Source organism: Heloderma suspectum, chromosome 10 (assembly GCF_057233095.1).
Source record: "Heloderma suspectum isolate Gila_16-S chromosome 10, 16-S_ref, whole genome shotgun sequence".
NCBI lineage: Eukaryota > Metazoa > Chordata > Lepidosauria > Squamata > Helodermatidae > Heloderma > Heloderma suspectum.
The window spans coordinates 15,000,109-15,071,486 of record NC_139467.1 but is presented as its reverse complement, the minus strand read 5'-3'; the positions used below and the strand labels follow the sequence as shown (position 1 = coordinate 15,071,486).

Below are 71,378 nucleotides of genomic sequence, written 5' to 3'. Positions count from 1 at the left end.
GTACCTCCTGGAAGCGTCAGCCAGCTCTGGGGCCTAGGTTTATCTTGATCTTCTCTGAATTCTCTTCAGCTGGTTTCTGTTCTTCCTTAAAATCATAACCGAGAGATCTCCTGGATCCAGTTTTAACCCACAGCAAACCAGTGCTTTTGGGTTGTGTCAAATACTGGTTCAAGGGCAAAGCTGTTTCTGTCTTCCTAGAACTGTGCTTTCATTTCAGGCACTCCTCCTCCTTAGGGGTAAACTCTCAATCTTTCCAAGCCAAGGCAAGGTTCCAGCTTCCGATGGCTTCCCACCCTTCACAAAAATAGTAGCTTCTGTGTCATAATGGCCTTCTATGAATCACAATTTCTCTCTTCCTCCTGATGCACCATTATTTAGCACAAAAAGGAATCATGGAGTATTCTTATGCAATAAACAGCTTCTCTTTCGTAGCCAGCTGGGAGATGCACCTGGAGGTCAATTAACACATTTGGAGGGTCGCAAATAATACTATATTGTTTCATTTCTGTTGCGCTTTTGCTTGCTTTAGTGCTGGTTTATGGAAGCGTTACAGATTGTGGTTTTTATTGCTCTGTTTGATGATGATGCTGGTTTCAGTTATGATATTTAAGATTTATTGCAGTTCAGTTCATTATTAAATTGTATTGCTGCTTTTAGGGCACAATCCTATGCTTGTTTAGACAGAAAAAAGGCCTACGACTCTCAGCACTCCGCAGCCAGGCTTTTTTCTGTCTAAACATGCACAGGACTGCATCCTTAAGGTTTTAAATGTTGTATGTTGCCTTGGTTGCCTTTGAGCAGAGAGGCAATGCATAAATATTATTGTATGATTGGTTGTTTGTTCAGGACTAAACAGTTAATGGGGTCAGAGTGGCTGCAAAGTACTGGCCAGTGGAGGCTGGTGGCTCCGATGTCAGTAGGACGGTGAATCCACTCTGGGTTTCAGTCAGAACCAGTCAGAACTCTAAAGGAGCTAGGCAAGGTGCTGAACGCTATGAATCCAGCATGGATTCATGGAGCCACCAAAATTGGAGCCACTAGCCCCCACTGCTGCGATCGTAGAACCAGATGCACCTTGGATAGCTCCTTTAGAATTTTGACTAGTTCTGACTGAAACTTGGAGACGATTCACTGTCCCACTGACATCGGAACCACCCGCCTCCACTGGTACTGGTTAAATAGTGAAGAAACACCTGAATTAGGGGGCGGACTTAAATGCCCTTCTCCTTTCACTCCCAGCTAAAGAGGAAGTAGTCTAGGTGTCTGTGTCTGAAAAAAATGGAGCTTTCAAGTGGAACTAAGATGAACACAGAGGAAGATACAGAGTGAACTGAATTTAGCCTCTGTAAGCAAACAGCATTTTCTGTTGCTGACGGCTTCTCTCTGGAAATCTAGTGAGGGAGCAGCGGACTTTGGGTGTTTGTTGCTTCCGCCTATGCTCAGCCCGCATATTTGTACATTCAAATATTGCAGAATGCCATTTGACTTCCTTTCAGGGGAAACTAAGCCCAGATAAGCACTGTGATCCTGGAAGTTCTCACCACTCAGAGAAGTGGGGTGAGCCATAGCTCAGCACAGAAGGGGCTGTAGTTCAGTGGCAGAGCCCCCGCTTTGCATGCAGAAAGTCCCAGGTTCAATCCCCGGCATCTCCAGATGGTTCAGGAAAAACTCCTGCCTGAAACCCTGGAGAACTGCTGCCAGTCAGTGTCAACAGTACTGGGCAAGATGGACCAATGGTGTGGCTTAGAATAAGGGAGCTTCCCATATTCCTTTGAGTGTAGCAATATTATAAACAAATAAAATTTCATTTATTATATTTTAATCTACCCAATAAAAATGCTCTCTGGGTGAATTACAAACAGTTAAAAGAATAAAATACAATACGATCTGTGGTTGCTCTCAACAGATACCCTCTTAATTCTTAAGGCGAAACAGTCTGCATTTAGCATGATTCAGTGAATATTGGGCCACTGAATATTCAGAGAATATACGAAGATGTTTGACATCCAAATTTGCAGAGGAAGGGAATTTTTAGGGAACACATTTCTTTCAGCTCTATTCTGAGCATGTGCAGGAAGCCATTTGCACACCAGTGAGGGACCAACCCACAACTCCTTGTACTAATGGGAGCTTTTCCCCTAAGGCTAATTGTATTGCACAGGGTGGGGTTTGAGGATCACTGCTGGGGAAGGAAGGGTTAATTCCCCCCTCTCCATGTACTGTGGTCCCAATGAACATTACCCTCCTCTATCGCCTGTGATTACATAAAGGACAACCCCAGATGTAGCTGCTGGCTACACAGTTAGCATAACATGTAGTCTGACCCTGTGTTGTCTACCCTGGCAAGAAGGAGCGTTACTTCAGCTCAGCAAAGAAGTCTGGGCGATCATGTTCAGAGTAACCACAGTTGGCTCTACTGAGAATAAAAGGAAGCCTTCCAGGTCATAATGCAGCTTCTACGCAGGGTTAAGAACAGAAGAAGAGTTCTGGATCAGACCAGAGGCTTGTCTAGTTCCAACATGGTTTCCACAGTGGCCAACCAGATGTCCCAATGGGAAGTCCACAGGCAGAACATGAGTGCAACAGCACCCTCCTGCTCATTGGGCTGAAACGCAACACCTCTCTTTTTAGCATGCATGTGCGCAAGCTGGAGGAAAATTCTGAGAGTGCCTTGGACTGCAAGAAGATCAAACCAGTCCATACTCCAGGAAATAAAGCCAGACTGCTCCCTTGAGGGAATGATATTAAAGGCAAAACTGAAGTACTTTGGCCACGTAATGAGAAGACAGGATACCCTGGAGAAGATGCTGATGCTAGGGAGAGTGGAAGGCAAAAGGAAGAGGGGCTGACCAAGGGCAAAACGGATGGATGATATTCTGGAGGTGACGGACTCGACCTTGGGGGAGCTGGGGGTGGCGATGGCCGACGGGAAGCTCTGGCGAGGACTGGTCCATGAAGTCACGAAGAGTCAGAAGCGACTGACCGAATAAACAACAACAACAAGCGCAAGCTTTCGGGTTTCAAAGAACTAGGTTTGCCAGCCATTCCTTATTTTGAGGAACAGTTCCTTATTTATGAACCTTATTTATTTGTGAGATGCACCATAGCTGCAAAATGCCATTTTAATTTAACACCTTTCGGGGATAGTACACACACACACACACACACACACACAAGTGTATATGTGTCCTGTTAATGTTCTGAGACACATAATGATGAGATTTTCATATTGTCTCACAAATTGTGTCCCTTATTATGGAGTTCTTCAGGTGGCAAGTGGCGACCCTACACAGAGCATTTCTTCAAAGGCAATAGAAAGATAGCTGATGTCCAGTCATGCATACAGCAAAGTTGGTTTATAAACATAAGATGCATTTTGGTTTGTTTCATCTAGACAGCAAAGCTAACCGGAAAGGCAGGCAGCCAGGATGGAAGGAAGGAAGGAAAGGCCCTCTGTTTGCTAAAGGCTCTACAAGCAAATTCATTAAGTCACCCTTGGATGCTGTATAGATTCCAAAATGCAGTTTCCTCTGAGATGGAGCAACTGATCATACAGGGCAGTGCAAGGGGACTGCTGAATCTAGTGGAAAGTCTAGCCAGTTGTATCCAAAAGGCCCCCAGCCACAGAATCTATGTTGAATTGTTCTTCCCTGTCATTTCTAAACCACGTCTGATCCCTGAACGTCAGCAGAAGAGGGGACCTCCTGTGCTGGAAAGCCAGGGCCCCAATCTTCCTTTGATGGGACATCTCCAAGGAAAATATCCAAATCCTCCAGGATGTTTCGCTGATGATTCACTGGCATGGCATCAAACCCATTGAGTCAGACCCAAGCCAACGCCCCAGGTTGGGACAGTTGGGTGGGGCAGGGGGGAGGGTAGCAGTGCTTTTTATATTCACAATGCAGAGTAGCCAGTCCCAGCTATGGACTGTGTACACCCACTGCTTCCTCACTGGAGAATATCAGAAACTCTGTGAGGGCCATTTAATAACAACAGCAACAATAATAAATAAATAATAATAATACAATGTATTTCTATCCCACTCTTCAACTGATGTACTCAGAGTAGCTAACAGCACAGATTAAAACAATAATAATCATAAAATACAAGTGAAATAAGCCAGTAACTAAAGCAAACAATATAAAACAGACAATAAATTAAGAATCACAGTAAAACCAGGCAGTAGCAAGATCTAAAATTGCACACTAAAAGCCTACCGAAATAAAAATGTCTCCAGGTTCTGACAAAGGAGACTCAAATTTCATTCAGCATGCAGCAGTAATTTTGGATTGCTGGTGTACGTGTACCAAGCAAGGGACTACACCAAGTCTACGTCTGTCATGGATATATGTCTGCATGATTGCATTTATCTGTAGAAATGTATTTGTTGTATTCACACTTCCCACTTTTTTATGGTGAGGTGGCAGCATTGCAGCACACTTTAAACATCTTAGCTATGTACCTAAGTCATACAATGAGAAGGGGTCTTCAGAGGGTGTTGTAACTTGAATCAGCAAGGTGTGTGTGGGGGGGGGGGACAGTGCTGGAATGGAGGTCAGGCTGACACAAAACATGTTGGCACCTGAGATAGAACATCCATCATTGGGGCACTCTTCCTGCAATAAACAGAAAATAGTAAATGAGATAACTTTCAGGTTTGTCACCCTTCTCTAGCACTCACCTATTCAGACATCAGGGCCAAACCATGGTTGAGGCATCATGAGCAGGCTTCAGACTTGTGCACTGCTTTTCCCCCACCCTGCCCTCCTCATCCGTCCTCCCCTCACACTGTGACCTGGTTTGCGTGATCATCGCGGACCACTGTGGCTTATTTTAGCCACGACGAGCTTCAGGTCGCCTATTCAATCCCCGGCTGCAGCTTGTCATGTCATCCAAACCTGGGTGGCAGGGGTTATTTGCAGGTTAAACAGCCCTCCAGTAACCCATGGTCAAGTGTTTGGTCCTTGAACAGAGTAGCAGCAACAACACCAATTGTAAACCAGGGTCAGCAGAGGGGGTTGTGAGGTTGGAAGGTAGCAGAAATGACAAGGAGAGAGTTTATGGAAGCACTTGCCACATATACAAGTGCACTCCCTTTTATTCTGGTGGAATTAAACTGAATAACTACCACCCCCTGGCTCTATGCTCACAACCCCCTGATACAGCTTTGAATTCCATGTCATGTCCATAAACCTAAGCATACACTGAAAGGGAGTGTGAGTATCCATCCTTTTAGCACCCCCTGACCACACATGTTTTAGAAGACGTGTGGAGATGCGTTAAATTGGAGGAGAGCTGGGCTCAGATTTGCCAGCTCACTCTCCGTTAGCGCCTCAGTTCCATGTCTGTAAAAGGGGAGTAATAACAATGATTCACTTCAGACTGCTGTCATAACAGGGATGATTAACAAGTCTGGCAAAGCCTTGCACACACTTCCCAAGCCTTGTATGAATGATTATTAATAAACAGCTCAAGGCTAAGCTTACAGTTGACACATTTGACTCATTCGCTGCCATGTGGTTGTGGTAACTTCTTCAGACGAAGTGCTCTTAATACCACCCACCCACACCCATTTCTCCAGTGCCTATCAGAGCATTTGGGGAACGCTGCAGGGGTGTGTACGTCTGCCTTTCCATCTGCTCTCAAAACAGAGGCCTTGAAGTCTCCCTGGAAGTCAAACACTGATCCAGAAGCCATGCCCTATCACTATGTGCCTCTGTTTATAAGGAGGGTGGTTGTGCTTAGTCATACATTTCATACATGTTCAGATGCACCCTGATTTTGTTTTTGCTCTGGCACTGAAGGAGGATTTGACTAAAAGTCCAGTAGCATAGATTCTTTCCATGTGAATGAGGGCAAGATTAACAGTTGTATTGAAGGGGGAAATTTCACAAGGGCAAATTTTCCCCTCCCTGTGCCAAGACAGGCTCCCCCTGCTGAAATTCTGTACAACTATTGAAGTTACCCTTTCATCTTCTGCTCTGATCATCTTACTCCTGGCTCATATTAAGCAGTTGGGAGGGTGACATTTGCCCTCAGGTGCCACCTCCCACCACCATGCCAATGGGCACCTGTTCTTCTACAGGAGTTTAGGACAGAGGGTAGATCTGGATGTTCTGTCGGCAAGATCTCCAGTTGATTTGCAATAGATCAGGAAGGATTTTTGGCTCCCATTTGTTTAACAGCAGCAGCAACAAAATGCCTCCCCCACCCCCCACCCCCAAAATTATACCTCTGAAAGAAAAAAGCTTGGGGTACCAAGGAGCGTTTTTGTGTGAGCTCCATTCAGTTCTGGCATGCAAAACAGATTCCTGGGCTTGGAATTCTTTAATTTCAAATGTATGTCTTTTGCACCAGACTCCAACTGGCGAATCTTGGAGTTCAGCTCAAAAAAAACAAACAAACCTGTCGTCTGCCCACTCTGATTTAGGAATTCTTTACCAACCGGGAAGCTAGCTGGAACAATAGTTTCACACCTGGCCTGAGAGACGGGATCCAGGAAGGAGAAAGCTCAGCAGGAAGAACCACTCCTAGTTCTCCTTCTCCAGGCTCAAGTGCTGCCAACATCTTGATTATGTTATTTATTTAATACTTCTCAATTTTGTAAAGCGTCTTTCATCCACAAGGGATCCCAGGGCGGTGTACATAGCACTAAAAACAAACAAAAACGTCTCATATAAAAACCACGCAATGACACATTAAAAGACAGCAAGCAAAACAGCAAGTCTTCAACCGCCAAGCCAGACAAAAACGCAGCAGTTGATTCGGTTTAAAAATTATTTCACAATTCTGAAATATTAAAGTGCTGGGGGGAAAGGGAACGTTTTGTTTTGGTGCCAAAAAGAAAACAAAGTCAGCAATCATATCTCCTCTGGACGAGCAGGCCCTTTCCTTTGTAAATGCATAATGTATGTTTCCCATGGATGGTAATCAGAGAAGGGCCTCTTCTGAAGATCAGAGTGCACAGGCAGGATGGTACTGAAGGAGACAGTCCGTCTAGTATTTGGGGTCCAAGCATTTAAGGCTTTAAAGGTGATAGTCAGAATTAGGTTCCGTAGCAAATAGGTATCCAATGTAATTCCTTAAGAATTGGTGTAATATTGCACCATCAAGATGAATCATTCAAAAATCTGGCTGCTGAATTTTGCACAAGGTACGACTTCCAAACAGTTTTCAAGGGCAGCCCCATCTATAATGCATTACAGTAATCCAGCCTGGATGTTACCAGAGCATGAGTCACCATGGCAAGGCTATCCCTATCCAGGAAAGGCTGCAGCTGGTGAATATCCAGTTCTGCAAATGCCCATTCCTAATGCATGTGCCCCTGTCCCAGCTGGCGTACAGAAATCCAACAGATGAGGCCATAACAAATGAAATTTGTGACTGTCCTGCACACCTTTGCATAGTTTACACAAGCAAGATTGCAGTCTTGTAATCCAGGTTAAGGTATCCAGAGTAGCTACTACCCAGTGCTATCTCACTCACTATCAATAACATAGATTAGTTGCCTTCCCATTCTTAAGCAAGCATTGAAAGGGAAGGAGGAAGAAAAACACACATTGACTGGTTTGGGGTTGCATGTCTGTGGGAAAGTGGCTGTGGTCACTCAGCAGACCAACTATGTGGTAAATACATTTAATTTGGGCCTGAGTTTCATCTGTTTCTTTGTGTAAATTTCCTCCTGAGCTCTGGCACCCCACATTCTTTGTCAATAGTTATCCACACCTTAGTTACATCACAGTTAGACTACTGCAGCACTCTCTACATTGGGCTACCCTTGAAGAGTGTCCGGAAACTTCAATTGATGCAAAATATGGCAGCCAGGCTGCTAACTAGTTCAATACTGAACAATCTGCACTGGTTGCCAATTGTTTTCTGGCTTAATTGAAAGTGTTGTTTTTAACCTTTAAGAGCACGATCCTATGGCTACTAGACACCTTCTAGATGGCCATAGGATTTTTCGGTTTCTGGGAACCAAGCTCAGAGCCAGGGTTCTGAACTCGGTTCCCAGAAACCTCACTCCCCTCCCCCTCCCCTGCCGCAGCACAGTTCGTCGCCAGCCCTGTGCTCATAAGAGCAGCACAGAGTGGGCGAAAAGGGGGCATTCCTGGGGGTGGGCAGGGGGGGAGACCGCAGAGGGGCCGTTATGATGCTTCCTACGCGCCATCTGGCCTCTCCCCCTGGCTCCAACACACCTCAGCTAGACAGCCGACATTGGCTGTCTAGCCACAAATGTAGGGTGGCTGGAGTGCAGAGGAAAGGATTCCCTCTGTGCTCCGCCTGCCCTGCATTGGATAGTCAGCTGCCTCCGAGTTTGGAGGCAGCCGACTGTCCCCAGAGGATTGCGCCCTAAAGCTCTAAATGTTTTAGGGCCTAGCTATCTGAGGGTCCACCTGCCTTGATATGAATCTGCTCTGTTATTAAGATCAGCAGGAGAGGCCCTTTGGAAGGCACCCCCACTTGTAGATGCCTGTTTGTTGGGCATGTGGGAAAGGGCTTTCTCCCGTGTTGCTCCCAAATTCTGGAACACACTCCCCTTGGTATTGCAAATGGTCCCTGCTCTCTCTACATTTAGGAATAGGGCCAAGAAACATCTTTTTAACTTTGCCTTTTAAAAATGTTGTTATGGTTTTAGCAGGGATGGGCACCTTCTGACCCTCCAGATGTTTTAGTCTACAACTCTCATCAGCCCTAGCCAGCATAGCCAATAGTGAGGGATGATGGGACTTGTAGGCCAAAACATTTGAAACACCACAAGTTGTCCATCCCTGTTTTAAAGCTTGCTTTTACTGTTTTACTGTGTTTTTTATTGTTTTATCTTGTGACATATGTATTTGTGAACTGTGCAGAGTTCACAAAAACTTTATACATTTTTGTGTTACTTTTTGTGAGCTGCCCAGAGAGCTTTGGCTATGGGGTGGTATAGAAATATTTATTTTTGTTTATTATATATTTGTAAACTGCCTTGGTTAGCTTCACAAAGGTGGTATAGAAATACTATAAAGAAATAAAATAAATAAATAAGCATTCTGTTTGGGACCCAGAGCCAGGATCACCATCCCTCTCCACCCCCTAGGGCTTCTGTTCCTTGAACAGCCATATGACAGAGCTACATTCATCAATGGAGCTTTCCTGGCATCTAGATGCAGGGCTCAGGAATGCTTATCCTGTTGAATTTATCTTGCCCTGCAGCTGTCCATAAGGGGAGTGGCTGTAGCTCAGTGTGACAAAGCACATACTTGGCTTGCAGAAGATTCCAGTTTCCATCCCTGGTATCTCCAGGTAGGACTAGGAAAGAATCTTGCCTGAAACCCTGAAGAGGTGCTGCTGGATGTTGACATCAGTGGAGGCTGATGGCTCCGATTTCAGTGGGGCTGTGGATCCATTCTGTATCCCAGTAAGAACCAGTGAGAAATCTAAATGAGCTATCCAAAAAAGCTGAACCCTATCCCCAAAATGGCTTGGATAGGTCCTTTAGAGTTCTGGTTGGTTCTGACTGAAACCCAGAAAGGATCCATAGCCCCACCGAACTTGGAGCTACCAGCCTCCACTGGTCAACATTACTGGACCTTACAATGTTTTCAGTATTTGAACATGTGGAACATAGATGCCACCTTCAAATGGATACTAATTTGGATATTTGGTCCACCTTTCTTGAAGCCTATGTACAATTGGTAGAAGGCAATATGCATTTCATACAATTCCAAGTACATTTTACTGGGTTAGATGGACCAAGGGTCTTACTCAGTAAAAGGCAGCTTCCTATGATCGTATCCACGGTGCAGGATCCCTATCAGGAAAATAAAGCAAGGCAGTAACTTTCTCCAGAGCAGAGAATGGCCCTGCCATGCAGTACAATGAAGCAACCTCCTTCAGGTGGCACCTGCATAGATGAATGCAGGAATTGGTGTCGGAATGGTGCAACAAAACTTCTAAAGAAGAGCCATGCTGGATCAGATCAAAGGCTTATCCAGTCCAGCATTCTGCTCACACAGCGGCCAACCAGATGCCCATGAAAACTCACAAGTACAACATGAGTGTAATAGCACCCACCTGCTTGTGTTCCCCAGCAACTGGCATTGAGAGGTATAGCGTCTTTGATACTGGAGATTAATATATAGCCATCATAACTAGTAGCTATTGATAGTCTTATCCTCCGTGAATTTGTCTAATCCCCTTTTAATGCTGTTCCAGTTGGTGGCCATCAAGACATCTTGTAGCAGCAAATTCCATGCACTCTGTGAAGTACTTCCTTCTGTCTGTCCTGAATTTCCCACAGTTCAAACCAACTTTACTGGATGATGGCAGTTCTAGGATTATGAAAGAGGGAGAAACAGGGTTCTCTCGATCCACTTTCTCCTCATGATGCATGATTTCAAAGACCTCTGTCATGTCTCCCCTTACTCACTTTATTTTTCTAAAGTCCCAAATATTGTAACCTTTCCCCATAGGATGTTGCTCCAGTTCCTTGATCATTTTGGTTGCCCTTTTCTGCCGCTTTTAAAGGTTGTTTAAAAGTGTTGGCCCTATAGTATTAGGGGGTTGGCTGGGGGTCCTTTAGGCTTTACTTCAGGTAGCAAAATTCTCCTCAGAATTCTCCACAGAATTTCTCGACAGCTCTTTATTACGATTTTATTTCGTATTCTCTCTATAGTCATTCCCTCTCATTTGATTCCCTCAGGGGATGTAATGATATGTTTAAACGCAAGTGAAAGGAAATATACTAAAAAGTTAAGAGAAAAAAAAGCTGAAACCACCTAAAACTGCCTTAACCATGACCAGTGGAAAGCACTGCAACCCCCAAAAGAACGAATGTGTTGACCTTCCAAAAGATCTACAGGTTTTGGCTAATCTCCAGTCTTCAGTTATCAGGTGCAAGGAGGAGAGGGAGAAGAACAGGAAGTTCATCTGCTCTGTAGGGTTGCCAAGACATGCAAAATAATAATAATAATAATAATAATAATAATAATAATAATTCAGCAGGTGCAGGTTCCCCCCCCCCCAGCATGAAAAAGCAATGGTGAAGGCTTCACCTGTTGCATTTCTGGTGGCTGTGTGGCTGTTAAAGGCATAAGAGCCCTGCAGGAGAAGGTGGGAAAAGTGTTATCTCTCTGCTTATGGGCCTCTTCCTCCCCACTCTGTATAAAATCTCCCATGGTGACAGTCAGGAATTTGCTTTTAGGGTCCAACTGGCTCCTACAATCAGAATAGTTGGTACACCTGTGTGGGGTCATCCAATGAAACTGATTGGCAGGAGGTTCAGGCCAGACAAAATAAACTATTTGTTCACACAGTGCATAGTTGGTTTATGGCCATTAACTTATTATGGTGTTAGAAAAGGAGTCTCCCCCAACCTGGATCCCTCCAGATGTTTGGGTCTGCAGGGACTCATACAGAGAGACAACAGGCAACCTAGAGGCTGCATAATGCAGATAGCTGGTAACCATGGAGAGAGACCAAAACATCTGGAGTGTCAAGGGCTCCTTGGAGGCCTCTCTCAGTCTAATCCAGTAGCCAAGTCCAGACACAGACAAAGGGATTCTTTTCAAAGCTTTATTCTTCTTTTACAACTTAACAACTCTACCGGTAGCAACTAGATATGAGCAGCAGAGTACCTATGCCCTAAGTTGAAACAGTTGGTCCCCGTTTGAAAGGGAATTACTGGCAGACCCCTGAACTTAAGGACTAGGGAGAGTCCCTCCCCTTTTCCCTTGGGTCCTCTGGGCGCAGCAGTTGCTTGCGCGCCAACCGGGCACTACGCCTCCTTTCTGCGCCCTCCATTTGGCGCCGCTCTCTGTGTCGGCGTCACACGTCCACCAAGTCTGCTTGCAACTCTGTCACTCCCAGGACTGCTGTCTAAGCTAGGAATGCTGGTGGGAGGAATCTCCGTCAGCTGTTGGCCCTGGGAAAGAGGAGCGCGCTCCTCTCCCAGGAGCAACTCCTCTTCCTCAGAATCAGAACTACTCTGGGATTCTATGGGCTCAGCGTCCACCCTGACATGGAGAAACAAGGTTGGGGAATGTTGGATCATTAGACCAGGAGTGAGGACCGTGCGGCCCTCCAGATGTTGTTGGACTACAACTCCCATAATCACTGACTGTTGGCCACGCTGGCTGGGGCTCATGGGAGTTGAAGTCCAACAACATCTGGAGGACCACAGGTTCCCCACCCCAGCATTAGACAAATGTAAAAAGGAGGGGTCTGTTGATTGATGGCTATTGGCATTACACAGCCTCCAGGTTGCCTGTTGTCTCTCTGCACAAGTCCTTGCTCTATATTTCCAAAGTGCAAGCATGCCCAGAACAGTGACTCATACAGACCCTTTGGGAGGGGGGCTCCTCTCCGACTGGGTCCTTTCTGACTCTTATAGCGCAATCCTACACATGTATGCTCAGAAGTAAGCCCCATTAAGTTCAGTGTGACTAACTCCCATCTCTAGTAAGTGTGCATAGGATTACAGCCTTGCACGAATAAAGGTACATTTTTGCATCTATTGGACGGGGAGGAAACCGTGGTCTATTTTCTACACGTAGTGGACACTCAGTGCTGTGGGAAAGGCACTCTGCGGGCTCTCGGAGGCGCTTGTTGCTGCACGTGCCTAAAGACCGGACGATGTCTTGCCATGTAGGCGCATCCCGGAGCGAAGTATTCAGACGGGGGGGGGGGGGGGAGTTTCATTTGAACAACAGCACTTTTATTTGTTTGTTATTATTGTTCAACAACATCTGGAAACTGCTGTAGTTTCTGCTGCTGTACTGATACGGGACTGCTGTACTGCTGTACTGATACGGGACTTCGGCTTCGACATGTGTGAATTCATCCTTATGCAGAGCGTGCCTCTGAGCATACGCAGAGTGCTCCGCCCCTTCACCACTGAGCAAACTCAGCCGGCCCTGAACATCTGCGTTGGGAAGGTTTCTAGGGCAGGGCTGTGCTTCGCAGGCAGGGTTGAGCCCCAGTACCTCTTACGCGGGGGCAGCGGAGTGGGGTGGGGGAGGGGCGGCGATCCCGAGCCTTTGCCAAGTGCCAGTCCCCGCCCCGCTCCTGCTGTGGGCCCCTGATGCCCCCCACCCCCCCGCCGGGCCGGGCCGGGCCCCAGCCACCCAGCGCAAGCCCACCGTTTCCTCCCTGCCTCCGGCACTTGCTCCCTCTCCCCTCCCCTCCCCGGGGGAGCCCCCGCCCCGCCCCGTGACGAAGCACAGAGAGACCGGCCCGCCGGCGGGCTGCGGAGTTCCTGCGGCGCGCTCTCCGGGGCTGGCTTCCTACGGCCCCTTTTCTGCCCGGGCTGCCGCGGTCTGGACTCGCGCGCTCCCTCGCTTGGCCCGCTTCTCGCCTTGTGCTCCGCGCGCGCTGCTCTCGCTCCTGTCCCCTAAAACTTTCTCCCCGTTTCTCCTGTTTTCACAGTGTCTTCGTCGCTCTCTTCGCCGCTTTCTTATTTCCCATCCCTTTGGGACTTCCTGTAGCTTACTGGCTACTTGTCTTCCTTATCAATCCCCCTGTCTCTGAGTTTCTTTCTTTCTTTCTTTCTTTCTTTCTTTCTTTCTTTCTTTCTTTCTTTCTCCCCTTCTCCAAAGGGTCCCAGCAGGTGCCCCCCAGTGCCCCGATCGCCCTGGCTGCCTGCTGGCTGCTCAAGAGGCAGGGATGGGGGAGTGCCCAGGGGGTGTTCACCCCGTGCCTCCCAACGCCCGGGGCCAAGCGCTCGGCCCCTGCCCCCGGCAGCGCTCAAGAGATGCAAAGCAAGGAGGACCCAGCTGAGACCATGGTGCTGCCCATCCCGGGCGAGCCAGGCGAGAACCTTCGACGCCTTCGACGGAGGAAGCTCTTGCTGGGCGAAGAGAGGAAGCTGGCAGGATGGGCCCTGGGCACTGCCCTCCTGGGCATCTTCTTGATGGTGTTGCATACCGAGCTGGCTTGGTTCGGGCACTGCCAGGTAAGTGGGCTGCAGCTTCTCTTCCTGCCTTGTCCTGGCTTTCCCACAGGTTCCCGGCACTGCTGCTTCCACCTGCACTTGCCCCCTCTGCCTCAATCCTCCTGGCCTGGAAGTAGAATTACCAAATGCTCCTCCTGTGTTAAGGCAGGTTTGTGCCCCAGGTCAGTTTCCATTTGGGGAAGGTTACGTTTTGCTTCACATGAACATTTGGCTGTGCCAAATTTGGGGTTAGAAAGAAACTTTCCTTAAAATCAGATTGGCTGGGGATCTGGGATGGAGAGAACAGGCAGACAGTTTTTCCGTCATCTGCCAATCCTGCCTCCCAAGATTCTGCTGCCTTTGTGCCTAATGAAGAGTCCTGTGAAGCTCGAAAGCTTGCACGTGCTTTCATCAGCCCTAGTCTGTCTGACTAATTACATACTTTGGGCACAGCCCTTCAAGAATTACTGGAGATGTAGTGGTTGGAGCATTGGTCTTGGATGAGGAGAGATTCTAATTCTTATGAAGTCCACTGAGTGATGTTAGGCTTTTCGCCCTCTCAGCCTAAACTAGTTCATAAGGCTGTGGTGAGGATGAAACAGGAGGGGGAAGGGATGAATCATGCCCTGAGGAACTCTGAGGAAGGCAAGAATAAAAATGTAAACCTCCACTCTCCCACCCCCTTTGCCATGCATGTCCCTCTATATTTGCACCAAACCCTCAAAATAGGTGTCTGGTTAAGATATGGAAGGAAATGCAAGACAATTTACTATTTCCTAAACCAAAGTTAATACTGCACATTGCTAGAAGGGAAGGCAACTTCTCATATCTTCTTTTCCGTTCTGCAGGGCAGTATCACCTCGTGACAAAACAATACCCTCAAAACAATAAACAAGCATGCCTTTTAATTGTCTCCGCCCTCCCGCACACACTGATCAGTCCACTAGAAATGGTAGTTGATGAATGTACTGATTAATTGAGCCCTAGTAATTAACCCATGGAACTCATTGCCACAGAATGCATGCGGCTTTAGAAAGAGATGAAAATTATGGACAATAGGCATATCTGTGGCTAGTAATAATTATAGTTTAAAACCATATCGTCATTTTCAGAGATGGTGTATTTTGGACTACTAGATGCTGGGTGTTAAGAACAGGATGTGACTATTTCCACCTCGAAACTCCTTGAAGGTTTCTGATTATCTACTGTAGGTACAGATGTTGATGCTGAACCGGATGGTCCATTGATGTGATCTGGTAGACTATTTCTTAAGGTCTTCTGGGAGTAAACGGTGCTAGCAGGCGAAACTCCTTGGTTCTGTGTCTGAGGCAACCTTACCTCTAGGCAAGACAAGACAGTGGCCTCAGGTGGTAGATTTGAGGTGCTGTTAAAGGTTACCGTGGATAGAAGATGGCTCTAACCCCACAGGACATGATCCATGGGAACATTCTGTTGCGCAAGCCTCATTTAAATGAATGAGAACTGAGGACTGAAGTAGACGTGATGCGGGGGCTTCCTTCCTTCCTTCCTTCCTTCCTTCCTTCCTTCCTTCCTTCCTTCCTTCCATGTTATTAACAGCCTCAGGGCCTCTGATTTGGAGTCCCCTGGCCTGCAAGGAGGTCAAATCAGTCAATCCTAAAGGAAATCAACCCTGACTGCTCATTGGAAGGACAGATACTGAAGCTGAAGCTCCAATATTTTGGCCACCTAATGCGAAGAGAAAACTCACTGGAAAAGACCCTGATGCTGGGAAAGACTGAAGGCAAAAGGAGAAGTAGACGGCAGAGGATGAGATGGCTAGATAGCATCACCGATGCAATGAACATGGACTTGAGCACACTCCGGGAGAGAGCGGAGGACAGGAAGGCCTGGCGTGCTATGGTCCATGGGGTCACGAAGAGTCGGACTCGACTTAACGACTGAACAACAACATGCTACCAAGGGGAGGGGAGGTAGAATTGCCCTCCATGCCATTTTCCTGATTAAAATCCCCCCCCTCAAAGCTGCTATTTATCCCATTGAGGAAAACGTACATGTATCATAAATGAATGTTCCCAGCCACCCTTGTGGGGCAAATAGCAGCATGGGGGGAGTTTCAAATGAGGAAAAAGGCTACCTCACCCCAGGATTGCAGTCTCAGTCCAAATTTCTCTCCCGCGGCTGCTATTAATATTTTTATCCTGTTCTTGGGCCTCCCATGTCACCTCTAGTTTGGACCTGGGGCTTGTGCAGGAGAACTTCCCTGTGGATTTTGCTCCCCCCCAAGTTAATTTGTGAGGGCTGTGGGAAGGGTAGCATGTGGATTTTCTGCCTCAAGCACCAAAATGATTTGGTTCCTGCCCATGGCCAGCCAGGGTTATCTCATGATTAGTACGACACCCTCCATGGGAGGACACGCTTGTGCACCCGTATTTTCACACCGTCATTACCCAAATTGTCCTGTGTATTGTGCATCGCTGAAGATACTTCTCTGCCTGCTGTGCCTTGGACTAATTTATTCTTCAATAGTCTGCTGCACGCTGGCTTTCAAGTAGGGTGTTCTTAAATTGCCAGTAATCGCTACCCTTCCCCCTTGCAATTTTTTTTTATTTATTTATTTATTTATTTATTTCATTTCTATACCGCCCAATAGCCGAAGCTCTCTGGGCGGTTCACAAAAACTAAAACCAAACAACACACAATAAAACAATTTAAAATATATAGAACATTAAAACCACATTAAACATTAAATTTAACCTTTAATTGAATGATTAAGCTCACAATGGGCCTGGATGTAATTAATACAATAGCTGCAACATGAAAAATCAGTAATATTTATCATCTGTGCGGAAAGAGAAAAGAGAGAGAAAGGGAGTGGGTGGGTGGGTGGAAGGCATGTAACTTTTTCACTAAAATTGCAACCTACAAATACAAGATAATTATGTTTTTTTTTAATCTTGCATTTGGGGGCTGTAATTTTTGTGAATCGCCCAAAGAACTTGGGCCGTTGGGTGGTATAGACATTAAATAAATGAAACTAAATGAAATAATATTTATCGCCTGTCTGGATAGGGAAGAGAGTGGGAGGGATGGCAGAAAAGTAGTGAACTGGAACTGGGTCCCAGCATGTGCATTTATATGTTGGCATGTTCATGTGTGTGCACACAAGAGCCCAAGGGTTGGATCCAGACTTAAGTTGGATCAGCTGCGCTGACAGAAGTTGACTTCTCTGACTCCTCTTTCCCACGGCAGCCCCTCCAGCCCACTGAAAATGGAGACCCTGACAGAGAGACAGGAGACCCTGCTGAATGGGGTGAACCGTAGTGTGGGGGAGAGGAGGGGATCCCTCCAAAATGGGGTGGGTGGAGCCCTTCATCTTGCAGAATGTAGATCCTAGATCCAACCCCACGTGTACATGTACGTGTGCGTGTGCGCACTAAAATCACTCTAAAAAGGCATCCTCCACATCTCATAACACATAGCAGGGACCGTGTCTTACTAGGGGTAAGTAGTAGAAAATAGGGACAGGTGGCCTGTTCCATGCACTTCATAACGTGAAGAGGAGGTGTCCTGTCCCCCCCTCCCCCCGCAATCTCTGGTGTATGTGTTTGTGGATATGGGTGTGGGGTTTGTATACTGTCCCCATAGTATTCAGTTGTCTGAGTCATCTTGGATTTGATTTCTCCAAACTATTCCTTGCCCTGCAGGCAACTCTTGACTGATGCGTTCTTTGTCTGGATAGCAAAGGACTTTGAACGGGTTTTTCCCCCACCACAAGTGAGGCTTACCTTGGTGTTTGCAGTCCCCCACCTTTTAATCCATATGAAAACAGCAACAACTCTACATTGACTAGAGCCAAATGTAGCCCACCAAGCATGGAGAGTAGCCCCCTAAGGGGGCTCAACAAAACCTGGGTTTGCCCCTTGTCTGGGATTGCAGAAACCAGGAAACTGAACAGGACACATTAGGGGCGCAATCCTATGCGTGTTTAGACAGAAACATGCATAGACACAGCTGGCGGGGCATGCTGGGAGTTGTAGGACTTTTTTCTGTCTAAACATGCATAGGATTGCGCTCTTAGTGGCTTTGTGGAGTGGGGGGGGGATTTGGCTTGATGGGGTCACAAGCTCTACAGGCCTGCCCAACAATGTACTTTTGATCTTTAAAACGGCTCTCTTCCATCTTGTATGCTTTGTCAGCGAAGTTCACAAGTGCTGCATCCGACAGAGTGCATGAAAGATTATGCCGCAACAAAACATTTCATCTTCAAGGTGCCACAAGTCTCTTTGGCAGATTCCAGATGAAATCATATCCTCGGGGTGCAACTAGATGTGACATGTAAGATCCACAATAAAGATCTTCCCCATTAAAAAAAAAAGAGGCAGGGAGTGGGGAATTGGATTGTTGGACTTTAGTGCTGGGGAACAGGGCAGTTAAACCCTACTGCTTGCGCCATTTTCCTGATTAAGATTGCCCCTCCCAGCTGTTCTTTGTCCAGCGTGGGAAAATGTACAGAATACCTGTATAATACCTAGACATTTTCCTTGTGAGGCAACCAAAGACCAGCTGTGTGTGTGTTTTATTTGGAAACACATGCTCTGAGGCATTGTGGGAAATTAAAATGGTGGCTCAAAGATCCAGCTGCCTGGTGCTCTCATTGGAGCACCAGAAAAACAAGGGGCCAGGGTAGGCATCAGCTGTGGGCCCTGTGGGGAAATGGTACCCCAGCAGCTGCCCAAGGATGCTGGCGCCAGGCCTGAGGGCTGGCATTGAGTAGGAGTGAATCTCCAGGGTGATACCAGACATGAGCAGTGCATGCAGATTTCTTGGAGCATCTCCAGCCTCCATCTTGGACAAGACAGTGTTGGCCTATGGCAGCTTCTTTGTGAAGTCTGTCTGCCAGCTCGGCCTGGTGGTGTTTTGGAATGCTTCCCTGCCCTGGTTAAGTGCCGGCATGGGGAGAAGGCCCATGCAACCCTCAGGTTTCTCCCCAGGCACGTTAAGCTTGCTAGGACACCATCTAAGGAGTCCTACACTTGCCACTGAAAGAGCTCCAAAACAAGCAATGCATTGTGAGACGGTAAGAAAATGACATATTTTCAGGTGGTGTGACAGAATATGAACAGTCCTTTATTAGAATATACTGTCTTTGTAATGTATGACATTTAAGTGGCTTTTTGCAGTTCCAGTCCTTTATTAACTTAAAAGGGAACACAAGTTTTTAACACTCGATGATGAACAGCTCCTTGGAATAAGGAACAGGCGGCAAGTCTACAAGGAACATCTGCTTCTAACATATAGCGCAGCATTCCCCAACCTGGTGCCTTCTAGAGGTGCTCTCCAGCCATGCTGACTGGGGGTGATGGGATTTGTAGTCCAACACATCTGGACTGCACCAGGTTGGGAGAGGCTGATTTGTACTTGGTTAATAGCGCAATCCTATGCATGTTTAGACCGAAAAAAGTCCCACAACTCCCCAGCATTCCCCAGCCAGCCATGCTGGGAGTTGTAGGGTTTTTCTGTCCAAACAGGCATAGGATTCCACCCTATGCTGTTGATTAGAAGTGTTTACGCATGACCTGCCTGTTCTGGTCTGTAGCTGCAATTGTGTTGTAGGTTTTGCTTTATGTGCATTTCATTGTTGTATACCAATTTGGGAGGGCTCAAGCCTTGAAAGGTGGCCTAGAAATATATTAGACAGATAGACTGACAGACAGAGAGATAGAGAGATAGATGTGACTGGAGTAGTTGGTCATAACAAGAGCCCCAGTGGATCAGGCCAAGGGTCCCTCTATTCTAGCATACTGTTTCCAACACTGGTCAGCTAGAGTTTTCTAGGAAGCATGGAAGCAGTGCACGAATGCAATAGCCTTCCCCTTCCTTTTGCTTCCAGCCACTGGTGCTCACATATACACTGCCTCTGAATAATGGCCATAACAATAATAAGCATGTGTATGGCACTTCCCAAATGTTTGGAGTGTTTCACATCCATTATCTAGATCTAATCCTTTCAAAAACCCTGACAACAAAACTTAAAGTAGTGGTGGGCAACTTGTGTCCCTTCAGACCTTTTGGCTTACAACTCCCATCAGCCCTAGCTAGCACAGCCTATGATGGGGCTGATGGGAGTTGTAGGCCAAAATATCTGGCAGGCCACAAGTTGCCCACCCTGGGCATAAGCTTTTGTGGACTACAGCTCCCTTCATCAAATGCTTGAAGCGTTATCCTGTAACTTATACATGGTTGCGGGAAGAGTGGGGAATTGTAAAAAGTGAAATAAAATGCAGGAAGTGTGAACAGTGGTAATTATGTTACTAACTGCTGCCGTTCACAAAACAGTTGTTGGGTGATAACAGAGACACACTAGAATTGGTAATGTAATTAAGGGCGCAATCCTCTGCAGGCTTAGATAGAAAAAAGTGCTACAACTCCCAGCATTCCCAGCTATGCTGGCTGGGGAGTGCTGGGAGTTGTAGGACTTTTTTCTGTCTAAAACTGCATAGGTTTGCACCCTAACACATATAATGGTATTAAAAAACCTTTGTCCCAATTCAAGCCTAGCCGTCATAGCTAAGAGGTGCTAATAGACCTGTCCTCTGTGAATTTATCTGTAGACATGTCTGTATCTCCTTTTAGGAGTTCAGTGCATAAGGAAAGCCATGCTGGGATCCGACCACTGACCCATGTCCAACAGGGGTCAGTTTGATGCTTTCAGGAAGCCCACAAGCAGGGCATGAAGCTGGCAGGCCTCTCACTGCCACCCTGCACTTCCGCCTCCTGCAGTCAATATTCTGAGACTGGCATTCCTCTGGTGTTCCCCCTGCAGTCGGTTCCCCCTGCAATCGGTATTCCCAGCCTCTGAACATGGAGGTTCCATTTAGCTATCACAACAAGTGGTCTTCGGATATATTCCAGCATTGCAAACTTTTAAGAGGAGAGTAGGTTTCATGTTTGGTGGCTAGTTTTGTGGGAAAAGGCGGTGGTGAATTTTCGTAGCTACGCTTGAGAATGTCCCCCTTCCCTCTAATGCAGAGCCTCTTTCCTCTCGCCCTTCTTCCTCCCTTACCGTGTTGTTCTGGTTCTCCAGCCTTGCTGATTTCTTCTCCTACAAGAATGTATCCTATATCTTAGCCCACAGAAGCAGTGACAGCAAGTCCCTGCTGTGACTTGCCTACTCCATCCCCTCCCTGGAGATTTATCACAATTGACTCCTGCTATGATCAGAGACCTGCAGGGTGAAAGACACCGGGGACATCAATACCACAAAAAGGAAGAAGGGAATGTGCTTACGCATGGGTGGGGTGCAGGGCTGAATGGACAAGTCCTAGCGTAGTTGGGCAATAACATGCTGAGGGAAACATGTTTTCTGAAAGTAGATTTGTATCAGGGGCATATTTCAAAAGATGTCGGGGTTCGAGCCTGCCCTGGAATCTTTACCCCCATTTGGTGTGTGTAAGGCATGTCAGGAAGCTTAGGTGATCCACTTAATGAGGGAAACTCAGTAGCTGCACTGATTGCCAACGTTCTGTAACTGACCCTTCTCCCTCAGCAGTTAGAATGTCCGTAAACATTCTGTGACATCACAAAAGCTCAGGCACCCGCAAGTGTTGCAGGTGACAGGGAAACTGGTATTTAGTCCATTACATTTATGAAGTGTTTGAAGGGGATATGCTGTAGAGCAGTCATTTTCAAAGTGTGAGGCAGATCTTCCAAGGGAGACCCAACTTCTTCCTTGATCCTCTTCCAGAATGGGCCAGGAATTTGACAATCAAATTTTCTGTTGATTGTCAGTGCTAAGTAGGGTTCCCTCCTTTTTAGGATGGTGGTGGAGTTGTGTATGCATTTTAAGAGCTACATGACAAGCAGAAATTCAACAGGTGGAGGATTTCCTGGAGATGCAGTGCTGGGGGGGAAGTCTCACCTGCTGAATTTCTGCCTGTTGTGCAACTGTTAAAGGCATAGTAACCCTGATAGGGAAAAGTGTGGGAATACTTGTGAGAAAGACCAATTAGGTAACCACCTGTTTTTCCAAAGTTCTTTTTCATCTAGTATATTGTTTTGGTAGGGGGAGGATATATTCATTTGTTCCGCTGATGAAGAGGATCGAATTTTGTGAATATGGACTGCTGTAGATGCAATAAAAAAGCAAGACTCCTGTACTTTTAGAGGTACAACTACATCTGATGAGGAAATAATGAGGTACTGAACCCCTCATAAAGAACATAGGTGGTGGTGGTATGGAAGGGAGAACTGGTACATGAGAGGGGGCTCTTGCCCCTTCCCTTGCATGCTGATTCTCCCTGCAAATCCCCCCACCCCTGCCCCGGCCATTTAAGATTCCGCTCTGGCAACTGGGCTGCAAAATGGAAAGTAAGTGCAGCCGGGAGTATTGGGGGGGGGCAGGACTGGTGGAGTGGAGTGGGTTAGGCACCCGTTCCTCCTGCATGCCAAGCCTCTCCTAAAAATGTTCTTTCTTTTCTTGCATTCTCATTACTTTGGCAAATGTGGGCTTGGGAACAAGCATATGTCAGCTGAGGGAACATGTTAGACCTGTCCTAAGAGTTGTATAGAAGAGGGGAATTTTAGCTAGTGCATCTTCTCACACTGCAATGCTGCAAGAGTGAGAAAAGCTTCACTTGCTTGCTGCAGTTCTCTAATTGTTGCCCTTTCTCTTTATTGTCTTTCATTGGTAGAGGCTGCTTGGCCACAATTTCCTTGACTTGGACTCTGAGGACAGGTCCGGCATGAGACCGGTAACTGTAAACTTGTAAGAGAATGTGCCTGTCCCTTTTTTCTTTCCTCTAAATGCTCTCAGGATTTCCCCCCTCACGAAAGAGCTCAGTCTCATGATACTGTATAAGCAGGATAAGTCATACAAATATTTCCCCCTGCATTCAGGAATGCTGACTGGGGTTGCCAACCAGCCAGAAGAAAAGGAAGAAAAACCCTCCAAGATTACTCTCAGTCAGGCCTTCTGATGTAAGCATTAGGAGGTGAAACTTTACAATAGGTGTGGGCAGAAAGTAGATTGGGATCTACTGGTGGATCTCTGAGTGATGTGCAGGATTTCTGGCTCCCAATCATTTAACAATAACAACAAAATGACTTTTCCCACCTATATTAGGCTGCCAAAATGAAAAAGTTTGGGATAAAATAAAAGGGGAAAAACACCTTGGATTAGAAGACCAAAAGAGAGAGTGAACTCAGGTGCTGAATAGGGCACAATATGGTTTTAATGTAGCTGGACACATTTCAGAATCAAAGACTCATTCCTCAGGAGCTAGAAATATATAGACAAAATGAAACAAAGGACAACATAATACCAATGCATTACCTCAAAATTGGTTTCATTTCGGCGCCAAGTAAAAACATGGCCTTTTACCAAAGACTTTGAGGGCTAAATGCATTCCCTTAAAGTAGCACAGTGTTTTAACTGTTTTATTGTTTTAGATTTTAATTGGTATTAGCTTGTTTAATGTTTAATATGTTTTTAGCTGTTTAAATTATTTATTGTTTTATACTGTTTAAATTTATTTTATTTATTGTATGCTGCCCTGAGATCTTAATGATACAGGGCGGGATATACATGTTTTAAATTAATAATTAATAATTAATAAAATCATTACATAAAAATGCAAAATCAACCTCTGTGTGTTTGTGTGTGTGTGTGTGTGTATACAAAATCCTTCTCGAGGCTGGCTTGTTAATGCTAGGAGTTGTAGGACTTTTTTCTGTCGAAACATGGATAGGGTTGCGCCCTAAATTCACATAGGTAATTCATACAATATCAATCATACAGGACCAAAAACAGGGACTCCAGCTTGGGGTAACAAGCGGCGGAGTTTTGTGTGGGTGGCCTGTGAGGTCAGTTCAGTTCTGATACCAAAAGCAAATTCCTGGGCTTGGAATGTGCTCAGATGCACCAGTGCAACCCTAGGTGTGTTTACTAAAAAGTAAATCCCACTGAATTCAATAGGATTTACTACACTGCTAAGTGTATTTATGACTGTAGCCTTGGTTGTCTATTTAGTCATAGACTGAGTCTAGCATGACTCACTCCCAAGTTGGCCAGGCACCATGTCTGGGGTTTAGTTTGGGCTGGGCATCATCTTGTGTGCCCAGAATATCCCATTTCTGCATCAAGGCAACCCAGTTTGGGCACGAATCGTGACCCATCCAGTCGAACACAGCCCAGTAGCCATGTATGGCAGTCCTCCTATGGACTTCATTAGGGTGGCTGCCGGTGCCAAAAAGGAGGAAATGCAGCACCAAAAAAGAGGACAGTGATTTGCATATACTTATGGATATGTACAGAGGCAAATTTAGAAATAATTGCTATAATTTATATAGAAATATAGTCCATCTCACCATAGTGTGGAAGATTGTGAGCAGGTGGCCTGTATAATCTGCGGATGGGGAACAGCTCTTGATAGATCCTTTACCTCCTGCTTTTGCTTCCGTTTGACTGGGTATAGGGGGTGCCAGGGGTGGGGTGGAGGATAGACGCTACCCTTGACAAGTAGCTCACTCCTCCACTTGGACTCCTGGGCACACTTGAAGGAAAGGCCCTTTTCACATACGAATCAAAACTGAATCATAAACTAGACATTTTAAAATGAAGCTACAGCCCTAAGCAGGGTTGCTTGGGAATTAACTCCATCGAAATCAGTATCTAATGTGCGTGGGACAAAGCTCGCTCCGTCCCCCAGGAATACATATTGTCCCTTTTGCTCCAACCTGCCCCTCCTTTTTTTCTGGTGCCGCCACTGTGCCTGCGACTCTGAAAACGGTTGCACCTGGCAGGTCACAAATGCACATGGCTGGTGGGTTGCATCGAGCTCAGCTGGTAGCGTATCATGTGGGCCTGAAGTGTGCCAATGAAGATTATGGATGCATTCATAATGTATGCATTCATGTATTGATTCTGCTCCCAAGTCCATCTTCAGAGGCTAGCAGGGCTGCCTCCAAGTCTGAGAGGGCCTTGGCGTGAGTGCCCAGTAGCTGCCGTTATGATTGCCCAATACCCACAGTGCCCTGGGGTGATGTGCATTTGTGGCCGATTACACGGATGGCTGCCCCAGTGCCCATTGGAAGAGGGCTGGAAAAGGGCCCCCAGTTTTCCCATATTTGGTGGCATTGTAGCCCAGTCAAAGAATAGTGGAAGGAGATTGTTAATGGCTTTAAGGAAATCTCAGGTTTCAGGTTACAACTAAGCCCTAAAACAATATTTTTGGGATATATGAAAGGTCAGGTGGCAAAATATTATATTATAATGGTGGTTTATATACTAACCACAGCACAGATTCTACTGGCAAAAGCCTGGGAAATAGATAATCACTAGTTTATCCCTAGAGGAAAGGGTATGGAATATCCCACTTACGAATAAAATCGCTAGTTACAAATTGATATGAGACGAGAAGATAAATTCAGTACAAAAATTGGGCAAATTTTATTAATAATTGGAATCAGCATAGACCTGATGAACTTATATCCTTGGATATATTATCTTTGACATAAGCTGTATGTATCAAAGTACAGCAAGTATGAGTGGATCAAACTGTACAAGAATTTAAAAAGAAAAAGAAAAGAGGCCCCAGGCCACAGTGGTGGGCCCATGGCAGCTGGCTGACAATGCCACCTGTTGGCGCTGGACCTGTGGCTACAAGTGTGAGCCACGTGGTTGCCAGTTCAAATCTCACCTCTGCCTCGCACTCAGGTTGTAGTTTTAGTTCTTAATTAAGAGTTCAGTTTTATTTCTATATTGGCCATAGGCGAAAACGGAAACAGACCAAAATGCAAAGCCTAAAACAGACTTCCTCACCGTGGCACCCTCCAGATGTGTTGGACTATGACACATGGCTGGCTGGGGGATCCTGGGACTTGGAGTCCAAGACATCTGGAGGGCACTAGGTTGGGGAAGGATGATATAAAATAATGGATGACAAAGCACAGATCTTACAGATGGCTGGAATGGGTAAGAAGCAGGTCAGCCAAAATGGGGTGCTTTTATATCAATCTGTAGAAGCCATTTGCAATACGAGGTTCAGTGAAAGAAGCATGAGATTTAGTGTGCAATTTTACGCACGTTTAGACAGAGAAAAGGCCTACAACTCCCAGCATGACTCAGCCAGCATAGCTTTAGGTAAGGCTGCAACATAAGCTGCTGACTGGAGGAATGTTTCTTGACGTCTGCCAGCAAATAAATAAATCTGTTGAAGATCTGACCAGTTTTCCTTACCCAGCTGAAATTCCTTACCCAAGGATGATTATACCAAGAAATGTGAATGGAGTATTTTAAAAGATAAGGTCCATTTTTCAAGATCCTCACTTTCACGTTGTGGTTTTAAGCACGCTCATGCCTCCTTGGAGATGCTGGGGATCGAACCTGGGACCTTTTGTATGTGCTGTACCACTGAGTTACAGCCCTTTTCATAAAATCTATTCTGACACATTTAGGTTGCACAATATACTGGAACATAGGAAGCTGCTTTATTTATTTATTTATTACTGCATTTATATCCCGCCTTTTTTCCTCTTGCAAGGAACCCAAGGTGGCTTACATTATCCTCCTCCTCTCCATTTTATCCTCACAACAACAACCCTGTGAGATAGGTTGGGCTGAGAGTGAGAGGCCCAAAGTCACCCAGTGAGCTTCCATGGCCGAGTGGAGACTAGAACCCGGATCTCCCAGCTCCCAGCCCAACACTCTTGCCACTACACCACACTGGCTCTTTATACTGAGTCAGAACCTTGGTTCATCACACTCAGTATGGTCAACATGGACCGGCAGCAGGGACTCTCCGGGTTTCAGGCAGGAGTTTTCCCAGCCTTACCTGGAGATGCTGGGGATTGAACCTCGGACCTTCTGCATGCAAAGCAGGCACTCTACCACTGAGCTCTTGCTGCCAGATTGCCACGCTGCTCAGCCACTAGCCACCCTGCTTGCCTCAGCAGCACAGACCCTGTTATGTGGTGGTGGTAGTGGTGGTGGTATGGAGCAACTGTGCACGTGTACCCCACAGTCTCTCATGCACGTGGAATGGTGAGCTGGGGCCAAGCTTTGCTCCCGGGTTGCTGAGTGTGCATGTGTGAAATTCACAGTTCAAGTATGGTCACTGAGTGAAAATGATACTGCTGACTTTCACACCAAACATTCCAGCTTTGCTTCATTTTTTAACCACAGATTTGGCAATATCCAAAATTCTGACTAATACACACAAAATCTGGCGAAAGGCCCAGAGACCAAAACCCCATCTAGGCTGGGCTGGGTTTTGGTGGGGGTGGGTGAGTGGGATCTTTTCCTTTTACTGGTCAGTTGGTGACCTTAATAGTGTCTATAGTATATACCTACCTTGCAGGGCTGTTGTAAGGATTATGTGCAAAGTTCTGTTCTTATTAGGTTTCAGTGAAATTCAGAGCTGGACATGAATTTCAGTGCAATAAACATGTAATAGGTGTATGCAATAAACATGTAAAAAGCTGCCAAATTGAATCTGCTGTGTGTTGGATGCTGTGCAGAGAATGCAAAAGTGATGCGCCCCCAGTCCACAGGGCTTTTATAGTGTATATGAGATGGATGGAACAGGGATGGAAGGTATATGCCAACAATAGTCTGAGCACTCTCTTTGCATTGGGTTGCTGTAGCTTCTCCTCCTCCTTTTGATGTGAAAATCTTGTACAGCCCCCGAGAGGATTGAGGAAGCATCTTGCATGCGGATGTGCGGATGCTGTGGGGCAGAAAGCTGCCTTTTGTTTTAGAGCCCGTTGATTGCACAAGTTCTTGGAGCTTGGCATGAAACCCGGGAGTCCTGGCATGCAGCCCCTTGCCCTCCCCTTGCCACCACCCCGCTCTGAGTAGAGCGTTACACTTTCCCCGGTTATTTTTCCCTGCTCCTGATTGTCGCTGTTGCCTTTGCCCTTGCCTCCCACATCACAGCAGCTCCATCTCCCCAAAGGGCATGGAGACCTGAAGCAAGCTTTCCCTGGTAGATGAGGAGTTCTTCCTCGACCTCCGTCTGCAAACAGACCTTGGATCCGTTCTGGGTTCTCTCCATGTTCACTCTCCCTGCCTTGGGAATATGTCGGAGGAGCAAGCTGGGGGAAATGTGGAGGGAAGCATGAGACAAAGGACGGTACAAGGCAGGGGACTCCGTTTCGGGAGTGCCCTTTTTAAAAATTAGAAAGTAGTATGTCCATTAGCTGCTTTCTGTGAGCTGGAGCTGACTTCCCTGTTGTGCTTGGCACCCCCTGGCACAGACTGAAAGCGAACTCCATTCAAGCTAGGTTAAGCATTTTAATATTTGGGCTCCTCCTTCAGATCCCACTTTTAAATAGCAGGTAAAAAGCAATGCAGGCACTTTAGAACAGGCCTGGGTAACTGGTGGCCCTTTAAGCCAAACACAACCCACCAACCATGTACGGTGGCCTGCCAGTCCTTGTCAGCCTTCCTGTTTTTGCAGTTCTAAGCAGGTGGTAAAGACAGGAGATCATGTACAAAGCCCCCCCTGCCTCCCAGACCACTATACATGGCTGGTGGGCTGTATTCAGCTTTCTGGGTCAACAAATTGCCAGCTCATGAGGATTAAACAGATTTACAGCCTGTTTTTGGCTCTGTATTGAAGCCTAACTGTGATGGTTTAGCAAGTGATCTGGAGATCCAAGTTTTTAAGAGGAAAACCAGAGCTTCTTGTCAAATTAACAAGATGCTCTGGTTTTCCACTTAAAAACCTGAAAAGTGCAAAAGTCTTGCTTAACTTATTAGGAACAACTGAACTGTTGTAAGGAACTCTTGGTTTTGATTTAGCAGTTCATCTCTTGCAAAGCTTACCACTGAGCTCTTGCAAGGAACTTTGCTTTGACCTATCAGTTTGTCTCTGAAAGTCTGCATACTTCTGACTGGAGATCTGTAGTCCAGAATACTGTTCAAGTCATCACTCAGCTGCAGGGGCTTTGGGAGAGTCCCATGACTGATTTGACGCTTTACTCTTAGCTTTTGAGAAGAAGGGGTGGTAGAACAAAGTGGTAGGAACATAGACTTTACCATATCAGGTGTGTGTGGTCATAATTATGAATGCTCTTTCATGCACTAGTAGTACTAGTAGTACTAGCAACAGCAGGGGTGGGTCACTGTTTTGTGTGGGTGGGGCAGCACTAATCTGGATTGGGTCCCTGTGCTTAAAGTTACAGAGAGAGAGAGAGAGAGAGTAAAATAATGTAAATTTGTGTGCGCGCGCTCGTGTAAAAGGGAGATCACCTCCTGCTTTGAGTGAATGATCTTGAAGATACTTGGTTTAGTTTTTCTTCTCTGTGTAATGGGGGTTGCACAAAGAAGAAAAAGGGGGTGGAACAGAACAATGTGGGTGCAAAGGAGTGTTTCTGTGTTGCTGTGTGGATCTTCTGCACCCAATCCTCTTCTTTGCAGGCATGATCTCAAAGTTAACTTGCCTCAGTTTCCCTTTTCTCTACAATGGGTTGCAGCTGTGGATAACTGAGTCCACCCACCCCGGCTCTGCCTACCATTAGTTTCCCTGCCCCCCACCCCACTAGACCTAGTGCGCACCAGCCACTACTGAAGAGGAGGAGGAGGAAGAGGAGGAGGAGAAAATTAGCAATTGCAGGGAAAGCTTTAGTATGGCCTTCTCCCTAGTGTCCTAGTTTTCTACATGCAGGGAGCTGCTTTTTTTTTTTTTTTTTTTAATGCAGGGAGTATTCAAAACTATGGTCCTGCTGCCCCATACTGCTGCAGTTTGAAGAAGCAGAGTCTGGAACCCTACCACTTCGTACTGCATAATGTGTCGCATGGTTCTGCGTTTACCCAGTCTTACTTACAGGACTAAGGCTGGTGCGAATTCGATGTATGTAGATGTAAATCATTTTGCAAATCAGATCTGAATTACCGTGCAGAGGAGCCTAAGCAGTTGCAGGCGGCTGTGGTTTATCTTCGCAAGCCGCTGACTCTGTCATAAAGCTGACCTTACTTATCTCAGCTTCTCTAGGTGCTGTTGGCTTGCGGTTCCTCAACAAAGCAGCAAAACACTTTTATAGCACTTCAGTGGAAATCGACTGGAACAGAATCAAAGTAGGAGGCCATAGATAAAATCAGAAAAGGGACTGTAAACGAAATTGGCCCTAATGTTGACAGTCTGCCATGCAGAAGGTGTGTGATTGGCCGGTCTTGAGGGGTTGTTTTTGCCTAGCACCCTGGGGTGACAGTTTGCCCCAACCCTGGGCAAAGTTGGGGCAAACTCACAAGAATCTAGAGAAACAGTGCTTTGCAGGGCGAGGATAGGGGAACAAAGAGGAGCAAGTAATTTTGGAGAAGGCACCAGCGGCCCCCCACCCCAATAGCACGCACTGCCTTTGCTTGAATGCCAGTACACTACATTGTTAAGGGCTGCTATCTTACAGGGTGCTGGTTAATCAGCTAAACTGTGTCTGTTCTTACGCAAGCCCATAGGTGCAATGTTAACTGCTGGGCCCCTTTGAGACACCATGATCACAATGGGAGAACTGTAAGGACCGGACCGGCCCTACCATTAGGTAGAGTGAGGCAGTTGCTTCAGGCAGGAGATACTGGGAGGCAGCAGGAAAGTGTCGGAGGAGAGAGCTGTGGGCCACATGGCTTGCCTTGCATGCCCTAAGCTAGCCCTCTGCCTTCAGGTGCAGTGGAGGAAGCTATCCTGTTCCCAGTATTGAAGTAAGATTTATCTGTGAATCCAGTTGGCTTTTGTACATAGAATGGAAGGGGGCACCATCTTGTTCTTTGCTTCAGGCAGTCTTGGCCTAGCCCTGTGTAGAACCAGCCAGACTTTGTCACCCACGGCAGAGGAAGCACTGTTCAGCAGCAGTGAAACCTACATGAATAATTCCTAGAAAACGGTGGTCCCCACCCTTGGTAATGGCACAAAAGCTGGGAAACCACCAAACTATTAGTGGTCAAGGAACCCTGAGGGGGTAGATTGGGGCCCTACGCAGGCCAGATTTGGACCCTGGGGTGGAGTTTCTGCACCCCTTTCTTAGATGAAAAATAGCCCCCCCTGTATATTTGTAACATCTGTATTCTCACACCAAGGTCCAGAGGTTGTGCCCCTCCACCGGCCGCCCAAGAGATTGCCGACGCCTCTTCCTGCCTTTTGTACTTTGTATTAGTTTATTTGCCATAGTCTGTCCTGTGCTAGGTACTGGTGAAGGGTGTGTTAGTTAATTAAACAGAACCGTTTCTTAAGAAAGTTTAATGGGATGTCTGAACTCCTGTAGATTTTCTTGTAACTATTACAGTAACTGTGACAGTTCAGATAGGTTCATCTGAATAGGCACACAGAGGGCAGGACATAGAAGGGAAGTGTGCTGGCATTTTGTGTCCATGCACATGCATTTTACTTTTATGTACTTTACCCTTTTATGGGTAAAGATACATCTCTCTCCTGCATCCCACCCAAATGTATTAACAGAAGCTTAGTGTCCAGATCATGAGAAGTAATCTTTCCAATCTTTGTATCTAGTTCCAGGTGCCACATTTCAGGAAGGACTTTGACAAACTGGAATGTGTCAAGAGGAGGGCGACCCGGGATGGTGAGGGGTCTGGAAACTAAGTCCTATGAGGAATGGTTCAAAGAGATGGGTATGTTTAGCCTGGAGAAGAGAAAATTAATGGGGGGCAGACAGCTTTCTTCAAACATCTGAAGGGCTGTCACACAGATGATGGAGCAGACTTGTTCTCTGTTGCTTCAGAGGGCAGGATTAGAACCAGTTCTGGAAATGACAGGGAGGCAGGTTTCAGCTAAACATTAGGAGAAACGTCCTAAGGGTAAGAGAGCTGTTCCACAGTGGAACAGCCTGTCTTGGAAGGTGGTGAGCTCCCCTTTGCAGGAGGTATTTAAGCAGACCCTGGATGGTCATCTGTCGGGATGCTGTGGTTACAAGCAGGGGTGGCTCATTGTTTTGTGTGGGTAGGGCAGTGCCAGTCTGGATTTGGTCCAATGTGCTTAAAGTAAGAAAGACAGAGGAAGAAAGTAAGAGTGTAAAATATTGTGTGTGTGTGTGTGTGTGTGTGTGTGTGAGAGAGAGAGAGAGAGAGAGAGGTCTCTTCTATATGCAATCGTGGTTGTTGCTGGAACAGAAAAGTTGGGTCCAGAGGAGCTCTTCTGTGTTACTGTGTGGATCTCCTGCTGCCCAAGCTTCTGCTTTGCAGACAGAATGCCAAAGTTAATTTGCCTCGGTCTCCCTTTTCTGTACAATGAGTTGCTGCTTTGGATAACGGTGACCCCTTGGATCTGCCTACTGTGGTTACGCCTTCCATTAGGTGCCATGTACCCAACATCTCCCAGAACAGCAAAAAAAGGGGGGGGGCACAAAATCAGGAAAGTGATGCCAACAAGTATTACTACTTAGTCTATTTTTTTAGCAGGGGCAGGTACCAGAAAACCAGGACTGTGCCTGGATCAATAGGGACTGTCTGAAACATGCTGAAACTGAGGTAGCAAGCCTTGGCCACAGCTTCTCTGTCTCTGGCATGGTTCTCCCTGCAGTGTTATGTTGGGGCTGTGCCGCTTCAGACTTGCAGGTGGGGCCTCACCTGACAGCTGCTCCATACAAAGACATTCCCTGCAGATAGAAAACTAGCATGCCAGAGAGAAGGTTAAGCTAGAGCCCTTCTCCCTGACTCTTACATTTTCTACATGCAAGACATCTTTTTGTGCGGAGGAGCCCTTGATCATGTCAGCATCCACCTGCCTACATTCCAACATGGTACAGGCACTCACAGGTTTACTGTCTCAACAAGAACTGGGCCTCTGTCTCTGTCTTTTCGCTTCTCCCTCTTCTTTCCGTATCCACCCATTTCTGGCACACAAACAGCCCCCTTATCCGGGTGCAAGGAACAAGCCAAAGTTCCTTTTGTGTGCTTGTGCTGGACACAATCGCTCCCTTCACGGCTGGGGCTGGAGAGCTGGGGGTGGGGTGGCAAGATTGGGACTGGTGACAGGATAAATATTAATCCGGATGGGTTAGGTGACACGTGCTCATAGAGCAGCAGCCATAAGCAGTGGGAACTGCCTGGGGCAAGGACCAGGGAGCCAAGAGACTCCTGGGGTTTGTTCCCAGCACTGGGCGAAGAGCTGGGACTATTGGTTAGAGATGAAGGAGGAAGTGGACAGCAGAAAATAATTAAGGAAGTCTTGGAGTGCAGTGGCTGGAATGGGCGCAGGAAGAAACGGGAGCCAAGATGTAAATGTTTTGGTTTTATTCCGAACTTTGGAAGGGATGTGAGGCCTAGTGGATGCATGACTGCTCCTGATTACTCCAGCCTTCCCCAACCTGGTGTCCTCCAGATGTGTTGGGACAACAACTCCCATCATTCCAGCCAACAACCTGGTTGGGGGAGGCCGGAGTAGAGGGACTGGGAGTCTCTGCTGGCTGGGTATGATAGGAGTTGTAGTCTGGAGCATGCTAGTTGTGGGGGAGGCTCTGCTCCATCCACCCTGAAAAGGCGGGAAGTTAGTCTGTCTGTCTGTCTGTCTGTCTGTCTTTCTTTCTTTCTTTCTTTCTTTCTTTCTTTCTTTCTTTCTTTCATGGATAGAGACTCTGTACCTTTAGAAGATAAATAAGAGGCAGATAGAGCACATGCTTGGCATGCATAAGGTCCCAGGTTTGATCCCCGGCTTCTCCCGGCAGGGTGAGGAAAGAATCCTGCCTGAAACCCTGCAGAGCTGCTGCCAGCCAGTGTTGACAGTACTGGGCCAATGGTCTGACTCAGGATAAGGCAGCTTCCGATGTTCCCATCAATAGGTGATGGGCCCCACCTTATGCAGAGTGAAGATGTGCCAGTTTCCTTCCTGCCTCCCATGCTGCTGTTAAAAGCACAGAACATATTCTACATGTTCATGAAAAGGTGACTGCCATTCTTCTCAAAGGATGCTGCGATGGAGACTTTGGGCCTGCATCCCTGATGGATGCTCAGATACAACTTGTCCATCCAGCTCCTGCTGCAACAACTAGGGATGTCAGAGAATTCCGCCACGGATCTTGGTGAGGCCGAATGCCAGTGCATTCAGCCCCCCGAACTCCGTGGTGGAACTGCCTGCCACCCCCCGCCCCCCTGCAGATCCCCCCCCCGGGACGAGACTTACCTGGGGCGGATGTTTCTGGTGGCGGCGGCTGTGGCGGCTGGTCTTCCGACTGGCTGCCGCCGCCATTTGCAGTCTTGTCATTTCTTTTTTTTTTTACAAGACGTGATAGGCTACGTAAAGATTTACGTAGCCTATCATGGCTGGGTAAAACAAACAAAAAAAAAACACCCACGTACGCAAATGGCGGCGGCTACGGCCACCGCCATTTGCATTCCTTATTTTTGGCCGTCTTAATCTACGTAAATATTTACGTAGACTATGACGGCGAAAATAAAGGGGAACGCAAATAGCGTAGCGGGCGCTATTTGTGTCCCTTTTTGATTCGCCGTTTTAGCCTACGTAAAGATTTACGTAGATTAAGTCCCAGTAATTTCGGTGTGTCAAGTAGGACTAACATTGGACACAACACAGGGGCTGCCGCCTGACTGTTAAAGAAACGTTGGTAGATGAATCAAATGTAATGGATTCATTCTGCATGATTTTGAATATGACTAAAATGATAGTTTTGAAGAGCAAATCCTATTTGGGGGCTATTTTAGATGGTGCATGTATAGGTTGAAGCAGACACTATCTTAGAAAAGGCATTTGTCCTTCTCTCTCACACAGGAGGGTGTCCTCTAAGACGGTGCCTGTGCCATCTGCAGTTTAATTATAGAATCATAGAATAGTAGGGTTGGAAGGGGCCTACAAGGCCATCGAGTCCAACCCCTTGCTCAACGCAGGAATTCAAGTCAGAGCATCCCTGACAGGTGGCTGTCCAGCCTCGTCTTGAATGCCTCCAGCGTGGGAGAGCCCACCACCTCCCTAGGTAATTGGTTCCATTGTTGTATTGCTCTAACAGTCAGGACGTTTTTCCTGATGTTCAGCTGGAATCTGGCTTCCTGTAACTTGAGCCCATTATTCCGTGTCATGTACTCTGGGATGATCAAGAAGAGATCCTGGCCTTCGTCTCTGTGACAACCTTCAAGTACTTGAAGAGCACTATCCAATCTCCCCTCAGTCTTCTCTTCTCAAGGCTAAACATGCCCAGTTCTTTCATTCTCTCTTCATAGGGCTTTGTTTCCAGTCCCCTGATCATCTTTGTTGCCCTCCTCTGAACCCTCTCCAGTTTGTCTGCATCCTTCTTGAAGTGTGGTGCCCAGAACTGGACACAGTACTCCAGATGAGGCCTAACCAGTGCTGAGTAGAGGAGAACTAGTACTTCCTGGGATTTGGAAGCTATGCTTCTATTAATGCAGCCCAAAAGAGCATTTGCCTTTTTTGCAGCCACATCACATTGTTGGCTCATATTCAGCTTGTGATCGACAACCATTCCAAGATCCTTCTTGCTTGTAGTGTTGTTGAGCCACGTATCCCCCATCTTGTAACTGTGCATTTGGTTTCTTTTTCCTAGGTGCAGAACTTGGCATTTATCCCTATTAAATGCCATTCTGTTGTTTTCTGCCCAGCACTCCAGTCTATCCAGATCACTTTGAATTTTGTTTCTGTCTTCCAAAGTATTAGCTATCCTGCCCAATTTTGTGTCATCTGCAAATTTGATCAGCATTCCCTGCACCTCCTCCTCCAAGTCATTAATAACAATGTTGAAGAGCACTGGGCCCAGGACTGAGCCCTGCGGTACCCCACTTGTTACCTCTCCCCAGTTTGAGAAGGTCCCATTGATAAGCACTCTTTGAGTCCGATTCTGTAGCCAACTGTGGATCCACCGGATCGTTGTTTCATCTAGCCCACTTTGAGCTAGTTTGCTCATCGGGATATCATGGGGCACTTTGTCGAAAGCTTTGCTGAAGTCGAGGTGTATGATGTCTACAGCATTCCCACGGTCCACAAGGGAGGTTACTTGATCAAAAAATAAGATCAGATTCGTCTGGCAGGACTTGTTTTTGACAAATCCATGTTGGCTTCGAGTAATCACAGCATTGTTGTCAAGGTGCTTACAGATGGATTGCTTTATCATCTGCTCCAGAATTTTCCCAGGGATTGATGTCAGACTGACTGGTCTGTAGTTCCCAGGTTCCTCCTTTTTACCCTTTCTGAAGATAGGGACAACATTAGCCCTCCTCCAGTCATGTGGCACTTCCCCCATCCTCCATGATTTCTCAAAGAGAATAGACAGCGGTTCTGAGAGTTCTTCTGCCAGTTGCTTTATTACTGTAGGATGCAGTTCATCTGGCCCTGGAGATTTGAACTCATTCAAATTAATTAGGTGTTCCTTGACTATATACCTATCGATCTCAAGCTGCAATCCTGCCCCTTCAGCCTGTACTTCGCCTTTGCCAGGGGGCTCGTAGACCCTCTTTTGGGAGAAGACTGAGCCAAAGTAGTAATTGAGCACCTCTGCCTTTTCTTTGTCATCTGTTATCATTTTGCCATCCTCATTTAATAGCTTGATTTCTTTCCTCTGTCTTTTACTATGCATGTAGCTGAAGAAAGGCTTTTTGTTGCTTTTAGCATCCCTTGCTAACCTCAGCTCGTTCTCAGCTTTAGCCTTCCTGACACCATCCCTACAATTCTGTGCTACCTGCCTGTACTCTTCCTTTGTTACTTGGCCTTCTTTCCACTTCCTGTATGTGTTCTTTTTGTTTTCAGGTCATCTCTAAGCTTTTTGTGAAGCCACATTGGCTTCTTCTGTTGTCTTCCACCTTTTCTTCTTGTTGGAATTGTTTGTAATTGTGCCTTGAGAATTTCCTTTTTTAAAAGCTCTCACCCATCTTGGACTCCTTTTCTCGTTAGCATCGTTTGCCATGGGACCTTACTGATCATTGTTCTGAGTTTATGAAAACCAGCTTTCCTAAAATCCAGGGTACGCGTTTGACTACACTCGGCTTTTGCTTCCCTTAGCACCAAGAACTCAAGTACAACATGGTCGCTTTCCCCCAGAGTTCCTGTAACTGCTACTTTATCCACTAAGTCATCTCTGTTGGTTAGGATCAAGTCAAGGATGGCCAATCCTCTAGTTCCTTCCTCTATTTTCTGTAGGAGGAAGTTATCCGCCACACAAGTCAGGAATTTCCTGGAGGGGCCATGTTTTGCAGAATTTGTCTCCCAACCAATATCGGGGAAATTGAAGTCCCCCATTACCACTACATCATGCTTCCTTAAAACATTGGCTATTTGCTTTTCAAAAGTTTCATCCTTGTCTTCTCCTTGATTGGTGGCCGGTAGTAGACTCTGACCCCCATGTTCCTTTTATTCTTTGCTCCATTTATTTTGATCCAGATGCTCTCGATGGGGCTACCAAGCTCCTCCTCCTGTATTTCTGTGCAGAGATATGTATTTTTCACATACAGTGCAACCCCACCCCCTTTCTGTTCCTCCTGTTCTTTTTGAACAAGTTATATCCTTCAATTGCTGTATTCCAGTCATGAGAGTCATCCCACCAAGTCTCAGTTATACCTATCAGGTCATAATTTCCCTCTTGTATTAAGAGTTGAAGTTCGTTCTGTTTGTTTCCCATACTCTGGGCATTAGTATATAGACATCGAAGACCATGTGCTTCATAGTCTGGCTTTCTTCCTACATGTGTCTGAAGACTATTATTGGGCGCTATCAGAGCTGTTCTCTCCATTGCAGTGCATGCGCCTACATCCATTGTTACCCCCAACATTACATCTCCCTTCCCCGTAGGATTCAGTTTAAAGCCCTCCTGATGAAGTTCTAAATGCTGTGGCCAAACACATTCTTCCCAGCCTTTGTGAGGTGCAACCCGTCCCTTGCCAACAGCCCATCTTCCAGGAAGTACAGCCCGTGGTCCGAGAATCTAAATCTCTCTCGTCAGCACCACCTTCATAGCCAGTCATTCACCCGTAGCCAGTCATTCATATATTTAATGACTTCATAGCCAGTCATTAAATATAAGTGTTTATAATTAAAATAATAAACTTTAAAAAAATGTGTTGCCCAATTAATCAGAAATGCCCTTTTAGCTTTTTTTTTTTTTTTTTTTAATAAATGAATCTAATTGATGAAAGGTTACAGCTCTAGTGGAATCATTTTGGGGGAGGCTCTCTAGCTGCCCTTCCAGGCAGTTAAAATAAACACACACACCCCTTGATGTGAAAATGAGGAAATTGGCTCTCCTGAATGCCTCCCAGAATATGCCACCAAAGATCATCAACCCAGGACCAGGTTACCTCAAGGAATGCCTCCCCCTACACCAGTCTCCCAGGCTGTTAGGATCTTCAGGGAAGGCCCTGTTGTCTGTGCTGCAGCCTACAGATTTCTGTTTGGCAGCAACATAAAGATGGGCCTTTTCTGTAGTGGCACCTGCTCTGTGGAATGATCTCCCCTCTGAGGTGCGTCAGGCCTCAACGCTGGCACATGTTGGGTGTTTATTGAAAACGTACCTGTACTACAAACGTACTACTTTGGCTTTCCCCCAGCCATGAGTTATCTTGTACCAGCCTCATGATATTATTGTGTGTGTGTGTGGTTATTGTTTGTTTTTATTCTTTTGTAAAGCATTTCGGGATTTTTTCAAATGAGAAGTGGCATATAAATTTTGCTAATAAATAAATAAAATCTAAGCCTGTACCAGGTAAATCAGTTTTACTAAAGGATGTACGTCTACAGTTGCCAACCATCCAGAAAAACACACTCTGGTCTGCACCTATGTCTTTGGAAGATGCAGAAATCAATAAAGGAAGCCTTGCTTTATTGCCCTGAGGCGAAATGTGACCAACTGCTAATTGCTGTAGATAAAATAGTGGTTAAAGTGGGGCACCAAGTTCAAACCCTGGCAACCCCACATGCTAGCCAAGGTTGCTACTTGATCCAGAGGCCCCAGTCACCTCAAGGCCAGGACTGCTGAGAGCGGCTTTGCAGAAACAAACCGACAAATTAAAGTCAGGCTCCATTTTGGGTTTTAAAAAGAGCCTCACTCATGGGGTGTGAGAATGAAGGACTCTGCCTTAGTCGTTCGACTCCCCCTGCCTCCCACCCCACGCTGTCTGTCTCTGTCTCTCTTGGATGTCCTTTGCGTCCTGCCCTTCTTATATATCTCTTGAGTGCAGCCCCATCTCACTTTTCCTATTGTAATAATATTTGCTCAGGGTGTCTCCCGTTCTGCCTTGGCTGCCTTTCAAAGGCGGAGTGAAGGGTGCTTTTTCGGAGCTCGGCTTTGGATAGGCCACCTCTTCCCACAGCATAGCAGAGCAAAGCACAGGTTTACCTCCAGGGCAAACCCATCGCCTTTCCAGACCTTCATTGTCTTCAAGGGAAAGTCGGGGGCATCCCCTGAGAGCTGCACAACATCTGCCTCCTATGAAAAAGAAATGTGTTGGTTCTCAACCTTGCAAGTAAAGAGCCTGTTGGGTTCTTGTTGCCCTCCTACATTGACAGTCCTGTCCTATCCATACTTTTCAAATAAGTGTGTGCAGGATTCTGGCCTGGGTGTGTGAAGGGAGCAGCCGCACCCTGAAGCTAGCAAGTCCTGCAAGGCAACACCTGGTCCAGGTGGCAGCCAGTTTCCTGGGTAAATGCCCTTGCCTTCAACAAAACCACAATGATGTGTTTGTTTTATTGGCACATGGAGCCTTGGTCACACACCTCACTTGTTGCCCCACGCACCAGATTTTCTTAACTCCTTCTGTTCAAGCAAGTGAAGCTGTCTCTTCTAATCTAGAGGAACAATGAGTCAGTTAAAAATGCTCTAAAGTCAACAACACTCTTTTAAATGACATGTTTGCCATCAAGGATGAGGATTCAGAGCAAAGAATCGAACAGGCCGGCCCTACCATTAGGCAGAATGAGGTGATCGCCTCAGGTGGTGGAGGGTGGGGTGTGTGTATTTGGTGGGGGGCAGCTGCTGCCATTCCCCTCTGTTGGAGGAAAGATCTCTGTGTGCCATGCAGCCTGCTGTGCGCCCCCTAAACTAACCCACTAGCCGTAGGTGTGTGTGGGGAGATGTGGTCCCGTCACCAGTGTCAAATTAAGATTAGTCCAGTCGGCTTCTAATATATGGAATGAGGGTGGAATAGGAGCTATCTTGCCCTTCATCTCAGGCAGCAAAATGTCTTGGTCTGGCTCTGAATACAAATAGATCTTTGTTGTTGTACATCCAGATCGGTAGGTGTACAGAAATTGGGCAGCTGCTCCTAGGCCAAAGGAGATTACAGTGGACCAAATTAATGAAGTAGTGTGCATACTGTAGCTTTCTTAATGCAGATAATTTAGTCCTTAAGAAGATAAGAATGGCTTTGCTGGATCAGCCCAAAGATCCATCAAGTCCAGGGGTGTTGAACTGCAGGACCCGCTCGCCTAAGGTCTCAATCTGGCCCTCCAGGTTTCCCCAGATGGCTACACCCCTTCCCTGGCCCAACCCCCTTTCCTCCAACCATCAATCATTTGCTGGTTTCCTGGCTTTTGCTCATTTCCCTCCCATTCTAAAATGCTGCAATGCCTCTCCTAAGGCTTAGTTATAGGCAGTGAGAGCTTTAAGCTAAAATATGCTGGTATGCCAGCACAGGTCTTTCAACACAGGCAAAATGTAATCATTGCAACAAGTCCCCCTGTTAATAACCTTTTGTTTAAACTGTGTGAACAACTACTTCCCTCTGGCCTGAACTTTCTGTCAACCAACCTCCCCGAGTCCTGTTCAGCTATCATGGCTGATAGCCAGTTATAATTTATTTATTTAAATTTTTTTATTTAAAAAAGCAGAAGCCCTCCCAAGGCGGCTCATGGCAATAAAATACATAAAAACAGTTAAAATATTAGAAGCGATAAAAACATAAAATCAATAAAATAGCAATAAAAACAACAATAAAAGCCGGCAATAACAGCAGCAACAACAGCAATAACAGCAGCAACAACGGTCATATCAAGAGAAGGCCATGGTAAAATAATATGTTTTCAAGGGCTACTTAAAAGCCTGCAGTGATGGAGCATGGTGGACCTCTGGTGGCAACTTGTTCCAAAGGTGTGGGGCCACAGCAGAAAAAGCCATCTCACATGTGGTCACCTGCCTGATTGCTCTCATGGGTGGGCAAATGAGAAGGGCCTCTCTTTCTGATCTTAAAGTGCAGGCAGGCTGGTATGGGTGAAGGCGGTCCTTCAGGTAAATTGGGCCCAAACCATTTAAGGCTTTAAAGGTCAAAACCAGCACTTTAAATTGGACTTGGAAACACACTGGTAACCAGTGCAGTTGATGCAGTATAGGCATTATGTGATCAAATCATATCACATCGTAAACCTCCCTGCCATTAGTTAATTTCTAATTCTTTAAATGAGGCGTCACACAGTGGCATCCTGAACGTGACTAGGAGTAAGCCCCATTGAGTTTGGTGGGACTTACTCCCAGAGCGCATAGGATTGCAGCCACAGTCTTAGTGTGCTAACCAGTGGTGGAGTGGCACATTTGAAGTGCAGGTGCCGACCATGACAGTCCCCATAGAATCGTCCCCAAGGAAAGTCCAAACATGTAGGTATCTGTGCTGATTGAATGGCTACTAGTCCTGATGGCTCTATGCTACCTCCAGTATCAGAGGCAGTATGCCTATGTACACTAGTTGCTGGGGAACATGGGTGGGAGGGTGCTATTGCACTCGTGTTCTGCTTGTGGGCTTCCCATGGGCAGCTGGTTGGCTACCGTACGAACTGAAGGATGGACTAGATGGGTCCTTGGTCTGATCCAGCATAGCTCTTCTTCTGTTCTTCTGTTCCATATTTATATATGAGTGCTTACAACAACATATTGTTGCTGGGAAAATCCATTTCCCTGCCAGCTTCTGTGAGGATTGCAGCTAAGCTCAGAGGGAACAGGGAAGTCTGAGGTGGGTGGCAGGTGACATCATTGTCCCTGCTAATCAAAACATCCCAGTGTTTTGACCCTGTGAGCCCTGACTCCACTAGACCATTGGTGCTAACAGTTGTGTATGTCATTGGGTGGTGGGGTTCACTGACAATTACCCAGGGTTAACAACAGACAGAGTGTTTATTTGAGGAACAATGAAAACATGCTTGTACTAAACTGAAGTCTGGGATGAAAGTGAATCACCTCCTAAACCCGTTCCCGTCCAACTAATCCACTCCGCCCTCTTCCTCTTCCCACTGTCAGCCAACCCCAAATGTCATTCCATTCCATGGTCCCTTCGGCTCACTTGAATTACTCACCTGAATGCACCCCTTACTGTCGTGTTCCCCAGTCTTGACCTGTCCTCTGGCTCCAAAGAGGAGTCAGAGGCAGAGGGGACTCTCTCCATTAATCCAGTCCCTGCTGGGCCAGGGCCTCCCAGACCAGAGGATGTGCCTCTACCTGACTCCTCTGGTGCAGAAGACACTCCTCCATTACAGCCTTCACCACCCCGTAGGAGCCAGAGGTTACAAATCAGGCAGTAGCCCTTTAAGAAACAAACTACTTCTCTGAGGGGGTGTGCAGTTAGCTGCAGGTCTTGAGCTGCTGGCCTTTATAAGGCTTCAGAAAGCCTTTGACTGTTGCTGAGTCAACAGCTCTCCTTGCTTGAATCTCAGCTAAGTGGGAGCTAGCCAAGGTCCTGGAAGACCCTGCCTGGTCTCACTTGCCTGGCTATTCAGCACCCTTAAACCAGACTGGCCTCCCTTCGCCTGGACTGGCCTTGTCTTGGCTTGATTGGCCTTGACTCAACTTGACCTGACCTGACCTGACTTGACTTGCCAGGTCCTTGCCTGTACATACCTTGCTGGTTTTAGTCCCTCTGGATGCCTTGAATCAAGCTGGACAGGACACTTATGAGAAATAACGGCAATACGTAGCGGCATTTATGTAGTACAGGGGAACAGAACTACGTAAGCCTGGGGGCTAATCCAGCCCACTTGGGGGTCCCAATCTGGCCCTTTGGGGCTCCCCAGATGGCCAGCCCACCCCCCTCCTGGTCTCACCCCCTTTTCCCAAACCACTGATCATTTTGTGGTTTCTCAGCCTTTGTGCAGTTCTTTCTCCATTCTAAAAGGTTGAAATGCTTCTATTAAGCTTAGTTGTTGGCTGTAAGAGCGATAAGCTACCATATGCTGGTATTTCTTGCTCCACCCCTTTTACCTTTGGCCCCACCCACCACCGGAACATGGCCCCTGAGAGCTTCTTCAAAACGGAATTCACCCCTCAGGGTGAAAGAGGTGGCTCTTGTCAGTGGGACCCCTGTGGGGTGTGGGCCCTCAGCAGATGCCCAGTCATACCTACTCTTGATGCCGGCCCTGTGTTCCCCTCTCAGAATGAAGTCCTATAATTCAAAGTTGTTGAAGGGAGATGAACCACATTGGAGGCAGGAGCGAGTTATGCCGACTCTTGTCAAAGGGTGCCAGCATCTTTCGAGGGCAATGAAATGGGACATGTGGCATGTCCCCTTACTTATCTTCCCTCCTTTTTCCCCCCTTCAGTGGTTTGCCTATTCCTTCATGGTGAAGTGCCTCATCACCCTCTCCACAGCTGGACTGTTGATCCTGATCCTGGCTTTTCACATCAAAGAGATCCAGGTAACCGTAACTCTCTGATATTTCTCAAATGATCACATCAAGCCAGTAAGTTAGGCTGAGAAAGAGGGAGAAGCCCAAGGTCATACAGTGAGCTATGTAGGAGAGTGGAATTTGAACTCGGGGTCTCCCTGGCCCTTCTCTAGCACTCCATCTACATTATACCAGCTCTCTTTTGTAGCTATATCTTGTTATATTGCACTTTAGCATATTCTCTTACCACTTACTCGTCAGGAGGCCTGTCATTTGGCAGAAAGGCAGCATATAAATAGTTTAAATCAAGAAAATAACAAGAGCTGAATGGCTAACTGGAACAGTCAAGATTTTAGCACCCGAGCTGGAAACTTAGGAGCTCTTTTTATTTCTTTACAACATTTGTATACCACTCTGTATCTAAAGCAGATTCCAGAGTGTTGAACATAAAAGGTAAAATAGTAAAAAGATTAAAACACCGTTATTAAAATTATTCGTTTAAAAAACAGAATGCCAATACAAACCGTGGCTGGTCAGTTAAGGAATGCTTCCTGGAATAGAGCTGTTTTCAGGAGGTGCTGAAAGCAACACAGTTTTGGCGCCTGCCTGACCTCCAGGGGCAAGAAGTTCCAAAGAAACGGGGGCCACCATACTAAAGGCTCTTCTCTGGGTGGACTCCTGGGAATCAGGCTTGCTGCACTGAGCAGGGGGTTGGACTTGATGGTCTTGTAGGCCCCTTCCCACCCTATGATTCTATGACTCCAATCAGGCCATCGATCCAGATAGAAGCATGCCCTGTCTCCCCTTGTGCTTTGGTGTATCCTTTTTTCATTTCCATGAGGCTTAAAGCAAAGAACTTTCCAGTTGATAGAGCCCTGTGGGCCACATCTGTCTCCATTATTGAGACCCATAACCTGCCTCCTGAGGCAGCCATTTCATGGTAGGGTCACCTTCAGGAACAGAGGTTGTGGCAGGCAGTGTTTGTTTTGAGGGCAGCAAAGACAGAAACAAAGTAGAGGCAGAACTGCCAGGCATTTTTCCATGTATTTTTTACACCTTGAGGCAAATCTACCTTTTTTTGTTTTGTTTTGCTTTTTTTTTGTCATGGAAATAACAAAAATGGTTTGCTCCATTAGCTTGTACACATTTGGTGTCACGTACAGGGAGGAAATAAATAGGTGCTGTGCTTGTTAAAGAGGGACAGACAGGCTATTTGGGGGTAATTATGTCCTCAACCTTTGGCCAAGATTGAGGCCTGAAGCAAATTCTTGGCTCTCTGGTGAAGGGCAGGTCATTGAGCCTAAAGGTGGCCTGACCAGGATTCCTGGTTTTGGGAAGCTGCATCCATCACAACATAAAGCTTGTTATGGGAAGACTTGATCGACATGCTTTGATGCTGTGACTTCTCCTAAGAGACAAATCCCAGTGGGAAAACACACATTGCACCTGAACCGCAGAAAGCTGAAATTAATCAACACATCCTTTGTTGGTATGTTGACAACCAGGGTTTTCCAGAGGGAGAGAGACAACGGGGGAAATTTACTGTGGGCCCCCACAGATCAGCACCCCCTTAGCTCAGCTTCTGCACATATCATTGGCCCCTGTCCGGCCACAATGGTCACCATGCTGGCTGGGGATGCCGGGCATTGTAGTCTAACACCTTTGGAGGGTACCAGGTTGGGGAAGGCTGCTCTAGGTGGCTCTGTTGCCAACCAAATAATAATAGTAATTGTTTTGGGATAAAATATTTCATTTAAGCAGAGTTCAAGTATTTAGGAAAAATAGCCTATGTCTGAGTTTTATTAATGTTGTGGCAATAGGAAGATCAACCTTTCATTGAGTTTCATTTCACCTTTCATAATTCACAGCTTGTAATATATCTATAACCCAGAAGACCTCCAGGAGGGACTATAGCTTAGTGGTAGAGTACCAGCTGTGCTTGCAGACGGTCCCAGGTTCGATCCCCGGCATCTCCGGGTAGGGCTGGGAAGGAATTCTGCCTGAAACCCTGGAGAGCCGCTGCCAGTCAGTGTCATCAATACTGGGCTCGATGCACCAAGGGTCTGACTTGGTATAAGGAACAGCTTCCTATGTTCCTATGGATAACAAGTATAGCCTTGTGCACTAACCAGACAGATAAGAGCCGTGGATTTTGTATTGTAATTTGTAATGCAATCAAAATGTGCATTTTGCTGCTGCTGCTGCACCTGTTGTGATAGGGACATAGGAAGCTGCCTTATCCCGAGTCAGACCATTATCCCATCCAGCCCAGTACTGTCGACAAGGAATGGCTGCGTCTCTCTAGGGTTTCAGGCAGGAGTTTTTCCAGCCCTACCCGGAGAGGGTGGAGATTGAACCTGAGACCTTCTACATGCAAAACAGGCACTCTGCTACTGAGCTACAGTCCTTCCTCTGCCCTAGTGATAGGGAGTTCCACCTGGATTTGATTGATTGACTGACTGACTGATTGCATTTATATCCCGCCTTTTTTCCTCTTGCAAGGAACCCCAGGCGGCTTACATTACCCTCCTCCTCTCCATTTTATCCTCACAACAACAACCCTGTGAGGTGGGTTGGGCTGAGAGTGTGTGACTGGCCCAAAGTCACCCAGTGAGCTTCCATGGCCGAGTGGGGACTAGAACCCGGATCTCCCGGCTCCCAGTCCAACACTCTTTGCCACTACACCACACTGGCTCTCATTTTGAACTCCACTGTGATGCTCCTCCGCTCTATAAATTCATTTTTTAAAATGCTGGGTACAGCTACTAGCATTTGGAGGGAGAGAGGCTAATGGAAAGAGCAGGTCGGGAGTTGAGACGTGTACCTTCAAGGCCTGGGATGCAAGCCCAGAAGTTTAGTCTCCCAGCTCCATATAGCTTAACCACATTGTGAGGCTGACAAGTGAATGACACTTGGAAAATACACCTCAGAAGGTTTTTTTCTTTCCTCTGGGCTGTTTGATCTGTGCTGCTGATCTGAGTGAGCCATTTCCTGGCTGAGTCATGGCATGTTTCATCAGTCACTTATGGCTAAGCTGCTGTTGGCTGGGGATACTTTGGATGGCGAATGGGTGTGATTTGTGGGGTCTCATGTTGTTCCTCTTCCAGTTTCCCTCATATATATTTGCCAAAAAGCAGTTTTTGGTCGTTCAGTTCATTTCACTGTCGCCAGTTCAACACAACTGAAAGGACAGGGTGGCCAGGTGTCCTCTTTTACAGAGGACCATCTTCTATTTGAAGGACTGTCTTGTTCAGTTCCGGTTTATCTGTAAGAACCATAAGAACTGTTGCCTCTTAATTGTTGGCCCTGAACAGCAGACTGAACAGGCAGGCAAACAGGTCACCTGGTCATAGTCCTCCACATTAGGGCGAGATGTACTGTATTTCTATTTAAATTATAATAATTATTTCTCAGTTTGCATCCATACCTATCAGTTAGCCTATGCAAATGCTGTAGAAATCATTCTCTTTTTTGTTGATGCATTTCCTCTTTTTTGTAGATTCATAAGTGGCCACCCTAACCCAGAATCTCTGTCTGTCTCTCTTAAGATCTTCCACTGAGACCTTATTCTAAGTGTCATCCTTATCGGAAGCATGTTATGTAGTCACAAAGGAGAAACCTTTTCAACTCTGGAATGCCTTCCTTAAGTGGCTGCTTTATAGTCTTCCTCCACCAGTTTAAGACGTTTTCATTTACCCAGGCATTTTAATTTGTATAAGCTCTCAGCCCGGCTCAAAAAAACCCTATTTGCTGTCTTTCATTTGGGCTGTTGGATGTTGGCTTTTTATTGTATTCACTTTTAAAACAGTTATTTACGTTGTCGTATGCTGTCCCAGAATCTAATTTGATGTAGGGTGGCATAGAAATAGCTTCAATAAGTAAATAAGATGGTGCCTGCCACCCGAGGTGTTTTTTTTTTTTTGTATTAGAAACAACTGTATTAAATGCAGTTTCCAAAAAAATCTGTCTAGCCGACTGGGGTCAATGTACTATAAAACTGTAGAATATAAAATGCGTAATATATTGTAGGGCAGACAAGTAAGGAAAAACTTATCTAGGAGGAGCCGAGTCACTGGTACCGTCAACCACATTAATAAGAATAAAATTATGTCTGATGCTTTGTTCAGACAAAGCCAATAAAGACACCCCAACTGGATTACATAATAGAACTAAGCCTGTTGTTCCGTTTTAGTCCTCATTTTACAGTAATACAGTAGCGGCTCTTAACAATGGTTGGCTTCTATGCCGAGATGGAAATTCCTCAAGTCCTATCAACCTGCTGCGTACAGAGAGATGCTGACTCCTTGAGTTGCACAGACATGCCTGGAGGTGCATTGGCAGCCCACGGATCTAACAAAGATACGTGGGCTGCCAAAAGCCTGCCTGCCAAACAGTCTAAGCCAGGGGTGGGCAACTTGTGGCCCTCCAGAGGTTTTGGCCTTCAATTCCATTATCCATCCCCATTGGCTATGCTGGCTAAGGCTGATGGGAAATGTAGGCCAAAACATCTGGAAGACCACAAGTTCACCATCCCTGCCTAGGCGATCCTGCTGCCCTCTAGATGTGTTGGACTATTGGCCATGCTGGCTGGGGTGATGGGAGTTGTAGTCCAATACATCTGGAGGGTGTCAAGTTTGGGAAGGCTGCTCTAACTGCTGTGCAACTATCACAATACATTTGTACACCACACGTACATTTGCAGACACACAACATGACAAGCAACAGAACAGCAATTTCTAAATTCAAGGTATGTATGCTCTATGGAACATAGAAGCTGCCTTCCAGTATCCAGTTCATGCTGGTTCACATAATCAGTGTTATGACCTGATTCACACATATCTCTAACCCATGGTTTATTTAGCCCATGGGCAGCTGAATTCTGGGTTGTTGTGATGTGTGAACTCAGCCACACTAACGAGCCATAGTTTAACCGCAAACAACCCAGAAAGAGAACCCATGATGAGAAGAGAATCGTGAACTCTGGGTTGTTGTTACATGTGAATCCAGACTATGGGTTGTTCGTAGGTCGTTTTGCCAGGCTACAGAGGTAGTGGGCAAGTGGTAAAAAAACACCCCCACAAACCCGGCCGCTCTATATCCTAGTACTACAGTGCCACAAAGGCATTTGGGATACAGGGAGGGAGCAGACGAAGGAGGAGGGAAACAACCAGCCCAGGGATTGAGAAAACAAACCATGGTTTGTTCAATCTCTGTTTGTTCAATCTCCCAGACAAACCCTGGGTAGGGCAACAAACCATGAGTTAAATAAACCATGGGTTAGTGTTATGTGCAAACCACGTTTATTTGTTCATCTAATCCAGTATTGTCTACTCTGACTGACAGCAGCACTCAAGGGTTTGAGGCAGAGAGGTTTTCCCCATCAACCGCTACCTGATACTTTTGGGTAGGGATGCCAAGGACGGAACCTGAGACCTTCTGCATGCAAATCAGTGCTTGATCACCGAGTTCTGTTGCCTGTAATAAAAGGACAAACTTTCCACCCCCAAATGAATGATGATAACTGGATTTAGCCTTTGTTTAATGCTTTAAAATATGCAGAGCCATTCGCAGACATAATGTTGTTGCAAAACCTTCCAACAACCCTACGAGGAAAGCCAGTATTCTTCCCTGCTGCAGATCTGGGGCTGGGGCTGAGGAGATGGTGGTTTACCTAAAACCACTTTGTGAGGTTAGGACAGAGGTGAGATTTGAACGAGATACTTCCTGATTTATAGACCAGTCACTTAGCCACTACACTACACCAGGGAATGGGTCAGACCCGTTATAGAGGAAGATTCTAACATTTGGAACTTCTCAGCTTTGGAGCAAAAATAAACAGGTCAACATGCAGGTTTGGGACCTATCAGAGCATCTTCTGAAACTGATAGACAGCTGATTTGGGACAAAGACACGAAAATTCTTAGATTTATATCCCACTCTTCCTTGGAAAGCTCAGATCAGCTTTATGATCTCCTAGTGGTTTCCTTTCCAAGGCAAAATACACCCACTTTGGCTTCAGCAAAGCTACAGCACTCGATGTTCCCATTCCATCCTTACGTTACTTCTTTGAGATTAAACCTGTGCAGTCCTTTGCCAGAGGGTGTCGCGATGAGCATCTTTGCGATGTAGTGGGTAGAGCTGCCTTCCTCAAGCTGGTGCCCTCCAGATTTGTTCAACTACAACTCCCAGCATGCTGGCTGAGGGATGCTGAGAGTTGTAGTCCAACACATAGAGTGTCAGATAAGAACCAGGGAGACCAGTATCCCAGTTTCCATTTAGCCATGAAGCCCAGTGGCTGACCTTGGGCCTGTGAGTCACTCTTAGCCTAAGGAATATACGAACTGTTCTCCTAATCACACAAAGTGGAGCTATGTATGATTCTCCCTCTCTGCTTAGTTTCCGCTCCTACTCTCCTGCAAATGCTCGCAGGTCTGATTCGGATTGGAACTGTGGCACTTCAGGAGAGGAGGGTTTAAGCTCCCCTCACCTCTGTTTTTTGTCCTGAAATTCCATCTGCCCATGGGAGGCTTAAAAAAAAGCGGGGAAAGCCTCCATTTGAGTCTCCCCCCCCCTTTTTTAACACCCCCCCCCCAGTGTGGATGTGCTCTACTACTGAGCTATGGCCCATACTACTGTTCTTATAGTGGGAGCTGGGAAGTTGTGATCCTTGTATTCCCAGGTCTGGCTGGGGAGCGAGTGTGTTATCCCATCTTGGAGAAGAGTACACTGGGCAAAATCCAACGTAAATCCTACTTAGAGTAAAGCCATGGAAATGAGTGGGACCTAACTGATTCATGGCTAGCTTTTGACTAAGTTATAACGGAATTAGTCATGACTAACTTAAGCGCCATTCATTTCAGTGGGCCTACTCTAAGTAGGGTTTTGCCCACGGGATGTTATCTGCTCTCTTTCCCCTCTAGCTCTTCATGCTGGATAACTCCCTGGCTGACTGGCGGATTGCAGTCAGTGCCTCGAAGCTGGGTCTGATTGCGCTGGAGCTCTTGGTCTGCTCCCTCCACCCCTTCCCAGACGGAGACTTCCCCTGCCTGGACCCCAAGCCCAAGCAGACGTTCCTGTTCCTCTCCGATGTTGACATGCTGCTTTCGCTGCTCATGTTCCTCCGGCTCTACCTGGTGCCCCGGGCTGTGCTACTGAGGAGCAGCGTGTTGGGAGACGCCTCCTATCGTAGCATCGGATCCCTCAACAAGATCCACTTCCAGTATCCGTTTGTGCTCCGGGTGATGGTGAACAGCCAGCCAGGGCGGGTGCTGCTGATCTTCACCATGGGACTCTGGCTCATCGCCTTCTGGGTGCTGTCTGTCTGCGAACGGTGAGGATCTAGTGCAACCTTGCAAAAATTTATTTACTGACAGCATTTTTAACCCCGCTCTTCAGCCAGAATTAGCTCCCAGAGCGGCTTACAAAGATCAGGAATAAGGCAGTCCCTGCCCTCAGGCTGACAGTCAAAAAGTCACGACACAAAAGGAAAAGGGGTTGGGAGGGAGGAGGAAAAACGAAAAGCAAAGCTCAGGCGCTGGTATGTAGTTTCAAAGTTCTTATAGGTGTTCTTTCTGGCAGGGAAGGGCAAAACAAGCTCCCTGCAGCTGTTGCTTCTCTGGCTGATATATGGGGCTAGGTGGACCTCCCCCTTGCTGTGATATTTATCCTGGGAGATGGGATGGTGGTGGTAGTGCATGGTAGTGTGTTTGTTCTGGCAGGAAGGGGTGAAACAAACTTCCCACAAATGCTACTAGCCTGCAGTTTTTTAAAATAGCCTGCTGGGGACTGGCAGAAGAGGCACCAAGAGCTCCAACCCTCCTCCAACAGCCCGCTGCATTCCTGTGCTGGGCCTTGAGGATAGGGCTGAGTCGTGGCTCAGTGGTGGAGCACCTACTCCCAGGTTCAATCCCTGGCATCTCCAGGTAGGGCTGGGAAAATTCCTGGAGAATTTCTGCCAGTCAGTGTCAGCAATACTAGGCTAAATAAACCAAGGGCCTGACTCAGTATAAGGCAGCTTCCTGTGTTCCCAGGGTCTCCCGGCAGCCCACTTGTCTTCTGTGCTTGGCACAGAGGAGGGATGGGAGTGTTGCATCCCTCCTCCACAGCCCCTCACTTGTCTGCATGCAGATCCTTGCCGCCTATGGAGACCAGTAAAGTATTTCAATACAGGGCTCATCTATTGACGGGCATCATGGGAACATCTGCCAATCCAGACGCTTGGGAATCTTGGGAAAGCAGCCAACTTGAGGAGGGAACAACCCAACAGGTTGTTCCTTGGGAGAGTGGCCATTTAATCAGGATGACCAGATGGAAAGAAGGACCAAGTCTCCCATACCTTTTACCCAGGAATCTCAGCAACTGTACTCTCCCCTTCCTGACAAACTGTGCTGGAAGAACTTCCCTCTTACTCAGCAAATCAAGGTCCAGGAATTCCATCCTCTGCATTTGGTCACCATGCATCTAAAACACCCAACTGGCAGCCATTTCATTGCCTGAAGCAAAGGATGAGATGCCCCACTCCACCTCCGAGTGCGGAAGCCAGTTGGACTGGCAGTTGAATCCAACCCTGGCGACGGGATCGCATCTTGTGAGGGCATCTGAGGGCTAGCTTAAGGAGTGAAGTATGTGTGAGACACACATGGCTCTCTCCTTCAAAGCCTTGCCGCTGCTTGTTAATATCGCCCCACCGTCAGGATTTGCCACCTGAGGTGGCTACCTCACTCTGCCTAACGCAGGGGCGGGGAACCTCTTTGAGCCTGAGGGCTGAATTCAGTTACGGAGATGTTCTCGGGGGCCATATTCCAGTGTTGGGCAGGGCTGAAAGCAAAGGGGGTGGTGACAAAGGCAAAAGGGGTTGGGCCAAACATCCCAGCATATTTTAGCTTAAAGCTCTTACTGACAGCAACTCAAACCTTAGGAGAGGCATTTCAACTAGAGCGGTGCACAAATGGCCTCTCAAAATTCTCCAGCCTATTTGTGGGCAGAGAAATTGGGGGGACAATTTCACCGAATTTCTCCTAGAGGAGGAGAAAATTCTCCCAACAGTTTCTCACAGATAGGGCTCACTATTGACAGGGCTTGTAGCACAGCTTTTTTCCCCAAAGGGTTTTTGTTTCATTGCACTGCTTCTGTAGGTGGCAACAGCATCAACTGTGTTGAGGCTTCCACTTTTTTGAGGCAGAATTTTGAATTTCTTTTGGTGGTATTTTTGATCTAATTACTGCGAGGTGGCCCAGGGTGCTGTGTGTGTTTTCTCTCTCTCTTACACATCTTTCCATTGCTCTGCAGCCCCCCAGGCCACCTGCACTTCCTGAATGGGAAAAGCCCCATGGGAGGAATTGCCTCATGATGTCTTCCTCACGATGGCTTTAACTGAAGTGCGGGAATCTGGGGAGGCGACAGGCTGCCACAGAGATTACTGTACAGTGACAGACAGGACACTCATGCACACTCCTCAGCCACCTCATGAGTAACATAAGCACAAGAACCCCAAACCCAACCCATGAGAATTTCTCCGAAATTTCTCCTCCTTTGAATTTCTTTTTGAAAGCAATTTCTTTGAATGAGAATGGTCGAAAAAAAATGTGGGAGAAGTTTCCAGCACAGCACTAATTTCAACCTTTTAGAATGGGGAAAAAAACTACACAAAAGCCAAGCAATTGGTGCTTGGGGGGAAAGGGGGTGGGGCCAGGAAGAAGTGGGCATAGCCCTCTGAAGGACTCCAGAGGGCCAGATTTGGCCCCCGGACCTGATGTTCCCGACCCCTGACCCAGTGGTAGGGCCAGCCCTGCAAGAGCATCTTGAGAAGCACAGGGTTGTCAAGAGCATTATGGTGATCAGCCAAAATAGTGAATCTTGTAATGTGAGTAGGAACTATAGTGATTTAGAAATGGTTGTATGGGGGGAATCAGTTCTGGATGACACCAGCAGGGAAAGGTTGCTAAGGGGTATCTGACTACTTTCAGTTATGTATATAGTTTGGTAGCAATTCACTGCTAAGTTTGTTCCCAATAGTTCAATCTCTGTAGTTCAATTTATAATCTTGAAAACATTATAAATCTTTAAGTGAGATATTAAAGTCCAACTCATTTATTGTGGCTCTTATGGTCCAGGGAGCCCACTAAATCAGTGGCAGACTTCTAGTCCACGAAAAGCTTGTGCCACGATTAGATGTGTGACCCTTTCAGGTGCCACGGGACTCTGTTGTTTTTGCTAGGATAGAGTAAAACGGCTTGTGACCCTCTGAAATATGTCACAAAAATTATCAGTTGTCTCTGAGAGTTGCTCTACATATTAGATCTATTCTGACCGGCAGCTGCTCTCCATACCGGAGTTTCTTCTGGCTGGAGGTCTCGGGGATTGTGCCAGGAGCCTTCTGCATGCGAAGCATGTGCTCTGCCACTGAGCTGCGGCCTTTCCCATAAAGCAGTGGTGGTGAAAGTCTGGCCTTCCAAATGTTGGTTGGCTGTAACTCCTATAACTCCTAGCTAGCAGAGCCAATGGTGAAGGATGATGGCAGTTCCAATCCAGAAACATCTGGAGGACCACACCTTCCCCCTCCCTGTCATAAAGGACTTCCTTCCTCTCCCCAGTCTGAAACAGTCCTGAACTCTGCACTCTTTATTTGCAGAGAAGCCCTTCGTTTTTAAAGGATCGTCCCTTTCTTGTGTCTGACAAACTCAGCTGATGAGCTGGAAGTTAGCAACCGATTCGGCCTTGGTGGAAACCAATAAACTTTTTTTTATCACTTTAAATGACACTGCTTCAAAGCAGCAGCAGCAGTAGCAGAGTTTGTATGTACGATTTTAAAGCAGCTGGAAAGCAGCTCAACTGTCGTTCACTCAAAGCTGCAGAGTTGTACATTTGCGAGACCGTCTACTCCCATATGAACCAGCTCATACACTGAGGTCTCCTTTTGAGCAACTTCTCTAGGTGTCTCCAGGCCTTTGGCTTGCAACCAGGAAGAGGGCCTTTTGGGTGGCGATGCCGTGGCTATAAAATGCTTTCCTCAGAAAGGCTTGCCTGGCTTCTACTGTTGCGGAGGAGTTCACAACTGCGCATGGACAGAGAGCTAACATGTCAGGGCTGGTGCCAAGGACTGGCATTGTAGGTCACCCGCAAAGGCCCACAAGCCAGCAGGGGGGCCACTTGTCTTTGCTGTCTGTCTAACTGCCCCACGAGCAGAGATAACATCAAGGAACACCAGCTTCTACTTCCTTGCTTTGTCTGGGAAGTGGTACATGGATTGGTTCCAGAGGGAAAGGGCAAGTGTATGGGCAGTGACAAAGAGATGGCCTCACACAGAGAGCCCCCCCCAAGGCATTCTAAGCCCCCCCCCCCAATTTCTGGAACAGATGCTACCTGCTCTTAAGGTTTTTGGTGCCAGGAAAAGACCTTTAAATTTTTTTTCAGGTCTTTAAAAATGTTGTTTTATTGATTTTAACTCTGATGCTGCTATGTTTTTACTGCGCTGCTCTTTTGATATGTTATTTGTTTATCTTGGTTTTTCTTGTTTGTTTCTCTTATTTTAATACTGCTCCAAGCAGCTCTGGGAGCAGTAACACCCAAGAGAGGGATTTATTAATCCCCTAAATAAATAAATACATAAAAACACATTTCATATTGAACCTCTCTCATTTCTACCTGCCAGGCAGCATATGAAAGAGAATGAGTACCTGGGTGGAACGTTTTGGCTGATTCCCATCACTTTTCTAACCATTGGCTACGGGGACGTGGTGCCAGTCACCGTGTGTGGAAAGATGGTGTGTCTGTTCACTGGTGTCATGGTAAGTGACATGGTTTTGAGTTGAAATGTATTCTTGCATAAATTTGGAATGCCCCCCAACATTTTGAATGAGGAAGTTAATTGTCAGAAATTTGAAGGTGGATTTGAAGGTGACTTCAAAATTTGAAGGTGGAGTTGAAGGTGACTTCAAAATTTCAATTCTCAAGTGCTTTTGGATCAGATCTCTTGGTCTGTTTTTGATTTTGACCAGGTTCCAAATAAGAAATTCCATAAGCTGTCAAATGCTATGTATCCCTTTCACGTCATCTGTCTAGTGCTACATAGTGCTGCAAATCAGCTATTGGCAAATACTGCAATCAGCCATTGATGTCAGAAAACAAATATTGGGTTGGAACCAGAATTAGGGCACAATCCTATAGGGATAGGTGGCCGCCTCTGAACTTGGAGGCAACTGCCTATCCAGTGCAGGGCAGGAGAGGCATGGAGGGGATTGTTCACTCCGCGCTTCTCCTGCCCTGCATTTGTGGCTAGACAGCCAATTTCTGCTGTCTAGCTGCGGGAAGGCGGAGCAGGGGAGGAGGCTGCTGGACAGCACATAGGATGTGTCATACTTGCATTTCTGCCTTTCCCACCCCGGAACACCCCATTTTGGCCGCTCTGCGCTCCTCTTCCAAGTGTGGAATGCGAGGCTGTTCCATGCTGCCTACAAGGCAGTGCGGAAGGCAGTGGGGAAGGTCGGTTCTCCGGGAACTGACCTTGGAGCAGGGGCTCCGGCCATAGAATTGCTCCCTCCGCCATGCTTTGAGTAGACCTACTGAAATCAACGGGACTGAAGTTTCAAGGGCTCCTTGGAGGGCTCTCTCAGTCTAATCCAGTAGCCAAGTCCAGACACAGACAAAGGGATTCTTTTCAAAGCTTTATTCTTCTTTTATAACTTAATAACTACAGGTAGCAACTAGATCTGAGCAGCAGCATCCCTATGCCCTAAGGTGGAACAGTTGGTCCCCGTTTGAAAGGCAATTACTGGCAGACCCCTGAAATAAGGACTAGGGAGAATCCCTCCCCTTTTCCCTTGGATCCTCTGGGCGCAACCGTTCTTTGAGCGCCAACCGGGCGCTACGCCTCCTTTCCACGCTCTCCATTTGGCACCGCTCTCTGCGTCTGCGCCGCGCATCCAACCAGTCTGCTATCGGTGCTGGGTCACTCCCTGGACTGCTTTCTAATCTTGGAATGTTGGTGGGAGGAATCTCTGTCAGCTGCGGGCCCTGGGAAAAAGGGGCGCGCTCCTCTCCCAGGAGCAACTGCTCTTCCTCCGAATCAGAACTACTCTGGGATTCTATGGGCTCAGTGTCCACCCTGACATGAAGTTTCAATAAGTCTGTTCCAAGTATGATTAGGTCTGGATCCAACCCACTGAAATTAAATAGCATTAAATAGCAAGTATATTTGGAGAATGAATACTGAGCATCAGCGTTCTCATGGTGCCATGTCCTGAATGTTCTGACCCCCTTCCCCCAGGACCGTTGCCCTGCCCTGAATCTCAGAGTGTGTTTCTTCTAGTGCAGCACCTCCTGAGCGAGCTGTTTGCTCTCTCTCCAGCAATGGTTAGGACTGGCAGAGTCAAGGGCAGGCACGGTTGGGCACCTGCCAAGGGCCCACACCCCATCAAGGGTTCACTGACAAGAGCCCCTGGAGTTGCTTCTCCTCTTCATCAGTGCAACCTGCTTATTCACCTGCCTCTTGCCCTGGCCCAGGCAATCATGGTAGCGAGAAGGTGAATCAGGAGATGCCACTACCCAGTTGTTCACGGGCTCCCTGCCTGACCAGCAAGTAAGTGGTAGCAGTGGTGAGAAGGAAGATGAGGAGCGACAGGAGCTGCTAACCATGGCAGTGAGAAGGTGGACCCATGGAGGGAGGGGCCCCATTGAGGCTGTCTTGCCCAAGAGCCCTCAGAAAACGGGAGTCGGCCCTGGCAACTGTAGCCCTGAAGATCTCATTGGGAGCTGCCTTATACTGAGTCAGACCATCAAACCGAGTGGGTCCATCTGTTGTCTATAGTACAGTGACTGGCAGCAGTTCCCCAGTGTCTCGGGCAGGGTTGCTTGTTTCCCGGCCCTTCCTGGAAATGCCAAGGATTGAACCTGAGACTTGCTGTCTGCAAAGCATGTGCTCTCTTCTGCTAAGCCAGGCCCTCTCCCCACTGTCCTTTTCCCTCTTCCCCCCTCAGCCCAGCAACTCCTAGTATTACCTGAGGCACCTACCGCATCTCCTCCACAGCCCCATTTTCGTTCCCTCACGATCTGTCCCGTTATTTCACAGGGAGTGGGCTGCACAGCACTCTTGGTGGCCGTTGCTGCAGATAAACTGGAATTCAGCAGGCCCGAGAAACACGTTCATAACTTCATGATGGATATCCAGTGTGCCAAAGAGGTAAGAGAACCCATTGTGTATTGGGACAATTGATTTACACAAAACAACGTGATAACCCAGGTTTTGAGTTTACTGTGGGGATAGATATCTTTCTTATCTTTACACTGAAATGTCCCCTTCCTTGTCGTTTACCAGAAAAGACAGACTCGTAGTAGAAACCAGTATTTCACTTTCCTGATTCTAGATGTGTGTGTGCTTGTTAGTTCTACAGTTCTCTATTTTTAAACGAAGCATGGTTTAGCTGTTCCCCCCCTAAACGTTTGCACTCTGTAATAGGGGAGGGTAAGAGGGGAAGAAGAGGTAAGAGAGAACCCAGGGAAGCAAGCTTCCCAATGATGTCAGGAAAGGCTGTAGCTCTGCATGCGGAAAGTCCCAGGGTCAGTTGCTGGTATCTCCAATTAAAATGATCTCAAGTGGTGGAGCTGGAGGAAGAGGGCCGTAGCTCAAGAGGCAGAGCACATGCTTTGCATGCAGAAGGTTTCAGGTTCGATCTCTGGCATGTCCAGGTAGGGCAGGAAAAACTCCCACCTGAAAAGGGGCGGGTGAAAAGCCCCACATGTATGTGGCCTCTTCTGCAAGTGGTGGAAACTTCAAGTGAGTTTCTGGCTCTTCAGCATTTTCCTCTCTTATTTTCATTATGACCTTGGCAGGAACCATCTGAATGTGCACCACAGACCACAGTTTTAAGAACCTCTAGAAAAGGAGTGGGCAACCTGCAACCCTTAGCCAAATTTCAGAAGTCCTCTGCCATCAGTCAGTTCAGACATCTGGCAAGACATAGGTCTCGCTCACCCGGAAGCCCATTGGGAGAGAGCGCGAGCGAGTGAGCGAGAGAGTGAGCAAAGCAGATGGCAGGGCTCATTTTTTTTAAGCACCACATTTATATTTATTAAAGGTGCATTCACCCTCCCCACACGCACACTTTCAGAAGCAGAACTGAGTTTTAAAACGTTGGAAAAAATGCTTCTGGGGAGAAGGGTTAGAAATGTTACTGGTTTCCAGCCAATCAGTGCTGTGCAAAGGCAACTTTTGCTGTAAAGATGCACAACCAGCTGCATATATTTAAACAAAATGCAGTGAATTTGCTTCTGCAGCAAGCTCACTGCTCAAATTATGTACGTCTCTGCACAAAGCCTGTTCTTCACTCTCAGAAGCTGCACTAAGGACCCTGTCTGTCTCTCTAAACAAACGCAAATGTTATACAAATCCATGCTCTCTTTTGTCCACTGTTTTGGTGATACATTTCCTCGATGTGCCAGAGGCCACCCTAGTAACCTGCCAGGCCTAATGCAGCCCACCTGCCAAGTATGGTGATTTGTCAGGGCCCCAATAAACCTCCTTTCTTGAGATGGCAAAACACGGGTGGGGGTGAGGTGTTTGCCATGCATCTGGCAGGCTGCAATACATATTTGGTGGTCTGCGATCTGCTTGGCGGGGATCACAGGTGGTGCAGGCCTTCTCCAGTGACAGGTAAGGGAAAATGAGCTTCACTGATCCACCCAATTTTACTTGCACCTCCAGATGAAATGCTCAGCTGCCAATGTGCTACAGGAGGCTTGGCTGTTATATAAGCACACCAAGAGGAAGGATGGACGGAGACAACGCAAGCACCACCGGAAGCTGCTGGCGGCCATCCATATGTAAGTGATGAACGCCGGGTAGTGGCTAGTCTTGGTTTAGCTCCTATCCTGGGAGGGACTGGAATCTACTGGTCAGAGTGAATAGGGCAGTGTAGCTGGAGTTCAGGACTCCTTCAATGCCCAAAGAACGTTAGTTATTGGGTGTGTTAGAAATGTAACGCAGGCAGGCTGGAGCGGTTGTAATGCTCAAGAGGACATGTGTACACTACGGACTTGTATTCCCTTGCTCCAGGGGATCCTGAGAATTGTAGTTCTGTGAGAGGTCCTAGGGATCTTGCACCCTCGTCACACTAAAATTGCACCGGGGGAATGGGGACACGCATAAGTTATACTAGTATCAAACCAATGGACTAGATCAAACCAGTAAGAAAAGAGGTGGGATAGGAAGCGGAAGCCAGTGCTGTAATGGAGTGGGAATGCTGGGGAGCACAGCTCTGGGGTTCCCCACCCCCACCCTGGTGCAGAAGCAGTGGCATTATCTACTGGATCACCAGGGTAACCGATGGCCCCTCTTTGCTCTGGTAAGTGAATGAGGTGATAATGAGTGTGGGCTGGCTGTTGTGTGAACAGCCCCACACAGGGTGGGTAACACAATAGTCTTGTGGCGCCTGAAAGATTAATGACTCTCCTGTGCATAAGCTTTTATTACTAGAGTGGTAAACATGTGTATCTCCCCCCGCCCCATCTTTTCAAAGCATGTTTATTGGTTACGTGGGTATTTTAAATCATACTATCAAGTGTAGTTATGGAAATAGGAAATGGCAATGGTTAGAGATTAATTAACACTGTGTAGAGGAGCGTGAACTTTTGTGCATATGGCACTGGGTGTAATCCTTGATTATGGGAGGTTGTTGTGAATTCTGATAGATATCATCATCGCTCGTATGCAGCTACAGTTATCAGGGTTTCCTGAGGGAAGTGCCTGGGTGAGCCGTGGCAGTCACGTATGTTTTAACCCTTACTCTACACCGAGTTGAAATTTGGAAATTATTATTATTATTTATTTCATTTCTGGGGCAAATCATGACAAATAGCTGAGGCTCTCTGGGCACTTCACAAAGGAAGCACATCTGGCATAGCTGACAGGTTGTAACTCCCTCTTTGATGTAGGTTCCGGCACGTGAGGATGAAGCACCGGAAGATCCGAGATCAAGTCAACACCATGGTGGATATTTCTAAGGTGAGTTTTCTACCGGAGACAGTGATGTCTAGGGGATGGAGTGTTTTCCACTGTATTGAGGAGATTCAGCACATTCCGTCATAACCTGTTTTAGTCTAATAGATATGAGCCATTTGCTGCACACAGGACACTGGCCTTTTCTTGAGGCAGCACTTCTGTGACAATATCACATTTTTCTAGTACTTCAATGCACTATTTGTTGTACTTGGGAAAATGCAGTTCTTCTAAATAGGATCATCACTATCATCATTTCTTTATCCTGCTATTCTTCCAAGGCCAGCACACTTGGTTTTCCCGCCCACCCCAATATCCTCACAACAACCCTGTGAAGTAGGCTAAGGGTATGACTGGCCCAAGATCACCCAGTAAGCTTTATGGTTGACTCCCAAACAAGTTATTATGCTAAATGTATCACTGGAAATCATGACTGTCATTTAAAGAAGTTAATAAGAGGCAAACATGTATGAGAGGTAGTTTTCTGTCAGGACCACACTTGTGGGTAGTGGATCCTTTTCTCCCCCACTGTGATCCCAACAAAAATCGCCCTCTCAAGGTGGCTATTAGCCTTGAAGCTCCCCCCCACACACACACACACACCAGGGGAATAATGGCTGAGGGGGCAATTTGCACTGGTAGCATGAGGAGGGAGGAAAAGGTTGAACCTCCCGTCCTTGTGTGCAGCGGTCCTGACAAAAATCAGGTTTCGCCCATGTCTTTAAAAAAATTTATTTATTTATTTATTTATTTCATTTCTATACTGCCCAGTAGCCGAAAAACACACACACACCGCAGGCATGATTACAAATGATCCCCATTATCATCATCATTTATTATTATGGTCAATGACCAGCATGACAAATAAAAACAGATAAAACACCTACAATAAAATGCAGAGAATTACAGAGTCTCTGAAGTCAGGTTCTGGCGAGTTTTGCATGCTACAGCACAACATTTGGCAACACTAAAAGTTGTGGATGCATTTTTGTCAGAGGGAAAGGAGAAAACATAGAAGGCACCTGACCATTTTGGCAGTTTTAGTAAAAGAGGTTCGATAAAAGATTTGTGTACCTAGTGATAGAAAGAACAATACAAAGAACACGAGTCACCGATTCAACCTCTCCAGAGCCACAGGGGCACTTGCGTTTGCACGAGGGGATTTTACGATATCTTCCCTCCAGAACTGCTGAGGGACAACCACTGAAGAGTGCCAAACTAAAAGCTCTACGATGCTTTTGGACAGAGATCGCAGAAAGGTAATTTGCTGGCTATTTGGCTGGACTGCTGTTCCAGATCAAATATGGTTGGAGATTAAGCCAAGGTCATGTTGGTGTTCAGCATCTATGATACATTGCTTAAGGATCACTCTGGCCTTCTCATATCCCAAGGACATCAGATGGCCCCAGGAGAATCCTTATATCTGGAGCTTTTGAGGCAGGGTTTGCTTCCATCCTGACTGAAAAACATTGTGTAGAATTAATGACGCTAAACCAGTTGGGAGAAAGATTAACTTCAGCCAGAAATTAAAGATAGCAAGCTGGAGTCTAGTTTCAACCTTCTGAAGGCCAGTCTCCAGTTACAGGGTGGTGTTTTGGATGCAGCAAGGTACTTCGAGAGTGGCTCTAAGACATTTAGACTGAACGACTTCCAGAGGTGTAAAAGTGGAATAAGGGCCACGTTGGGCTCCATACAAGACTTGGCCTCAAACAAACCTCTTAATTGCCACTGGTACATAATGCCCTCCGGTGGCAGAAAAATAATTTTGGATGGCAGAAGCACTTCTTTGGGCTAACTCGGCGGCATATTCTGCATGTGCTTTTCGTCCACCGTTAACTTGAAAAACACCGCCCAAGTATTTGAATACCTTTACCTGCTCAGTCTTGTGGCCATTTATATGCCAGCTATATGACTTCAGTCTTTTGGCAAAGACCATTACCTTTGTTTTCTAGTAATTTATTTGGAGGCATTCATCATAGCAATATTGAGCAAGGGCTCACAAGGCGATTGGGACAGGATCACCGTGTTGTCAGCATATCATAACACTGATAGGCGCCTGTCTGCTAGCTTGGGCAGATGGATGTCCGGGTGGTCAAGGGCTTTCACTAAGGAATTATATAGAAGTTAAACAAAAGTGGGGCCAGTATGCAACCTTGCTTTACTCCTTTAGACGTTAGAACTGGGCCAGAAAGAAGACCCTCTGAGTTACATCTAATTTTTAAGCTGGTAATTTCATGGATCTTATACATGAGGAGTAAAAATGACGGTCCACTGTAGAATCCTCCAATTTGTTTCTCTGGAAATGGAATCAAAGGCATATTTGAGATCTATGAAGGCTGCAGGTAAGGATGTTTCGGATTTGCTGATGTAGTTTTCCACCAGAAACTGCAACATTAGCACCTGACCCATGATGGAGCGACCGTCTCTAAAGCTGGTCTGTTCATCAGCCAAGATACTGTCATGTTCCATCCAAGCTTGGAGTTTCCAGCAAAGATGTCTAGCTCAGAGCTTGCAGATTATGGTCAGTAGGCTGATTGGATGGTAGTTTCCTGGATCATTCTTACTTCCCTTTTTAAAGTTAGGGACAATAACAACCAGACCCCGGTTAGGAGGAATATAGGCATTTTGGTCTATATAAGTAATGGGATTTGCAAGAAGCCAGTCAGGTAATACTTACCTGGCAGGGTCTACACCTTGATCCTGAAGGTTTTCCCAGGGTGAGGGTCATCCTTTGCACTCCAGGTGTGCTGACCCCTGCAATTTCCCCAAATGTGGGAAACTTACAAATGATGTGTGTTGCATCACACCTCATTCAGCTCTGAGCAGAGATCTGAACCCAAGCCAGTTTATTTAATCCGTAGTTTATTTCCAACACGTTATGCCCTAGCTATTCTGTAGTGATTTCTATGTGTTTGTTCAAATATCTCTGGCGCTTATTAGACCAGCCTTCCTAAAACTGGTGTTCTCCAGCTGTGTTGGACTGGCTGGGGATGCTGGGAGTTGTAGTCCACCACATCTGGAGGGCACCAGATCAAAAAACTCGCGGAGTTTTTTTGCTTTAATTTTCTGAGGGCATTTTGACACCTCAGCTTAAACTGGTTTGTCATTCTCTCTTGGCAAAGAACCCTGGTGACTATAGTTTTTGTTGGTGGTGCGTTTGTTTATGGAGGTTTGCCAACTGTGGTGTAGCAGTTAGAGTGTTGGACTGGGACTCAGGAGATCCGGGTTCTAGTCCCCACTTGGCTGTGGAAGCTCACTGGGTGACTTTGGGCCAGCTACTGACTCTTGGCCACCTCACAGGATTGTTGTGAGGTTAAAAATGGAGAGGAGGAGGATCATGTATGCTACCTTGGGTTCCTTGCAAGAAGAAAAAAGGTGGGATATAAATGTGAAAGAAATAAGCTCTCAACCTATTGTTTTGGCACTCAGGCCCATTGCCAGAAATACAAGCGAAGGCTTTCTTTTTGTAGGTGTATAAAAGTGCTTCTGTGCGGGACTCTATACTCAACCCATCAGAACCCTGCCCTACCTCCACCCCTAGGGTGGGCAGCTTGGGGCCCTCCAGCCATTTAGGCCTACAACTCCCATCAACCCTAGCCAGCATACCCAATGGTGAGAGATCATGAGAGTTCTAGGCCAAAACATCTGGAGGGCCACAAGTTGTCCACTCCTGCTCTGCTCCCTGACTTAAAGGGTAGTATAAGCACCAGGCTGTGCCAGGTTACCCAAGGTTTTTGCTTCTATTTTCGTAATTGTGAGAGCGGGCAAATGTGAGCAGTGAGAGCTAGGGATCACCTGGAGAAGAGCCTTCAGTGTGGTGGCCCCCTCTCTTTGGAAACCCCTGCCCCTGGAGGTCAGGCAGGAGCCAACACTGTGTTGCTTTCGGTGCCTCCTGAAAACAGCACTATTTCAGGAGGCATTCATTAACTGACCAGCGATGGTTTTTATTGGTATTGTTTTTTTAAAAAATATAATTTTAATCATGCTGTTTTAATCCTTTTATCTTTTTACTATTTTACCTTTTATGTTCACTGCTCCAGAATCTGCTTTAGATATGGAGTGGTATACAAATGTTGTAAATTCAAAAAAACCCCTCCTAACAGAATTCATCTCGCCCCTGAACTACAATTCGCATGATACTTTGGGAGTGGCGGCCAGCCACATTTCCTCTTGTATAAAATCTCTACTGGTGTGTGATTTATTTATACTGTAAAGCAGTATAAATTCTCAACCTAGTGTCTCCCAGATGTTTTGGATTACCCTTGATCATTAACCATGCTGCTGGGAGCTGTAGTCCAAACCATCTGGAGGGCACCAGGTTTGGGATGGCTGGTGCAAAGTACTGCATTCTTCTGCATGCAGCTCTTAAGCGAAGGAGGAGTTCTGTGGTTGGCACTAGCGGATTTGCCCATGCTTGCCTGTCCCCAAGGGCAGAGTGCCACCTATGGGTCACATTCTGGTAAAGGAAATGCCAGAGCAGGGCTGAGCTCTTTCTTCTTCCTCCATAACAGATGCAGATGATCATGTGTGATCTCAGCTCCGGCCTTAGCAGCTCTCACCGGGAGCTGGAGAAGCGGATTGAGTCCCTGGACAGGAAACTGGATGAGATGACCCGGCTGCTCTCCACCCTTGTGGAATCCAAGCAGCATCAGGAACAGCAGGTGCTCTGAATCCCCACCTGCAGTCAGCCAGGTATGGCATCTAGAACTGAACCCCTGTGGTTGGAAACCATTTTTGCCTATTGTTTCAGCGCCTTTCCCTTGGTTGCAGTAGTTTCCCTTTCTGCAGAATGTGGGATTTGCAAAGAGTGTGGAGTGGCAGGGAGGAGAGGGGTAGGGTTTGTGGGATATTGGCGCAAAGGACTCGGGGGTCAAGAAGGACGCGGCATAAAGTTTCCATGCCCCAGCTCCTGGAAACTCACTTACCTGGAAACCTCTTCCTCCCCGCTCCTTTCATTCATTCTGGAGTGGCCCTGCTAATCCAGACCCATTACTTTCAGCAGCCACAAAGCTGACCGCAGTTTTGTCCATGGCCAAAAAAGCACTTTGTGGAACTTTGTTTTGTTCTGCAAGGGGGGGGGGCAGGACTTGAAATGTGACTTTAAAGGTAAGAAAGGGAGCCTGTTTGCTGGCACCTAGGTAAGGCAGTGAGTGGACCAAGTCCACCATTTACTGAGTTTCAGTTAGTTAATGTTTGCTCTAACCTTGGGTTCGCTGGAGAGAAACTCAGAAAGATTTGAGTGTACCGGATTCCTCACTTGGGAATCAAAGGCTTGAGAGAGGTGTTGGAAACTCTATCCTACTTGCTGTAAGATAGAGCCTTTAGCAAACATTGCCATGGTCTATTCAAGCTTTCTTCTGCCCCCAAATGTCATGCTACTGCCATGTGTGTATGCAACACGGAAAAAAGCGACCAAGAGCTTGTGTAGATCGTGAACGGCCAACTCCTCTATTCTCAAGGACTAGCCTATTTTCCAGAGAGCAGTCCAGAGGCTGGACGTAAGTTGGAGTATGTGATGCAGTCGTCGCCCTCTAGGAGTGAGAGATTTACACTTATGGAGCACAGACTCAAATATTGCCAGCACATAACATACAAAAGGAGAAAAGAGAGAGCCCTCCCCCCCACTCCCCGAATTGGGAATTCCCCCTGCCTTAGGGAATTGGTTGAACATGGGGGTGGGGGATCTCTGGGGCAGTTTCGTGTGTGAAGGGGTCTATTTTTCCAGGCCTTCACAGCTCTAGGTAGTCTGCACTTCTATTTTTTACATGAAGAAAATATTTCTTTCCATTTCTCCAAAAGTCAAATTGCAGGCAAATATTTCTTCACACCTTGACTACAGTGTGGCAGTCGCCACAGAGCAGCTAAAATGGCTTCAGAGGCTGGGTCTAGGTTATGGGGGCTGTCTGCTAGCCACTGCACGTCTGCTTTCAGTATTCCCCCTGTATTTGTACAACTGGGACCTCTGTCTCCTTTCCCTTTCAGGCGGCAGAAGAGATTATGCTGATTTCCTCCACCCGCTGGAGCTGCAAGACAGGGAACCTTTAAACCAGCAACTTGTCTTTTCTATGGACTCCACAGTCAAGCTGTGTGTAGGGAAGACATGGGACTACAACCCCACCTTGTGGCAGAGGGAAATCACTACAAGCATTTTGACAAGGCCTCTGTTAGTGCCACCAGATACGAAAAGGGCAAGAAGCAGCATTCTGGAGTTTAGTCTCTTGCAAAGACTTTTTGTGCCTCTGAATGAACAAGCAAAGGTGTGTGTGCCTTGGCAGGGGAATCCTGGATGGAAATCAAAGACACAACATCCACTCATCTGAGAGGATTTTGAGCTGTGAAAAAACAGTTACAGGATAGGGAACGGCAAGAAATGTGCTCAAATAGCGGAAGAAAGGCTCACAGCCATGGAATGCAAAGGTCTTGCCCTTTTTCTTTGGCAGAAGGAACTTCTTCCATTCTGGGCAGGAATCAAATCTGCAGGAAGCAGTTGGTAACTTGCCGCCCAGGATCTCGTGAGATGGTGGACTCCACCCTCTTAGCTTGGGGCTTGTGCAGAGCCATGCGCTTGGTCGCCTATAGCGAGTAGGAAGTGCCTCCAGGCAAGGAAGCTTGTGTGTACTGGGGGTGGGTTGTTTTTTTTTTTAAAAAAAACGTTTATGGTAGTTGATTCTACTCAAAACGATGAACATAGATAGGTGTGGGCGAGCAGGCTGGCTACTGATAATGCACGGACTAGTGAAAATTTGCCAGCCCGCTCTAACACTTGCTACATGGGTTGCCATAAATGGCACTGTAGGAACACAACAGCTTGCAAAGGGATGGTGATATGGAGCAACCAAGACATTAGACATGGGAGGAGCCATAGCTAAGTGCATAAGATCCCAAGTTCTGCTCCAATTAAAATAATCGTAGACAGCAGGGCTGGGGGATAGGCCCTTTTCTGTCGGAGACTTTGGTGGGCTAGATGAACCACTGGTCCAACTCAGTGTAAAACCTCTTCCCATGGTCAAACTCTAAAAAGTTCCGAAGCAGTGGGTTGGGATGCCCAGGAGAAGGGGACAGCTGCAGAGCTTTCCCAAGTGCTGGAAAACTGGGGAGTGACCCACTGCTAAAGATCCTGGCCTGCCCTGAGGCAGAACTTAAGACCTGAATATAGACAGGCATGCTTTTGGTGGAGTGTGGGTGGAGCAGCGCCAGCGAATGGGTGCAGAGCCAGCATCAAGTGTAGGTATGATAGGGCACCTGTCAAGGGCCCGCACCCCAGCAGGGGCCCGCAGACAAGATCACCCTGGCGTTGCTCCTCCTCACCATGGCAACCTGCTTGTTCACCTGCCTCGTGCTCTAGCCCAGATACTGAAGGTGGTGAGAAGAAGAAGCAGTAGATGTCATCACCTACTTTGCTCACTGGCTCTCCGCCTGTCAAGTAAGCAAGCAGGAGCAATGATGAGAAAGGATGAGGAGCAATGGGTCCAGGTGACAATGGTGGTGAGAAGGTAGACTCAGTGAAGGAGGGGGCCCATTGCAGGTGTCTCGCCCAAAGGCCCTTAAAAACCTGGCGCTGGCACTTGTTGGGCAGCAGCTTTTAGTGCCCACCGTTTGTGGTAAAATAGCTGTCACTCTACAAAGATCACCTGGGGTCCTAAACAGCAGCTGCACACCAGTATTGAGCAAGGCATCAACAGGCCCACCTCTCCCCCTCGGGGCCATCTTGTTACACAGTAAGGATTTTAAGGAGGCACCTGATCTTCACCAGCCACTTGCAACAAGGAGATCCGAGTTCTTTGCTCTTGTGTCATGGATGCGGGTTTTGCTTATTTTGCACCGGCTGGATCCGTGTCCTCAACCTACCTCACAGGGTTGTTGCGAGGATAAAGAACAACGTTTTGTAACCTAACCCTGAGCCCCTGGGAAAATAAATCCTGACCAATAAAATTACTATCTATGTAGCATTTGCGCTGTTGACAATTCGTAGAAGTAAAAAAAAAAAAAGAATGCGGCAGGACTGCTGGGTTTTTATGTGCTCCCTCCAAGAGGAGGGGAGCATCTCCCCCTCTCCCATGGAACAGATCATAAACTCTCCAAAACATCACATCTGATAGTGATGAGTTGGGAGTAGGGGAGACTCACAACAGAAAGGATACAGCCAGCAAGATGAACTGGAGCAATTGGTTGTAGACAAGAGGATGGCATGATGCTAAATGGAACCTCCATCTACAAACACAGTATGACCTGATTTACACATAATGCTAAGCCATGGTTTATTTAACCCATGGTTTGTTGCCCTGTTTGTCTGTCATGATCACACAAACTGGCTTGTTTTCTTAATCCCTGGGTTGTTTGTTTCCCTCCTCCTTCACCCGCTCCCTCCCTGTATCCCAAATGCCTTTGTGGCACTCTAGTACTAGGCATATGGAGTGGCTGGGGTTATTTTTTCACCACCCTTGCCCACCGCCCCTGTAACCTGGCAAAACAACCCGCAGTTCTGGGTTCACACATAATGACAACTCATGGTTTAAACAACATAGAATTCACAAGCCCACAAGCCACAGATTCTCTTTCTTGGCTGTTCATGGTTAGGAAACCATGCTTTGTTAGCACGGCTGGGTTCACACATGGCAACAACCCAGAATTCAACAACCCGCACATGGGTTAGTGTTATGTGCAAACCCAGCCTATACCTCTGCATAGTAGAGAAGGCTTTTGCCTTCTTACCCTTTTGGAGCCAACTGTCAGGCAGGTGCTGAGGGAAACACCAACACTTAGATTGAGGGATTTTGATCTGATCTCATAAGGCAGCGTTCATTGTCTTAGGAAGAAGTATGGGCTTTTGAAAGGCGTTTATATTCTCTACTTCAGAATTTTCTTTGCTACCACCAATAATTGACGTATGGCCCATCCCACCTCTTCTCAGAGGGTTTCTACCCAGCACAGAGAATTACTATTTTTCTCTTTAGAAAGCAGAACAGGGACAGACTCTGGGATATCCTCCCAACTTGACTGAAGATGATTCACTTTCTGGAGATGACATAATCCTAGGGTTGTCATATTTTTTACTGGCAGGACTCCTGTACCTTTAACAGCGACATGACAGACAAATTCAACAACTGTTTTTCTTGGAATGGAGACCCACTGATAGGGGAAAGCTTTGCCTGCTGAAATCAGCCTCTCCCACAGTTTTTAAAGGCACAAGAGCTCTGCTTGGAAGAGACAGGCAACTCTAACTTTTCCTACACAGAAAACACGTGGAAACTAACAAGCACTGTCATCCCATTAGTCAATTAAATGTAGGCATCTTAGTCAAATCGATAAAAGTTTGCATACCAGAAGACAGTAGGTTGGATATGGATGTGGATACCTTTTGGCTTGTACAACCTGAGGATGTGGACAGACTGCTTGGAGGACTGAGGCCACTACTTGCCCTTTAGATCCTTGCCCATCCTGGGCTGTGAAATCTGCCAGAGCTGGGCTGGATATCTGGACCTCTGAGGTGGTAAATGCCTCCTCAAGGGATGGCGAGGCCCCTGCAGCTTTGAAAGAAGCTGTGGTGAGGCCTTTGCTGAAGAAACCAAATTTAGGTCCTATGGTTTCAGATAATTGCTGCTCTGTGTCAAATTTGCCATTCTTGGGCAAGGTCTACCTCACAACTCCAAGCCATTTTGGATGAAACTGATTATTTAGATCCCTTCCAATCTGGTTTCACGCCTGGTTATGGGATGGAAACAGCCTTGCTAGGCCTGGTTGATGACTTACGCCAGGGAATGGATGGGGGGAGTGCATCCCTGTTGGTTCTTCTGGACCTCTCAGCAGCTTTCGATACCATCGACCATGGTATGCTTCTGGATCGTTTATCTGGACCGGGCTTGGGAGGCGCAGTTTTAAAGTGGTTCCAGTCCTTTCTGGAGGAGCGGTCTCCAAAGGTGGTGCTAGGGGAATTTGTTTCCACCCCGTGGCCATTAGTCTGTGGGGTGCTGCAAGGTTCTGTCTTGTCCCCCATGCTTTTTAACTTTACATGAAACCGCTGTGGGAAGTCTTCAGGAGGTTTGGCCTTAAATGTCATCAGTATGCGGATGGTATTCAGCTCTACCTCTTGTTTCCACCTGCACATCCCAGGGAGGCTGTGGAACTCTTGAACCAGTGTCTGGAGGCCGTTTTGGGATGGATGAGGGTGAACAAGCTGAAACTTAATCCAGACAAGACGGCGGTACTGTGGGTTGGGAACCAACTACTTCAGATGGAGGTTTACAACTGGTCTTAGATGGGGTCGCACTCCCCCTGAAAGACCAAGTGCGCAGTCTTGGAGTCCTCCTGGACTCTGAGCTAACTGGGGAAGCCCAGGTGGCTGTGGTGTCCAGGAGTGCTTTTTACTAGCTTAGGCTGGTACGCCAACTGCAGCCCTATCTGGAGAGGACGGACCTTGCCTCAGTAATCCACGCACTAGTCACGTCCAGGCTGGACTACTGTAATGTGCTATACATGGGGCTGCCTTTGAAGGCAGTTCAGAAACTCCAGCTTGTGCAGAACGTGGCCGCCCGAGTATTGGTGGGGGCGAGCCGATTCAATAACCTAACGCCTGTACTGCGCCAGCTGCACTGCTTACCGGTGCATTTCCGAGCCCAATTCAAAGTGCTGGTTTTGAACTTTAAAGCGGTTAGGGGCCAACTTATTTGAAGGACCGCCTTCATCCATATCAGCCTGCCCACACTAAGATCAGAGAGGCCATTCTCATTTGCCCAGCCGTGAGAGGGCCTTCTCTGCCACCTTTGGAACAAGCTGCCATAGGAGGTCCGCCATGCTCCGTCATTGCAGACTTTTAAGAAGGCCTTGAAAACGTATTATTTTACCTTGGCCTTCTACCGATATGACTGCTATTGTTCCTGGTACTGCTGTTAATGTTGTTGCTGGTTTTATTGTTGGCTTGTGTTTTAAGATTTTAACTTATGTATTTTATTGCTGTAAG

The 71,378-nt window shown here is 46.9% G+C and overlaps 1 protein-coding gene across 2 annotated transcripts; it reads left to right on the top strand.

Annotated features, from left to right (window-relative positions):
- Nucleotides 1-13,204: 13,204 nt before the first annotated feature.
- Nucleotides 13,205-68,396, top strand: KCNN4 (potassium calcium-activated channel subfamily N member 4). Of its 2 annotated transcripts, XM_084815265.1 has the most exons (9): nt 13,205-13,930; nt 43,366-43,461; nt 50,352-50,761; nt 55,082-55,217; nt 57,497-57,607; nt 59,129-59,247; nt 60,358-60,427; nt 64,933-65,113; nt 66,404-68,396. In XM_084815265.1, exons 1-8 carry the CDS (start codon nt 13,730-13,732, stop codon nt 65,089-65,091), a joined length of 1,302 nt encoding a protein of 433 aa, XP_084671391.1. In that variant the 5' UTR covers nt 13,205-13,729; the 3' UTR covers nt 65,092-65,113; nt 66,404-68,396. The 2 variants fall into 2 exon arrangements, with proteins under 2 accessions (XP_084671391.1, XP_084671392.1); XM_084815266.1 differs by lacking the exon at nt 66,404-68,396 and having other exon boundaries at nt 13,641-13,930; nt 64,933-65,167.
- The last annotated feature ends 2,982 nt before the right edge of the window (nt 68,397-71,378 follow it).

What these genes read in the sequence shown, in the direction of transcription:
- KCNN4 (XM_084815265.1), top strand. Translation starts at nt 13,730, where the DNA reads ATGCAAAGCAAGGAGGACCCAGCTGAGACCATGGTGCTGCCCATCCCG. An exon ending in GTCTGTTCACTGGTGTCATG is followed by an intron (nt 55,218 to 57,496) that starts GTAAGTGACATG and finishes GTTATTTCACAG; the next exon opens with GGAGTGGGCTGCACAGCACT. An exon ending in CTGCTGGCGGCCATCCATAT is followed by an intron (nt 59,248 to 60,357) that starts GTAAGTGATGAA and finishes TCTTTGATGTAG; the next exon opens with GTTCCGGCACGTGAGGATGA.